The sequence below is a fragment of the Amblyomma maculatum genome, chromosome 3 (genome assembly GCF_055883805.1).
Source record: "Amblyomma maculatum isolate TAMU_Amacu chromosome 3, ASM5588380v1, whole genome shotgun sequence".
In the NCBI taxonomy this organism is placed as follows: domain Eukaryota; kingdom Metazoa; phylum Arthropoda; class Arachnida; order Ixodida; family Ixodidae; genus Amblyomma; species Amblyomma maculatum.
Window position 1 is genome coordinate 79,377,230 of NC_139346.1, and position 72,089 is coordinate 79,449,318.

At 46.1% G+C, this 72,089-nt stretch overlaps 1 long non-coding RNA gene across 1 annotated transcript; it reads left to right on the forward strand.

Annotated features, from left to right (window-relative positions):
• Positions 1–3,762: 3,762 nt before the first annotated feature.
• LOC146195042 (uncharacterized) lies at positions 3,763–40,988 on the forward strand. The gene is made up of 4 exons (XR_014705528.1): positions 3,763–3,967; positions 4,122–4,181; positions 6,277–6,331; positions 40,778–40,988. It is a non-coding gene; the product is annotated as an uncharacterized LOC146195042 (long non-coding RNA).
• The last annotated feature ends 31,101 nt before the right edge of the window (positions 40,989–72,089 follow it).

Consider the following 72,089-nt stretch of genomic DNA (forward strand, 5'->3'; position numbering starts at 1 on the left):
ATGGCGCATCGGAGGTTTTGATTACTGCCAGAGGGGCCGCATTCACAGCCAAATTGCTGCAGCAGATTTTGATTCACAGTCATACTTAACAAAGGAACGGTCACCGAACGGCCAGCTTCTCCACATCCATGCCTCCGCTCTTCCACCTCCATCTTCATCGCACGGCTTGTGAGCGCCACTTATCACCATCTATTTCATCGTGATTAGCGTAATGCATTGCTAAAAACTAAATGACAATCATAATTCGGCTCTGCTTAGACTCTTTTATTCCTCATAGTGGAGCAAGATTCCCAACGCTGTAATAAAGCAGCTAAAACACCTGCTGTGACGTTTAGTGTGCGATGGCATAGTACACGTTGCAGGTCCCATATTAGCTCAAATGGACCGGTATTATGAGTGTCAGTCATGAACAACATCCCTATTCTCTCTGATGTATTGGTTCTGCCGCAGAAGGCTATGTTATTGAGCTTGATTATGGTAACCCATAGTGTCTGTGATTTATCACTGAGAACCAGCTGGCCATGCTAGAACCGCGTTCATGAAATTCATTCCATATCCGGAAATCATGAAACGTTCAAAGCGTAGTTTTATCGCATGGCTACGCAAGCGTCCTCACTTGATTTCTTTCCTTTACTTTCCCCGACTGTTCTTCAAAAGTAAACATTTTCTGAGATGACACATTTTAGAATGTCTAATTTAAGAGTAAACCTTTCGTACAAATGGCTACAAATGGGTGGCTTAGCTTACTTACATTCCTTCAAATACTTAAAATGATAATAAATACATATAAAATAAATGAAGGAGCGCCAATTACGAGGGTAATGTATTTGCAAATGTATATGGATCTTATAGTCTTTCACTTAATATTTTTCTTGAAGAGGAATGTTTTAATAAATATCAACTTATATCATCAGCCGCACTATTAGCTTTTATATTTACGCGGCGCTCTTTCATAGTAAAAGCATTTCAACATTGTCTGAAAACCGCCAATGGCGCATACTTATCTAAAAAGGTGTACCTCTTCCGGCACCTATGGAGGGGCTTATCTTTAAAGCACAGCCTCCTGAATAACATACCGGCACCTGACAAACCAATCGTGAACAGATTGTTTCTTCTTTGTTTTAAGGTATAATTGTTTCTCGTTTTATTTCGCTTATCATTTGTAACTTTGTTAACATGCAGCTGGCTAAAAGAAAACAGGCACCGTTTTCTGTGTGCGGATCCATCCTCCTTGTTAAGCCATCACAGAAGTATCTAAGAATGATCTCTACCGCGTGTTTCGTTGATAAGGAGGTGTTTATCAGCAGACAATCCCTAATGAGAAGTGCACGTATAATGATAAATACATATAGGAGGTCAAACGAAAAAGAATCTATACACTTTCTGCGGTTACAGAAAATTCTGATGCGCAAATTTTATTTTTGTGGCATGTATCGAGCAGCACAGGACAGCAGATGAAGCATAGACATTTTAACGATGCCTAAAGTGTAGCAATGTATTGGGGGGGGACTTCTCTAATGAATGCTCTTTTCAGTTTCGCAATAATTATCAACAAAGATGGAGTACATATTTTATATTTTCAATGCCGTATCTTCAAGTTGCAAAAGTGATCACACATGTCGCAAAGTACACCGAATAGAAGGAATATCTAGATATGTATTCCTCCCTAGTAAGCTAGTTACCCGAAAGTGCTGAGGAAACCTGTTTTGTGCATTATTTATTGTTTCATGTTTCCCCTCAGGAACCTCGTATAACGCGTGATCATCAGCGCTCGCTTCAGAAACTCCCGTCCACGTGATGATAGAACCATATTGCACGAGAACTCAATAAATGGTCGAAAAAGTAAAGTTGTAAAGAGGAGCAAACCGTCAATAACCAATGATAAGAAACCAGATTTAATTAGGAATGTTGATGAAGAACACTCCTCGTTATTTTAGACTGCTGTAACGGCTTAATGGGGGAAGTAAAAGAATTATGAATATATTCAATACACCCTTGAAAGCTAAAGTACGAATATCAATACTCAGCTGCGCCCACTTCTACTCCACTGAAGAACACTGAATAGTAGCATAGTAACATAAGAATATAGTAATATAATAGTACCGTACAGACGCCTACCGATGTTCATTTATTCGCTGTCTGAAGAAAATGTCTAGAACACCAAACGTCAGGTTATTTCTTGAATTTCTTGAAAGCTCGATGCAGAACGTTGTGTACATGGCTTTCGCTTGCACCGCAATATACGCTATTGCATATAAATACATTTTTTGTGACTTTTACTGTTGAGGTTTGCCGGGGCAAATACCTGTCCATCCGTTCTATTTTCTTTGTTCATTTGTATGCGAGGCAGAACGAATTGTAGCTATAGCGGATTTAGGGTTGCCTTTTTGTAAAACAGGTTTTGCCAAAAGCCACAGGCTGAAGTTCAGAAGGGTGCCAGATAGAATGAGAACTAACAAAGTTAACTGCTGAGCTGTTTGGTTTCAAAATATCATACAACGTTTAAATAAACGAAGGCACGGATAAGAAAGACGGCACCACGCGTCCTTACTACAACTGTATATTCAGGTGAAGGCAGCTGACATAATGCTTTCCCGGCTGATGTGCACGCCGACAAGACAGAGAGTAAAATAGCGTATCAATCTTATCAAAGCAGTCGTGAAAGAAATTTCTCGAACTCATAAAGACTTCCCGACGTCTCAGTGGCACAGCTCGTGCCTGCTTTTTGGGATATAAAATGCATTCGCGATTTTACGAGAGGTCTGTTGTCTGCTTGTGCCCAGAATCTTCACTTTTCTTAACCGTGGTGTACGATTAATTAAAACAGAGAGTGCAATATAGGTCGCTCGCCCTCATTGTTTTCAGTGCCATCTGCATGTTCCTGAGCACGTAATTCTGGCATCGTCCCGTCTGTCCAGTACTTATTTGTCCGCAGGGCAATGTAATTTCATAGACGACATTAGAGATGCAGTTTACAAGCGCTGCTCTCATGCCTGTTCTGACAGCCGACCATTTGGCTTCCGCAAGTTGTACAACCGCTTGGCTCAACAACCTTGCGGGTGGGGGAATAGCAGACAATACAGACAATACTACAAGTATATAAGTCGGATTCCCATTTTTTTTTTCAGGTCGTGAGTAACTTTACGAACCAAAACAGGCCTATCTTTTCAATCTAGTTTCTTCTTTGCTTTCTAGCCCTGTTCTTCTTCAAATGCGTTTCAGCCACAGGGACCAATACCAACCCGGGGAAGCTGGATGCAACAAGCATGCCCAACTGATTATTAAATTTGGGTAGTATCTCAAGTACGAACGACTTTCGGAGCGAGGACTACAAGCAGAGGCTTGCGGTATTCATTTTGACAACATTTTGGGAGGCCTAAATAATACGCTACTAGACGCTTGTGCGCACGCGGGAAGTAAGCTAAGCGAATGTACTCGTCTAAAACCTTCAAACGAAGGTCTATGAACTAAAGCGTGCCAGAACGCGGTGGTGCAGGAAAAACTCGTGAAAGCGCACTTCTACAAAGCTATAAAACAACACGGCCTAAGAAAAATTGTAAAAGAGCTTTTTTTTGCTTGTTATTCTTTCCTGTTACTTTACGTTTCGAAAAAATGTCAAGGAGCCATCTTAATATCAAAGTTTACTTCTAAAAGATTTCATTATTCATCCCTCAGCGTATGGTAATTCGTTTCTTTTCTTTCGAAATTTCGGCTCTTATGTATGAAACCTCGCTAGTCCTTGCTTTTGGGTTTATTAAGCAAAGCGACGAAGGTTCTTTTTCGTCTTCCTTTATACAACGTTGTGGAAGTAACACACGAACAACACTTTAATCCTATTTCCTTGGAGTGCTCAGAGGTCCAGATATTTTTGAATTCTTCATAATTGATATTAACGGCCACTACAGAGGACTGATATGAGCGCCATATTTGCATTCCTTACACTGGCACTTTACTTCAGTCCCTGCGAGTAAGCATATTATCTTTTTGCCTGTGGTTTTTATGGCATAAAACACCGTGAAATTGCCTGTCCCCTGTATGATAGTATGTAGATTCATGTTATCCTTAAACTGTCACCTGTATGCGTTACTGACTCTACTGCTTCCTTTTTGCCTTGCTCCTAGATGTGGAATACCGCAAGATATATACCCATCCCGAGGCATTGCCAACTCTCCACTGAGAAGGTAACCCACACCTTGCGAACTGTAATAAATCTGAGAGAATGCCCTAGCTACAAGTCATAAGAATCGGCAAGTTTCTACATCGAATTCCTAAAAACGCCCTGAATTCCCTCATGTAAAGCTGTCCGGTTTTATTTGCCCACTTTTATTAGTAAAGAACGCGACTACATATGAGATATCAGGGTACATAATAAAACATTATTATTGAAGATTAGCTGAAGCTATTTAAAGAATAGTTTCGGGCAGCATAGTGTAAATATTTACTTCCTGAATTCATTCATCATGATGACGTGGCCTCCAAATATCGCGTGGTACCTGTATGTTGAGAAAATAAGCAGCTATGTCTACAGGCTGTTTAGGGCGAGTAGTTCGCACCCGTGGTTGGTCAAAGGCATCAATAGCATCATCGCTATCATCTCGACTATAGCAGCTGCTAAGCGCGTGCTACGAAAATCGGTTTTTCCGTTCCTTTATACAACAAAACTCCACAGTTCTCACTTATAAAATATTTTTGATCTACGAAACACCTTTTCTCTTTATCCATACGTGTTCGTCCGCTAGGTTTCGCGCAGACACTATGAAATGTAGAGAACAACAGCTTGCACAGATCGGTGTCGATGTTATCAACGGATAAGATAGGAAGCACGTAATTAACCCTTATAGCAGAAATCAAACTCAAGGCCCTCGCATTGCTAGATACATATACAGCCCCACACTACGGAGGCTTTTTCAACATGGATACTTACCGTGATAAAATCGTCAGTTAACGAAAGATGTTTGAGAGAGGGTACGGCATATAAGAAATTTGAAAACAATAGAATGGTTGCTGATTCCATGTTGAACAGAAAGTGCTATCTCATGTATGTGCGTGAAGTCAGTTTTATAATAATAAAAAAAACGATATCCGGTAGTTGATATGTGAGGATGGCCGTTTCTAATACTAGCATAAACCATTTTATCAACAACACACTATTGTGTGCTGTTGATAAGCACCGTATAAGCAGTCTTGGGTGTCATCCGTTGGGTTTTATTGACATTCCTGGAACTTTACGTAATCCCAAAGTAGCAAACCGCCAGATATAGTTTGCGACACTGAAGAAAAACATTTATTTTATATGGTGTTCTCGCACAACAGTGACAAGTTGAAAAAGTACTGAACCATGCCTATTGTAGATACTTCTTTTTCTAGTGGGCTCACTTAACACTGGTTTATGCATGCACTCAAAATTCGCTGCTCTGGAAGTAAAAGCTTCGCTAGGCAACCTTGGACAAATGTCAGCAGCTGCTCACGTGTGACCTTGAATGAATAGGAGGGCGCTCTCTGTGATAGTTGCGCCACCACAGCTCCATCTGCCGCGCATTCTTTCGGCCGCTCTCAGACCGTGTGACCCCTCGAGCGCTTGGCGGGGGCTTAATCAGGAGCACACAGCTCGTCTATGCAGCGTGCGCTTCGCCATGGACCTTAGCGATGCTGGGCCAGCAAAGAACGCTGCGCAGAACACATTGCAACGCCGTCAGCAAGAGACGTGCTTGCGCGTTTTATAACTAGGTTTACAAGAGTTAAACATTTAGCAATGCTTTGTTAGGCCCCCTGATGTATGAATGCTCAGCGGACTGTATTCACCACGACAGCTGTACTCATCGTGAGGGGACGGTCGAATCTACTTACAAGCTGTGGGGTGTGATGCCTACTCTCCCGCAAACCGACTAAAATTAAGCTGACAGCGAAAAAACGGCCTATGAAAATGTGGGTTAGCATAAACATCAATGGCTGCCAACAGGTCTGTTTATGTATTTTATTTCAAAAATACATATTATGCACCAATTTACCTTAATCTTGCGAGCGAATATCGAAAGATAAGAGGAAAAAAAATTGTTAGCAGATCCAATTCAAGAGCACATTTAAAGGGCGCAAAGTAAAGTTTTCAAACGTCTTCGGCATTTTTTGAAAGCCAAATGAAGGCAACTACCTCACATACCTTTTTATGAACGCGTTTCAGATTTCTTACGAAGAGTTCATTGCTTATAGCTTATGTAGTGGATCAAAGCTTAGCTCCTGGTTTTCTCCACGTCGACTGCACTTTGCTTTTCATTTCAGGCACCCGTTTCCTAGATTACCTGCGCGAGTGGAGGAGTTTACTTGCTTGGCCGAGGTGAGATGAAATACATAATATGCCTCCTACACCTTCTCCTGGGACGTTTTGAGAAGTGCCAAATTTACCTTAGTTTTGTCTCTAGGGCAGAAATAAGAGCAACATGGAATTCTAACTCACAACTACAACAGCTTTTCGAGTCACCAAGACAGATTATGACGCTCAAAAACAAGCTTTTTGTAACCCCGTAGGTAACAAGTCATGTGGCGCCACACGCTCAGCCAATTGTAAGCAAACCGACAGACATAAAATACTACTGTATGATATAGTGTGGTAGATGCGTTTGTAGCTTCGAACCTAGATAACCTAGGGGCGATCGGTACACACACAATTATCGGGTATAAGCTTGTTTTAGTTGGAGGTACAATCTTTTATAGCCTTTCTTTTCCTTCATGCGCAGCGATTGATCGTTCTCAACCCTGATTAGGATTTTTTCACATAAATGCTTTGTTCTACTGTCATCTAGTTTGGAGTGGGTGAAGGCCAGGATATTTTCTAAAGGTGGTGACAGCAGAGCATATATTTACAGCGGAACATATATGCAGAGCATAAACCTGGAAGCAGAAATGAATGTACAAAAGTGATTTTTGCTATTTTACTCATTTCCCTAATTCATCAGAGCCTAACTAGAACCACATTACATGACTATAGCGCATAGTGGCCCAGCTCAGACTAGGCTGGACTCTCTTCAGTCACATAAAGGTTTACACACTCAAACGATAAAGATACGGTAGGTCAATTTTAGCAGCCAGCCCCAAACCAAATGTCCAATGAAGAAATATTGTGCTAGATGGGCACATCCCAGTGGGTTAGCCTCAGCCTCTAACCCAACACCCTGAAAGCAATATAAATTACATCAAATAAAGAAAACGGAAACACTTTCTGCGGTAAGGGTATCGAATCCTCTCCCTCGCTAGGCTGTCTTCCCACTGGCTTCAAGCACGCCGCCGCCCCATCCATGCTTACGCTGCTGGTTAAACCCTTTCCACAAATGCACTTCTATGCGCCACCCATGTTTGACTCCTAAGAGCAACAACATGCAAAGGGAAATACCACACAGCCGCTATAGATCTCCCTGTTTGCAAACAAACAACGCCATCGAGGTGGAGCAGTATTCTTCTGCACCACGGTAGGCAAAAAGAGCTCGAGCATCCCTGTGGCCAAGCTTGTCAAGAGCGTGTTATTGCGATGTGCAGGCGCTTTTTTGACAGAAGAAATAACCAATTGCTCGGAGAATAAATTTAACCCGACAAAACGTCGATTCGGGTTCTTTTTTATCGGGAAAGGGCAAAACGGAGAGGAAGAGGGCAAAACATTACACACGCTTTTCCAGTTCAAAACTCGCTCTTGCTCTCGAATAATCGACTCGACCCGCATTCTGTTGAGTTCATGTGAGGGAAAAAGCAATACATAGAAAACCTCCCCACACACGGTGTGCAGCATCAAATCCCGCGCGCCGAATAAGACTGGTTCAAGGCACACAAGCGAAGCAATGCTGCCCGAAGAGAAAAATGATCAAGTTGTTATTTGTTCGATACTTTCGCACAAAAATAGCCGCGGAATGCGTCGAGAGTTAGAAAACTTTGTATGCTTGCAACTACTTTCAGTCGATAGCGCAGGGGGTTACTTTGTTCGCTCGTAAACAGCGCGCGCAAAACACGTATGTACGAATTATTTCGCTCTAAACATCATTGCACCTTCGGATGACTCTTCAAACCGAGGAGCAGAGCTTTGTCGGTAAGCACGAAGCCCCTCGGTAGGCTCTAGCAGCCTTTAGCTAAGTATGGCAACAGTAGTAAGGGCATTGCGACTTTGCACCGCACGGATTTGATTATCCTTGAGTTACACGTCGAAATCACCATGCTGGGCTTTGTTGTGTCTGCTTTGTTCTTGGGCGGCCGCCGACGTTAGTGTTCCCAATTTCATCACAGGTATTCTAGGTTTAGCCTGCATTACAATGCAAGTTCATGGTGTAGGTGATCCATTCATGAAAGTACTGGAAGATATCCATATTGGCTGCACAGCAACTGTAGTTCTGCACAAAGATAGTCGTAAAATTCCTAATAAGAAAGCTTTTAGGCAAGGAGACATGATCTGCCCAGTGCTTTTTACAGCTTGCTTAGATAGTGTATTCAAAGGCATGAAATGGGAGCAGTCAAGAATCAAGATCGAAGGAGAATATCTCAGTAATCTACGATTCGCTGTTGACGTTGCATTGTTAAGTAACTCAGGGGCTGATTGCAACTGATGATTATTGATTAGACGGGAGACACGGGAAGGTAAGCCTACAATTTATATTCTGAAAACTAAGGCAATTATGAACAGCCTGAGAAATAAAAAGCAGTTCCAAATAAGTATCATAGCACTTGAAGGTTGTCGTCAATTACGTTTATTTCATTTTATTACCTTAAAGGCCCTTTTACTTAGGACAGGCAGTGACGCAGATGCGGACCACGAAAGGACAATAACTAGGAGAATAAGATTGGGAGGGAACCCATTTGGTAGGTACTTAAACATTATGACTAGCCGCGTACCGATATCACTGACGAAGAATGTGTATAACATTTGCACCCTACCTGTATTCGCCTATGGGGCTAAAATATGGAGGTTAACGAAAAGAGTTCTACTTATGTTGAGGACAACGCAGAGTGCTATAGAAAGAGAAAAGGTGTAACTTTAAGACATAGCCTACAGAGTTGATTAGAGAAATAACTCAAGTTACTGACATTCTAGTTGAAATTAAAAAGAGTAAACGAGAATGGGCAGGACATGTAGCGGGAAGAGAGGACTACGAATGGTATCTAAAAGCAACCAATCGGATTCCAAGGGAAGGTAAGCGCAGCAGGCTGCGGCAAAAACTTAAATGAACGGATGAAGTATGAAGTTCCCAGGGGTCAAGTGGATGCAGCTAGCACAGGACCGAAATAATTGGAGGAAAATGGGAGAGGCCCTCGCCCTGCAGTGGGTATATTCCGGTTGATGATGATGATGAAAATTACAAGATGTAGCTGTCGCGGTGGTTCCGTAGTTCATCATCATCATCATCATCAGCCTGACTATACCCACTGCAGGGCGAAGGCCTCTCCCATATTTCTCCAATTAACCCGGTTCTGTGCTAGCTGCATCCACTTGACCCCTGCGACCTTCTTAACCTCATCCGCCCACCTAAATTTCTGCCGCCCACTGCTACGCTTTCCTTCCCTTGGAATCCAGTTTGTTACTCTAAGCGACCATCGGTTATCACCTCTTCGCACTACATGTCCTGCCCATGTCCATTTCTTCTTCTTAATTTCAGCTATTGTCGGCAACTTGAGTTATTTCTCTGACCCACTCTGCACGCTTCTTATCTCTTAATGTTACCCCTACCATGTTTCGTTTCATAGCCCGTCCTAAACTTAAGTAGAACCCTCTTCGTTAGCCTCCACGTTTCAGCCCCGAAGGTGAGTACAGGTAAGATGCAACTGTTATATACTTACCTCTTGAGCGATACCGGTAAGCTGCCAGTCAGAATCGGCGGGCGATTGCCAAATTCGCTTCCGTAGTTAGGCCCACCCAGTTAAATCCTGGCCATCGGGACCGCGTTTCAATGTAAGAAAACTCAGAACATGTCAGTTTGCCATGCAGTACGTATACAGCTGCTGTAAATTTCCTTTTGACTTGTCTCTTCATTACTCGATGATCATGAAACTGCTGCAACATATTCATATGTTTGTATATTTCAGGCTCTTCATATAATTCCGATATTATAAAGAGACCTTCCCTGCTCTCTTCTTAAATATCGATTCTGCCACAAACTACAGCCTGTACACTTCTATCCGAATGACTGCATCTGCGCTTTCTCTCGACTTCATTGCTAATACTTACTAGGCCTGCTCCACAAACTCTTCGTTTCTGGAGTTTAACGTCCCAAAGCAGCTCATACTATGCGAGACGCCGTATTCGAGGACTCCGGTCATTTGGGCCACCTCAGGCTCTCTACCCTGCGCCTTAAACAGCGCAGCACACGGGCTCATTGCTCTTCGCTTCCATCGAAAAACGTCCTCCTAAGCCGGGATTCGATCCCGCCTTTTTTAAGCAACAGTATTTGAGCGCCTAAACCATTGCACCATCCTTCTGTGGCTGTTTCACAACCAATTCAGCAATAGCAACCATTAAATCGCTATTACGTTAGGCACCTAAAGAATTACACGATTCCACTTGGCTTCGACTTAGCGCTCAATTGCGAAAGCCTTTTCCTCCTTTCTTTCTTTTGTACCTCTTTCACTCCTAACTTTGTTATCATCAATCTTCACTATTACTACTGGTCATAACTACAATATAACTATTATATCGGCAACCAGCTATCACTGATGCTCACAGCCGTTACCTATGACTGTCGGTCACTCATTACCTATCTGCAGTTATAGCGGCCTATATATCGTTTTCATTATCAGTCACTAAATCTCTTAAACTCCCAATCGCTGTTATTAACTGGTACTATCTATCACTAAGGATTGCTTTCAGTTATTAATGTCTGTTTAGTGTCCGTTGCTATCTATCAGTATTTAGTTCCTACCTGCCGCTATCGCTATTTCTCTTGCCATATTTCATGCGCGAACACAACCAGCGAAATTATCCGACAGACATATCCGGCTAACGCGATCGTCGCCATAAGCCTAAAACGCTTGCGCCCTAAATTGTATCCACAATGTGAGCAGGAAGAATATTTGAGAGTCTACGTTCATCATACTGCTCCGCATTGCAGAAATTGGTAAGGCATCCTAATGTAGGACCCCCGAAGTATGTTTCCTAAAACCGGAAAGCGTTAACGAACAGAAGGCAGAACTTTCTTTTCAAACGCCATTTGGCATTCTTCCCTTCCTAAAAACAAGGCAAAAACAGGAAGGGCAGGTGCTGAGTTGTGATGCTTTATGGGAAGCTGAAACGTTTTTAGCCAAAAAAAATGATTTTTGTGGCGTTTATGTTATTGTCCGCTGAACAGGACTACCATGAATAGAAGTGGCACAAATGAACTCAAAAGCAGTTTTTGCAAGAAAAAGAGCACCAGCGGGTCCACCTCCAACCAAACGTAACTGCTGTCCATAACTTCCCTTCCCGGATCCATCATGACGCCCTTCTCAGTATGCCAGGCCTACGCCGGCGGCATTGCTGCGTGCGCGTTCCTTCAGGTGTCTTGACAGCTGGATTTAAAATGTTATTGATTTTTGGGCTCTACACCTCTGCAATGTGGACAGTTGGCACCAAACTGACTGCATTATGGGAAAAGTGGCTGGTTGCTGCAGGACCGAGTTTGTTTGCGTGTTTACTCGGCGGCATTCCGTTCGGAGAAGTCTTCCGGTCTTGCACACGTGTTCCCGGCGACGGTCCGTTGCCCCTTTCTTTGAGCTCCAGACGCCGCCTGCGCACCCCGCTTCCGGTCCGGAAGAGGCCAGCGTCCAGGTCGCCGTCGGGCACCCGCCGCTGCCCTCTTCGGTCGGGCGACACTGTTCGCGGACCTCTCTCTGCCTTGGAAACCAGGCCCATAAATCGACAGTCGGCGCAGAAACCTCACAGAAGACCCTCAAGATCACGCAAGGTGACCGCGCTCGAGCATACGTCCCCTTCGTCGGCATCGAAGAATTCTCATTCCAAGGAGGGATGTTACATCAATCGACCAGCATCGTGGCGGCAGGACCAGCGAGAGTGTTAAGGCATCGCCTTATTGTGGGTCTGCTTTCGTCAATTAATGTCATTGCTTAATTAAGAAACAGCAACATTCCACTCGAAATTCGCAAGCCATAAACTGGACCACGTGAAATTCCTCAATCACAATGATCCTCGATCTTGATCCTGATTCGGAAATATCTAAATTCTGTCTATCTCGGTTAACTTCGGTGAACTGGCTGCATCTTATTCGGCACTTCGTTGGTGAATCGAGATACTTCGGAGGCCATCACGAAGTACGAGCCATAAACATCCGACTGGTGCAGTCAAGCAGCATTCTCCAACGACTGACGAATGAGAGCAGCAGCGGTGGACACCGGAGGAGAGCGATGGGGTGGATGGCGGAGCCGAGAACGTCGCTGTGGAGACATCGGCCTGCCAAAGTGAGTCCCTCCAGACGTGTGATAGAAGAGAGCATCGCGGAGCGACTCTTCAGAAGTCAGGCGAGTGCCTCTTTGTTTCATGTCAGGTGCGGTTGATGACGATGCTATACAACTTGTGACACAGGGAAGTGAACACCACAGATGCGCTGTCGGAGGAGGTTGAAAGCTTCTAGGAGTTGGCGGTGACCAGTGACGCAGTGGGGGACTCGAGTAGCGCCATGACACAGAGTCCGAGCAGGAGATAAAAAAGCTGGAGTTTCCATTCCAAATTGCTGAAGTTGAAAAATAAAAAAGCGCTTAATTCAGGAGAGTCAGAAGTTGCCAGCCCAAAAGCAAACTGCTATCCAGGATGGCGGTAACAGCGGAGCGTTAGCTGTGAGTTGGTCGAGGAAGATTGGTTCCTAAAATTTGCATCCCTACTGAAGGGAGTACTAGCACCGATGCCAAGTCGGGAGTTCTTAGTGCCCTTATCGTTTGACAATGTGGATTCAACTGTAGATATTTTGATGTCCTAGCCGAGTGGCAAGTTGGGCTTGTCTTGCTGCAGTTGAGTGAAAAGGCACATGGATTGCTTTCTACGTTGCCAGCCAAAGATAGAAAGGAGTATGAGAAAATGAAGCAAAGCATTTTAGAAGGGTTGAGGTCGTCAGCAGCGGAATATAGAAGGTTGCTTGCAGGGTCGACCAAAGCAGCAAATGAAACATAGGGCCAATGCGCAATCCAGCTGGGAAACTATTTTGAATATTATACAAAAACCTCGAAATCTACCACTTTTGCAATGCTAAAGCAATTAATGGTCGCAGGCAGGTTGAAGGCACAATTAGCTGCCGAGCCAAGGGATCATGTAGTTGTCAATGAGAGTGAGAAATTACTTCCCCAAAGTGAAGTGGCGGAGAGTAGCGACGAAAGTGTGAGATGCAAACCAGGGTCGGCAGCTCGTTTGGGAGGCTACCCAAATAAGCAGAGTGATATCGAGAAAGAGCAGGCCGGTGCAGGACCTCATCAAGAAGAGACTTCGTTCGTTATGAGAAGAAAAGAACGATGCTTTCAAAGCAAAGCGAGAAATAACCTCTCTGGGGATTGCCGACTGAAAAGGGCTGGCCATGAACCTGGCCATCGAGGACAAGAAAAGCCAGGAGATCATGCCATTGTAGCTAAGGTGTCTACTCCTTTGGAAGGACTAACGAATTGAACGAGATTGGTATGCATGAAACAAAGAAGGCATGTGTTAGTTGCCACACAATAGTAACGTTGAAAAGTTCGGACCAAGATTCAGGTGCGGAGGTGACTGTTATCAGGCTGACACTGGGCCCGAAATATGAGCTAGCTGGTTCCCAAATGAACCTGAGGGGAGCATTTGGTGAGGAAGCAAGCGCTAAGCTAGCGTATGTACCCCTCACAGCAACAGAAGTTGCGCAGTTTGCCTCGTTCGGAGGTGAACAAACAGCTTTGATATGTTCGATGACAGACAGACTGTTGACCGGAATAGATGAACCTATAACTCCTGCAGACTACAAATAACTTCTCGAAAAAAGGCCAGTAATAAGCGAGGTTGTCTCTTAAGTAGAGGCAGTGGGCGATGAAAATGTTAAGTCAGAACATAAAAATGAGCAGATGGGTGTGTAGTATTCGGAAATGTGGCGCAAAAAACACAAACACAAGAGAAGAGACACATTTCTGAGTACTATGCAGCACCAACTAGCCCCTTAAGCCGTTATTTTGAGATGGGTGTGTCCTTGGCGGTCACGGGAAAGAGCGGAGAAGCCGACAAAAAGCAGAGCGCGCGCAAACATTCCGTCAGGCACAAGAGAATGACTCGTCGTTGTAGAAGGCTTGTAAGCAGGCTCGAGCTGGCACGCACAGAACGGTGATCCATGATGAGCTGCTGTATCACCAGGAGCATGTAGCGGGAAATAATTGTACAGATTTGGTACTTTTGTTACACAAACAACGGATATACTAACAAGGGTACACGATTCGCCTCGGTCAGGTCATTTGGGAGAACAGAAGAGCAGCAGATAAAAATCTCCTTTTATTGGCCGAACATGGGCCGGGGTGTCAAGGAGTATTGCCGGTCGTGCCACGAGTGCCAAATCAGGGCCCCCATGAATACTAAGGATCGTGTGCCTATAACAGCGTTGGCCAGTCCTAGTGCGCCATTCCAGGTGGTATACATGGATTGCATCGGCCCACGTGACCTACTAACGGAAAGGAGACAACGTTACGCACTGTGTGCGGTCGATTTGTCCACTAGGTGGCCTGAGGTTGTTTATTCGAGGTCCTTGATGGCGAAGGCTACCTGTGACGTACTGTTGCAGGTATTCTCAAACTTAGGGGTGTTAGTGAACATATGCTCCGATCAAGGCACAGATTTTAATTCAAAACTGAAGCCGTTGATGCTGCAGCAAATGGTAGCGACTCCCAGATTCTCACCCCCGATCACACATAATGTAATGGGCTTGCAGAGAGATGGAACGGCATTTTTAAAAAGATGCTATTTCACGTTGTAAGCGCGCACAGGAGGAAGTGGGATCGAATGGGTGCATTCCTGCTTTGGGCCTACTGAAACGTGCCGCATGCCATCACGGCAAAATAACCGTTCGAACTTATGTACGGAAGGATGGCGGTCGGACCCCTTGCTATACTTCAAAAGACGTGATCAGGCGACTGGACCATACCGGACTCCGTGGGTGTGCCAGCAGTAGACTATCTCGAGAAATTACGAAGTGGTCTTGAGGAAGCCAGTAAGGAAGCAGGCAAGAAGCGACCTCACACAGCAGGCGTACTTGGGTGGAGAGGGGGGAGGGGGTGTGTAACTTGAGGACCACCCACAAACATTTTGCATCAGGTGATCAGCTGCAGCGGTGGCGTAGCGGTAGAACATCCGCCTCGCATGCAAGAGAACCGGGGTTCAAATCCCGGTGCCGCGCAATTCTCCACCGGATGAAAAAAAAAAGAAAAAAAAATCCGCGTGTCGATGGAATTGCATAAACAGGTTTGGGGTGCAACCTGATGCCGGTGAACACCTCCGGCAAAGCACTCCCTCACCAGAACAGGAGTTGGCCACCCTGGTGCAGTAATTGGCCGCAACCTCCTATGATAAGCTCCATAAAACCCCGGCCCTCAGTCACCAGCGGCTGCGGAACAACTGACCACGGCGGCGGTCAGACCTGTGACACAGCAGGGGGTGCTAAGAAAGCCTGGCTCCGCTGGACAGGCCGCCATAGGAAACTGACCCTGGCAACGTTTAATGCTAGAACCCTAGCTAGTGAAGCTAGCCTAGCAGTGCTGTTAGAGGAACTAGAGGGCATGAAATGGGATGTCATAGGGCTTAGTGAGGTTAGGAGGCCGAATGAGGCATATACTGTACTGAAGGATGGGCATGTACTGTGTTATCGAGGCTTACCAGACAGGCGACAACTAGGAGTAGGTTTCCTTGTCAATAAGTATATAGCGGGTAATATAGATGAATTCTATAGTATTAATGAGAGGGTTGCAGGCATCGTAATTCGGCTTAATAAGCGGTATAAACTGAAGGTTGTACAGGCCTATGCACCTACATGTAGTTATGATGACCAGGCAGTTGACAGCTTCTATGAAGATGTAGAATCGGCAATGGTACTAATGGGCGATTTCAATGCCAAGGTAGGGAAAAAACAGGCAGGAGACAAGGCAGTAGGTGTCTATGGCATTGGTTCTAGGAATAGCAGGGGGGAGTTACTAGTTGAGTTTGCAGAGCGCAATAACTTACGAATCATGAATACCTTCTTCAGTAAACGGAAGAACCGCAAATGGACATGGAAAAGTCCTAACGGAGAGACTAAAAATGAAATCGACTTCATAATGTGTTCAACCCCCGCCATTATGCAAGATGTAGAGGTAATCGGGAAAGTGCGATGCAGTGACCACAGGATGGTGAGGTCCCGAATTAGCCTAAATCTGAAGAAGGAACGCAACAGATTAGTAAGAAAGAAACCCATCAACGAATTAGCGGTGAGGGGGAGGGCAGAAGAGTTCAGGATCTCGCTACAGAATAGGTTTTCAGCTCTAACTGAGGATGGCGACATTACCCTAGAGGCAAGGAACAATAATTTCAGAGATATCATTACTGAGTGCGCGGTAGAAGTAGGCGGTAGGATAGTTAGAGAGGATATCAGCAAGCTGTCTAAGGAGACGAAAGATTTGATTAAGAAACACCAGAGTATGAAAGCTTCCAATCCAACAGACCAGATCGAATTGGCCGAGATATCAAAGCTAATCAATAAGCGCAAGGTGGCCGATATAAGAAAGTATAACATGGAGAAAATTGAGCATGCTGTAAAGAACGGGGGAAGCCTTAAAACGGTAAAGAAGAAATTGGGCATAGGCAAAAACCAGATGTATGCGATAAGGGACAAGGCGGGCAACGTCATCACTAACATGGAAAAGATAGTCAAAGTAGCCGAGGAGTTCTATACAGATATCTAAAGTAGCCAAAGTAGTCAGGACCGTAATGAGATGGGCGGTAGGGAAAAACAGTCAGACGTTCCACCAGTGATGAAGGACGAGGTCAAGAAAGCACTAGAAACTATGAAAAGGGGTAAATCAGCTGGAGAGGATCAGATAACTACAGATTTGCTGAAAGACGGGGGGGATATCGTGCTAGAAAAACTGGCCACCCTGTATACGCAGTGCCTGGTGTCATCGACGGTACCGGAACCATGGAAGAATGCAAACATTATCCTCATTCACAAGAAAGGGGACTCTAAGGACCTCAAAAATTACAGACCAATCAGCTTACTGTCTGTTACGTATAAGGTATTTACTAAGGTAATCGCTAATACAATCAGGACAACCTTAGACAGCAATCAAGCAATAGATCAAGCAGGGTTTCGGAAACGGTACTCTACTATCGATCATATCCATACCATCAATCAGGTGATAGAAAAATGCTCGGAATATAACCAGCCCTTATACATAGCATTAATTGATTACGAAAAAGCATTCGACTCAGTTGAAACCTCGGCGGTGATGCAGGCATTGCGAAATCAGGGGGTAGACGAGCAGTACGTGAAAGTGCTGGAAGATATATATAGTGGCTGCACAGCAACCATAGTTCTGCATAAAGAAAGTAACAAAATTCCCATAAAGAAAGGTGTTAGGCAAGGAGACACAATCTCCCCAGTACTATTAACAGCTTGTTTAGAGGAAGTATTCAGAGACTTGGAATGGGAGCAGTTAGGGATAAGGGTAGATGGAGAACACCTCAGTAATCTGCGATTTGCTGATGACATTGCCTTGCTAAGCAACTCGGGGGATGAACTGCAAATAATGATTGAGGACCTAGACAGGAAAAGTAGAAAGGTAGGCTTGAAAATCAATATGCAGAAGACTAAGGTAATGTTTAACAGCCTCGGGAAGGAACAGCAGTTTACATTAGGTAGCGAAATACTGGAAGTAGTCGGCGAATATGTCTACTTAGGACAGGTAGTAACCGCAGATCCGGACCACGAAAAGGAAATAACAAGAAGAATACGATTGGGATGGAGCGCATTTGGCAAGTACTCGCAGATTATGACTAGCAGCTTACCGGTATCGCTCAAGAGGAAAGTATACAACATTTGCATCTTGCCTGTACTCACCTACGGGGCTGAAACGTGGAGGCTAACCAAGAGAGTTCTACTTAAGTTGAGGACAACCCAAAGGGCTATGGGACGAAAAATGGTAGGGGTAACATTAAGAGATAGAAAGCGTGCAGTGTGGGTCAGAGAAATAACTCAAGTTACCGACATTCTAGTAGAAATTAAGAAGAAGAAATGGACATGGGCAGGACATGTAGTGCGAAGAGAGGATAACCGATGCTCGCTGAGGGTAACAAACTGGATTCCAAGGGAAGGAAAGCGTAGCAGGGGCGGCAGAAAGTTAGGTGGGCGGATGAGATCAAGAAGTTCGCAGGGGTCAAGTGGATGCAGCTAGCACAGAATCGGGTTAAGTGGAGAAACATGGGAGAGGCCTTCGCCCTGCAGTGGGTATAATCAGGCTGATGATGATGATGATGATCAGGTGCTTTGGTTGGAAAAAGATGGAGACTGAAAGTAATGGCAAACTGGACAGGAACAGTTATAATTATTGCAAAAGTGCGGCCATATAGTTATACGATCGAGCTAAGTGATGGCACACGCCGATCTGCGCACGCAAATAAACTCAGGCCATGCAATGCAAGGATTAGTGCAGCAGGCATAGTATTTGAAGACGACGCAGAGTTCGGACAACTTCCGTTTGGTCAGACACAGCAATAGCAGTTGAGAAGCTGGAATCGTAAACGCTCTGTAAGTTAGGGCTCGATCAGAAGAACGAGTTGAAGTTGAAATTGAAAGTTTATTTTCGAATAAAAAAACAACGTACAAGAATATACAGCGAGAGGTCCCATGGTAAAAGACCGCAGGTGGGACCTCCCATGGTAATAGATTTCGATAGGCAACCAAAAGAATAATAATATTGTAAGACAATGTATGAAGCAACACTGAAAATAAATAACGAAATACATAGTAAAGAGTGCATTGCCGACAAATTTAGATACAAGAATAGAATACAGAAAAAAGTACAAAAACACTTACGAATTCCCCGACACAAAAGATAAATAAAGAACTCACTAATTAAGAAGAAAAATTTTTAATTTTAACTTGAACAAAGAAAGTGTATTCGCTGGCTTAACGTCGGAATTCAAACAATACCAAAATGATGTGGACGACAATTGAAGGCCATGTTTCCCGTAGTTAGTACTGACCTTAGGTAGTAGAAAATGATTACGTAGAGTGAACCGTGTAACACTGTAGTTTTTGATCGTGCCGTGAGTAAAAGTGCTTAATGAGAGCTGATGGTGAAGAATCTTAAAGAATAGAATACTGATATTATTACCGGAATTGATTACCGGAATAGAATACCGGAATTGATCATTAAGCCTCGTGAGGCGTTTAGTGACAAACATGGCCTCTGCAACTTAGTAGTGCACACGATTAAGTTGAAAGAAGGGGCACAACTGAAGAGTGCATACCCTTACAAGGCGCCCATGGCACTAAGAAAAGTTGACAGACAGATGAAAGAGTTGTGGAGTTTGGTCAACCCGGTAAAAAGCTCACACGCACATCCCGTAGTGTGCACCACGAAAAAATATGCAAGCGCCAAGTTACGTTGCGACTGTCGCAAACTGAATAAAGCAACGGAACAAGATGCATTTCCTATGAATCTGCCAGGTGAGCTAAATTACCAAGTAGCGCAAGCGAAGTACATTACCGTGGTGGATGTGCTAAGAGGATATTGCAGATTCCGTTGAATGAAAAGGCCCAGGCTTACACAGCTTTTGTCCCCCCAGCTGAGCATGGAAAGCTATGCTACAAAGCTCGGCAGCGCTTGTTTGCGTTTTTCTTCCCCTGTCGTCGTCTTTCGCACTGTACATAATTTTGAATAATGAAACACATATCAGCGGATAATAGACAAGATCCTGGCACCACATCGAGAATACGCATGTGCATATATAGACGATGAGCAAGTCTTCTCGCATACTTGGGAAGAGTGCCTGGAACAGCTCAAAAAGGTATTAGCCTCGCTAACGGCCGCAGGGCTGACAGCGAGTGCAAATAAGTGTCCTTTCGCTGAAAAGGAGGTGCAGTTTCTGGTACACATTGTGGGGTCATGAAAACACGGCGCAGTCCCAGAAAAGCTGAAAGTGATAAAGGAAACTCATCCACCGCAGACAAAAATGCAGCTGCGTAGCGTTTAGAGGCTAGCCAACTATTATCGGGATTATGTACCTGATTATTCAAAGGTGGTGCTGCCACTGACGAGCCTGACCTGACAGGAAAACGCGTTCTTCAAATAATAGAGTGGAAAAGGGACGCCGAGGACGCCTTTGAAAAAATGAAAGAATGCTTGCCAAAGGCAGCAGCCCTTATCGGCCCCGGATCTCATCAAAGAATTCATTCTGGCCAATGATGTTTCAGATTATGCCGTCGGCGCATCTCTGGCACAGTTCGATGGAAAGGGAAAATAGCGACCTTTTTTTTCTGAGCAAGCATCTAAGCCCGGCCCAGACGCGATGAGCTACTATCGATAAAGAGACCTACGCCATCATATGGGCACTGAGAAAGCTTGACACTTGTCTATTCGGTGCGAAAATCGGGGTTATTACAGTTCACAATCCTTTCAAAGTTCTTACCCTGCCCACGCCGCTAAGCGCGAAGCTAACGAAGTTGGTTCTAGCTCTCTAGAATAATTAATTTGTATTTCAGCACAAAAATGGGTTTCTCAACCCAAATTCCAACGCTATGTCGTGTCTCGTCACCAACGACGGAATCGGGTAAGATTAATCGTCTGTTTTCGCGACCTGCGTTCGCGGTAGGTATGGCAGTGTTGGTTGCTGTGTCGGTGGGGAGCCGAGGTGTATTGTCCATGTACGAAGAGGTGGCAATGTGTCGACCTCTTGTACTTTGTTTTGTACAGCAAGCTTGAAGACTGTGCAGCACAGTCTGGTGGGAAGTGTTGGGCTCGACTTTTCTGGAATTTGGACAGTTGACGCCAAAGCGGCTGCATTATGGGAAGAGAGGCTGGGTGCTGCAGGACAGAGTGTGTGTGCGTGTTTACTCGCCGGCATCCCGTTCGGAGAAGTGCTTCGGTCGCGCACACGTGTTCCCGGCGACGACCCGTTGCCTCTTCCTTTGAAGTCCAGATGCCACCTGCGCACCCCGCTGCAGTGCAGAAGTGGCCGGCACCCCCTTTAAGGTCGCGCAACCGCCACCGCCCACTTCGGTCAGGCGACACTGTTCGCTGACCTCTGCCTTGGAAAACGGCGGCTCCGTAAAAGAAGTTAGGCGACAGGACCGGGGCGCCGGAAGCCCATAAATCTACAGTCGGCGGACACGCGGCCGTTTGGACGCTACAGTTCACGCAAAGATGACAGCGGGCTGACAGCGGACGAGTGTACATAGCCTTCGTAGGCTCCGAAGGATTCCCATTTCAGGGAGGCATGTTACTTCAATCGGCCATCCTCGTGGAGAGATGACCGGCGAGAGTGTCCAGGCACCGCCTTCTCGTAGGGGGATTTCGTTAACGAATGTGATTGGTTGATTATGCAACAGCCAAATTTCCCCTCGACATTCGGAAGCCTTAAAATTGACATCGTGACCTTCCGCAATCATCTGGATCCTCGATCTTGATCCTGAGTCAGAAATATCTAAATAAATTTTGCCTATCACATCTAACTTCGATGAACCGGTTGCATGTTATTCTGCACTGCGTTGGAGCACCGAGAACCTTCGGACACTATCTCGAAGTACGATCCACCAACATCCTAACTTCGATTATTCGAACAATGTATAGAAACTTGGGTTCGTACCGTATGCGTTCGAGCAACCAGCGTTCCAAAAATTTTTTTGGTGGAAGAACTCCGATTGACCATAGTTGAACTGCGATAACGACGGCGGATGCTTATTTTGCCCGTGTAATGAAAGTTACACATGCTATATTATTCCCCTATCACGCAATATCAGTGTAAGGTGCTACATTATTGGGGACACTTGAGTTCATCCTTTATGATACGGCGCGAGAGCGTAAGCTACCAGCACACATATAAATGAGAAGGGCTCAATGCTGCTGAACCGAGTATGGACAAAAGCATTAGATGCCAATGACCGAGCATTCTTCTTCGTTTTCTTCTTGTCTTCTACGCGGCTGTTCAAGCTCAAGCGTTGCCCTTCTCGGGATGACGTGACGGGCCGAAACCTGGCGCAGTATTGCTATCGCAATAAAAACGGAGCTACGAAAGACGCCCTCGAGCACGTCGACAGCCAAAGCGAACACAGACCGTTTACCTGAGTCGACAATCGGCCCCGCGAGGGCGAAAAGCGGACGAGCTGGCCCGCTTTAACAACTGCCCTCTGCGCACTAAATCACGTTTCTGAAACAACAAATGGAATAGGCATTATATCGTGAGCAATCCTAGTCGACAGCGCATTACAACCTAAGAGTATCGTCCAATGGCGCACGACCGACGAACACCGCAGTTCAGCCCGTCCCATGCTTGCAGCTTAGTTTGAATGGTGCGCTGTTCAACATGGCAGATCTCATGGTAGTGAAACTTGCATAGAACCCCATGGGGACCGACTGAGTGAAGCACGAGTTTCTTCGCACCTGCATCGCTGCCCTGAGAACAGTTTAAGTATTATGGCTACTAAAACCAACAAAAAACATGACGTCATAGTGACGTATGCTTACAGCTGTTGTATCTTTTTTCTTGTACACTACGTAAGACAAGGCCAACGACGACGACGACTCAGCGATGCCCGGCCTAGTCGGCAAACAAATCAACCCGCAACGGTTGATGCACAATTGAACTAGACTGGAAATTTGACTGCCAAATTAAGCCAACACTTGACAATAACAGGGTCTATGATTGTCGACTATTCCAAGCATTGTTCTGTCTCCCTCGTCGTTGGCCTTGGCTTTCAGTGTGAGTTATGCAAAAACATGCAGTTTTACACTTTTACTTTCATCCACCTTCATTATTCGCGCATGACGAGTGAAAAAGACGCTCCAGTGCTCGCACAACGCGAAATACACAAACGCAGAATGGAGTATCGGAGAAGCAAGAGAAGAGTAATGTCACCTCTCGGTCGTGATCAAGCAGCAACATGGTGCAGTAAATGGAACAGAATGCTTTAAGATATGATGCAATATACAACTCCAATAATAGCCCAAAGTAGTATGTTGCAGCCGCAGTATGGCAAAACTTGAAGATGAAAAAGGCACATAATAAAGCACGCACTGTTGCACATATATTTTTTCGTGTGTATAGTTATTTACAAGATACATTGGTGAAAAGCTATGTGCCCCCCCCCCCCCCCGCCATACAATTCTGAAGGCATACAATGAAGGAGATTCCGCATGGAAACGAACGTGTGGCTTTCTCCACAATAATTAATGACAGCCCTCTGTACAGATACACTATTATATGAGAGCGTATTAAATTTGGTGGAATAATTCAGTAAACTCGTATAAAGAGTGACATCTATATCGAGCCAGTTACATGGTGAGCCACATGAGCACATCATTCAAAACAAAATTAAAAGAATACAGCTACAGAACATAAGCCTTCAAAAATTCCTATTTTTCAAGATCTGTCCACCAGAGGAACGCTCTGCCTTCTGAACCTGCCAGCTTTTGTGCTTATGTGCTACCTTCGCATGAGCAGCCGGGTTAAAAATTCCGCCTTCCTTTATCTCACAAAGCAATGAAGCCTAACTCATGTGAAGAAGGAAAATTTCATCATATTAAGCATCGCTGCACACTGCCAAGAATTTTGTAACTTTTCATCATGGATGGAACAAATGCCTTGGCCGGGATTGTCAAGGTATACAAGTATCCCAATGAAAGCATTAGAAATGCATTCATACAAACAAAAAAGCAAGAAGCTGTTCCCCGTGACGTTCCAATGTCTCTAAAAATTATCGCTAGTGCCTCTTCGCAGATTCCACCCTTGCATGCCAAAGTATTCGACAAGGCCCTCAAACCTCTAGAAAGTTGTGTCGTGGGACGTTTCTGCATGTACATCTCATCAAACAATATAATGCATATGCGCCGGGACGCCGAGACGAAACTATGTGGAGTATTTAAGGAACAACCTATATTCAAGCTAGGCAACACAGCTTCAACCAGACTTGCCATTTCCGAACTTCTCTTTGGATGAAAAACTGTAAATTGTCTATAGACTCTTAGGGACGAAAGTGAAGGTCCAGGACCAGTGCTTTAGTGTAGCTGTTGCAAAGGCAACCACAGTCTTTAACACTGCTGAGTTTGAGCTGGGGTTCAAACAGTGCAGCAAATGATGACGATACATATGTGTCTATATCACTGACTACTTCGGCCACGGCTCCTGGGGACGGCGGTGTGGGGACTGCTGAAGTACCTGGTTGCGCTCTCGAAACAGCTGGTACTTTCTTTTGAGGCTGGAGATGTTCCTGGTGGCAGGACGGCGGCTCATGCAGAAAGCTGCAAGGTTCATTACAAGCAATTGATAGAAATGCGTGCCACACTTCGTAGCATCTGAGGTCAAAACCAAGCAGACAGTCATTGACCGGACCGTTGCCATTACATGTATGTCTAATCTATGGTACGCAATAATCAAGCCGGTAAAATCAGCTCTGTAAGCTCATGAATAAAAGAAAAGTGGATATTTAAAGAAACAGTCGTTAACACCTCTGCTCAGGTTCAATGTCAACAACTTGCTTACGACTGGTGTGCTGTGTTTATACCTCTATTCGAGCAGTATATTAAGTGCTATAACCTGCCAAAGGAGCAAGTGTATCCTAATGCGTACTATAAAACATAATGGAAACGAGAACTGAGGAGCGCCAATGAGGAATTCGCAGCATACTTCTGGGCTCGAAGAGGTGCAATACGTCACCGCCGCCTCGGTAGCGTTATTTATCAACAAAACTTCTTTTAAGTATATTATTGTAATGCCATCGCGTACATTATCTTGAAGTATCGTTGGCGTACCAACACGTCAGTAACATCTCCTCGAGAAAGACATGCAGCAAGTGCTGGTTAATGCGACACAGTAATCAAAATGATCAGCAAAGCTAACTGGGGGAAGGCGGTGCAGAATGGCACGCGAGTCCAGAAAGAAATATAAAGTCTCGTTTGCTCCCTTTCTGAGCCCAAATTCCAATTCTACGTATTCAGACGCCGTTCGAGCTGTGCATGCCGCCACTTGCCGTGACGGAACGTCTCATTCCGGAGAAGCTCTGACGCAGCACCGTCCGAGCAGCTTTGCACGATACAGGCTTTACCTCAATCAGCACAACAACGTGCGCCTACGCCTGTCGTATTAGAAACTACTTTCATGTGCGCCGCTTGTAAATGGCAAGACAAATATGGGAGGATACACTTCCTTCCTTTGTGTGATTATACGACGGGGAGGCCGCTAAACAGCCATCTTCCCGCACTCAAGCACATTGCGTTCTGAAAGGTTACACCGAGTTCTCAAGAGCAAAAAGGCCGCTAAAGAATAAGGTTCACTATAATAACTGCACAAAAATATACAGCGTCTTTTAAGAAATCAAAATGCTGAACGCCATTAACATAAGAACGTTAAAATAAATTTTTATTTTTGTTTTTATTCAGTAGTTCTATTGTTTACAAGTCATTGTAAAGATGTCCTTCCAAGCTATGGATGTCGCTGGAAATAGGTTTATGCTTCGTTATGTTCTAACTAACGCGATCATGAGGGTTACCTTGCGCTCAACGCAATGCTGAAAATGGTCCGGCGTCAGCCGTATTATCAAATCAATCAACTTCACAGCACATGTAGCGCCAGATGAAGCGAGCTTACCGGAACGGTTCCAGCGCGAACGCGGTGGACGGGGGCTATGGCCCAGCGCACTCCCTGTTCATCGCAAGACGTATGTTATTTCGCATCGGCGGCAAAACAGACGACACTTGCGGATTACGCAGAACCTTAGCAAACGGGCTACTGATAGAACTGCCTACAGTAAATCACTTTGCCTCACAATTAAATGAAGATAAAATCAATTAAGGTGCTGCCTTAGCAGAGGAGCTAATGTATACAGAAGATCAGATGAACCGCAACGCAGCGGCGACTGCCGCTACACAGCTGTAAAGAAAAAGATGCTTGTATTGCAGCTATTATTCCTATCAGCATCTCAAAACGGGTCAGCGATCCTCAATAAGGATTAACTAATGACATTCCTTTATCCCTGGACTTACTTCAGGGATAACGGAATGTCAAAAATTAACCCTTATTGACGAACGCCGACACGTTTAAGATAACAATATTATTATTTATATTGTTTGAGATATTATTATTATAATTAGGAATATTATTAGTATTTAAGATAAAAATAAATTTGAGCCCGCTTTCTTGGCACTAGCGTAAGGGATTCACGAAAAGCTTGTGCAAGGTGCGGTCAACATTGAAGGCAATGATGCCTTCGGACAATGCTTGAACACCCTGTTGCTTCCCCAGCATCACGGCATTCCATGCACTGTTATTGTGATTATTGCGAATGCAGTTCCGTGCTACCAATCATTCATTTCGTTTTAGTCTACCTAATTGGTAATGTCTAATTGATAATTTTTAACGTAGCCCATAATGGCGGCAAGCTATGTAACGATGGTGAGCTGCGAATCGCGTTTTATGCCCTGTATCCTCGGTTAAGCGTAACAACGCTGAAGCCAGCCCTGCACCAACAGTATCTGGTTTCTAGCAATGACCGAACAGCAGCGGAGTTTATCTGCGTTGGTTTACCTTCTGATAGCTACTAGTCGCTGCATGCAATCACAAGAATGTTTGTTTTCTAAAAGCTAGAGGAAAATACCTTTCGAACATTGAACAAAGTATATTTTACTACTGAGCAAAAGAGGCTCACTACTCGGATGGTGTCCAAGCGCGCGACGCGCCGCTCTCGAACCGATGTGTATCAGCTGGTTGACCTCGTGAAATCTTTAAACACGTGGCACCTTCAGGACGGAACGACCAAGCTGGAGAGACCAAATGGCAATAGCATCATGTTGCGCTGATCCGTTGATCACTACAGCCCGGGATGGAACAAAGCAAGCGTGCCAAACCTGCGGATGGCATAGACGGCCGGCTGGAATTACGAGATTGATTTCCCACCCGCCTGTTCCCGTGTTTCGGCATCCCGCCACAGCCGTTCTCGGCAGCGACTAGGACGTGGCCGTGACGTATTTTTACCAAATGTTTTTGGTTCTTCTTATTATCAGAACTCATAAGACTTCGGCACATATTAATAACAAACCCCTTCTTTCTAACCCAACCACAAAATTTTATGGAATTTGAAATCTGTTTCGACTTTCCTTTACAGCGACAGAGCAAATAGAATAGAAGCAAGAGGAATCCTTTATTTATGATCGTAAAATATAAGTTTCGTTGCACAAAACACTTCTGATAACTCTTTTCATATCGAGAATTTGGTAGCACTCCGTAATTGTCCATAACCTCCTAATAGTTTAATGAGAAAAATAAAGAACTGCCATCAGTCGCAGGTGTACCCGCACGGAAGTTTGGTCGCCACCGATGTAAATATTTTCTGGCATTCCGGGCGGACACCAATGAAGACCACGCTTGTGCTGCCTCACAAACATCTTGCAGTCTATTTGAAGAGATAGGAAATAAAAATGTATGTGTTGTGTATAGAAGTATTGTTAGAAACTATGAGCACTTCTGATCATATGAGACTATTTAAGCCATCTGCGGCCATTATGGGACTAGAAACGAGCGCACCCAGTTCCTACCGATTTCCTTTCTTGTCACCATCTTGAGGTCAAATACAATATATTAGTATTGTAATGAGTACAAGGCAGCGATCACTGATCGGAACAGTTCCACGCGCTACACTCAGTTTCGTCCTCTTTGTCCTCTGTTCTTTTTCCTCTTTTCAGAGAGGCACGCGGCATTACCCCCCCCCCCTCTTCGAAAGCGGCGACTCGACGCTGGGAATATCCTCAGATTATGCACACAGGAGAAGCAGGGAACACAAAGCTGCACACGCGCAAAAGATCACTGCCTCTCATAATACGGTTTCATCCGCACTACATGAACAGTTTCAGCACTTGAGCGCCGCCGTGTTGAAGGTCGCTGACTCCGAGCAACAACTTCGTAAGTCACGTTACTAAGACGCCGAATGACCTCGTATGGCCCAAAGTAACGGCGAAGTAGTTTCTCGGAGAGTCCTCGACGGCGCACTGGTGTCCACACCCATACAAGATAGACAGGTTGGTAGTGAACGTCCCGGTGTCGGAGGTTGTACCGACTAGCATCGCGATGTTGTTGTTGTTGAATACGGCATCGTGCGAGCTGGCGCGCTTCTTCGGCCCGCTGTAGAATTATGTCGACGTCTGCATAGGCGTTGGTGACATCGTCGCCATGACTTATGGGTAGCATAGCGTCCAACATTGTGGTGACGGGACGATCGTAGACTAGCTGGAATGGTGCAAGACGCGTCGTCTCCTGTTCAGCCGTATTGTATGCAAAAGTTGCATACGGAAGGACTTCATCCCACGTGCGATGCTCAACGTCGACGTACATGGAAATCATGTCTGCAAGCGTTCTATTGAGGCGTTCAGTCAGTCCGTTTGTTTGCGGATGGTAAGCGGTAGTCCTACGATGACTTGTGCAGGTAAGACTGAAGAGAGCCTGCATTAGTTCAGCCGTAAAGGCTGTACCGCGGTCAGTGATAATAACCGATGGGGCACCGTGGCGCAGTACGATGGTCTTAAGAAAAAACTGGGCTACTTCTGCAGCAGTTGCACGGGAAAGTGCCTGTGTCTCGGCGTATCGCGTTAAGTAGTCCGTCGCCACTACTATCCATCTGTGCCCTGATGCGGACGTTGGGAAAGGGCCCAAAAGATCCATACCCACTTGCTGGAAAGGGGCTGTTGGCGGAGTTATCGGCTGAAGGAGCCCTGCAGGCTTCAGCGGAGGTGTCTTTCGCCGCTGGCAATCTCGGCATGTTCTCACGTAGTGCTGGAGTGAAGGCAGCAACTTAGGCCAATAGTATTTTTGTCGAATGCGTGCTAATGTTCGCGTGACTCTAAATGTCCAGCCGAAGGCTCATCGTGGCATGCGTGCAAGATTTCTGGCCTGAGGTCGGACGGCACAACGAGAAGAAAGGTTTCCTTGTTGTGCTGAAAGTTTCTCTTATATAGGACGCCATTGCGAATGCTGTAGGAGGATAAACCCCGTGCAAAAGCTCGTGGGACAGCTACATCAAGGCCTTCGAGATGCTCAATAAGCGGGCGTAAACCGGGGTCAGCCCGTTGACGCTGGGCCATGTCGGTGGTCGTGACGACAGCAAGAAACGGGAAGTCATCGTCTTCTCTGTCGCGAGGGGCAGCATCAACTGGTGCACGAGACAAGCAATCGACGTCGCTGTGCTTACGGCCGCTCTTGTATACAACCGTAATGTCGTATTCTTGGAGACGGAGACTCCACCTTGCAAGCCGTCCAGAGGGGTCTTTGAGGTTGGCTAGCCAGCATAACGAAGGTGGTCGCTCACAGCCCTAAAAGGTCGGCCGTAAATATAGGGTCGGAACTTAGTTATGGCCCAAACTACCGCGAGACATTCCTTTTCCGTGGTTGAGTAGTTTGTCTCTGCTTTTGAAAGAGAGCGACTTGCGTAAGTGATAACTTTTTCAGTGCCATTTTGCCACTGAATCAGAACGGCACCGAGTCCAAAATTACTGGCATTGGTATGGATATCCGTAGCGGCGTTTTCGTCAAAATGGGCAAGTATCGGGGCGGCCTGCAGTCGCCGGCGCAACTCGTTGAAAGCATCCTCTTGATCATCTTGCCACGCAAAAGGAACATTGTCTCGGGTAAGACGCGTAAGAGGCTCGGCAATCACTGAAAAATTCTCTACGAAACGCCTGTAATAGGCACAAAGCCCCAAAAACCTTCTAACGGACTTTTTGTCGGTTGGGCGCGGAAACTTTTTCACAGCAGCAGTCTTGTCGGGATCTGGTTTCACGCCCTCAGAACTAATAACATGGCCAAGAAAGCGGAGCTCCTGGAATCCGAAATGGCATTTCTGTGGTTTTATCGTCAGTTGGGCTGAACGCAGTGCCTGTAGTACCATTCGCAGTCGGTCAAGGTGCTCCTCAAAACTAGCCGCGAAAATGACGACATCGTCAAGATACACTAAGCACGTTTGCCACTTCAGTCCAGAGAGAACGGTGTCCATCATTCGCTGGAAGGTTGCTGGTGCAGAACAGAGACCGAAAGGAAGCACTTTAAATTCATAAAGGCCGTCGGGGGAGACGAACGCTGTTTTCTCTCTGTCCCTTTCGTCCACTTCTATCTGCCAGTAGCCATTCTTGAGGTCAAGCGACGAGAAATATTTGGCATTGCGTAACCGGTCCAATGCGTCGTCGATACGTGGGAGCGGGTATACGTCCCGTTTCGTTACCTGATTTAACTTACGATAATCGACGCAAAAACGCAAGGTGTTGTCTTTTTTCTTCACCAACACTACAGGCGAAGCCTAGGGGCTGGTAAACGGCTGTACCACGTCATCGATAAGCATTTCCTGCACCTGTCTTCGAATAGTCTCTCGTTCCGTTGACGACACTCGGTATGGGTGTTGGGAAATCGGCTTGGTCTCCGCGTCAACCATAATGCGGTGTTTGGCTACTGGGGTACGCCCAACTTTCGAAGACGTTGCAAAGCATCCAGCAAATTCCTGAAGGAGGTCCAGGAGTCGCCGCCGCTCAACCACCGACAGATTGGCATTAATGTCCACAGTTGATAGAATGTCGGGTGCATTGCATCTGGCTTGTGACGGCGGCGCCAGAGTACAGATGTTCCCTGGCTCAATAAAGTCGGCAACATACGCGATGGCCGTTCCTTTCGCAATGTGCTGAAACTCGGTCCCGAAATTCGTAATCCAGAGCTTTGCACAACCATCCCGTAAGCGAACAAGTCCTCTTGCAGCGCAGATCCCTTTCTCAAGAAGCAAGCCCACGTTAGTCTCTGCCAGTACGTCTCGGTCGCATGGTGAGTCACTTTCTACCAAGACCATAATGCTGCACTGTGGCGGGACCGTAACGTCAGCAGCTGTAATACGTAAGGCGGACGTTGATGAACCGTCGACGCTAGATCTCGCAATGGCTTGGCTCGGCGAAAATGTCACTCGTGATTCTTGTAAATTAATTATCGCACCATTAGCCTGTCAGAAGTACAAGTCGAGTATGACGTTTCGCGAACAATGGGTAAGTACAACGAAGTCGCAAACATAAACAAATCCGTCAATTGCAACTCTCGCAACGCATCTTACAGCCGGGGTAATAAGGTGTCCCCCTGCAGTGCGGATCTGAGGCCCAGTCCACTCGGTTAAAACTTTCTTCAATTTCCTGGCTAACCCACTGCTCATAACAGAATAGTCCGCCCCCGTATCAACTAAAGCTGTAATGAGACAATCGTCGATAGAAACTGGTATGTCTGAAACTGCGCACTCAGGTTCATCGTTACATGTCGCCGTCTGATAGCCGTTATCTTGTACTAAACTTGATGGAGGATGTTCAGCACTTCGCTCGTCAGCGGCCTCACCTCCGCAGGTCGCTGTTCCTAGTTTTCCCGAAGCCTCGGGGAGCGGGGGTTCGTCGAGCGGCTGGTGCGGGATGTAGAGGGCCGTGGACTTGGAGAACGATAACGGGAAGCGGTAATGACGCGGGACCCGTACTGTGGGACGTCCGGAGGATTCGTATGCGTCCACAGGTACTCCTCGATTTCGGGTGGTCGTTCACCACTCCGAGGACATCGTGCACGCGGATGAAAGCCACGAAGTCCGGCGCGGCGGTACGGACAGAACCTTGACATGTGACCGGCCTCACCACAGTGGTAACAAAGGGGCTGATTGTCAGGGGTACGCCAGACGTCAGTCCTTCGGAATCGTGCTTCGGCTAGAAGAGGAGGATGGCGTGGGCTTGGATCAAGAGTAGGAGGGTTCACTCTGGCTCTGGGAGAGCCGTACCCACTGTGGTGCTGGTTTGGATGCGGCACACTGGGGTTCCCTCTTGGAGGATCACAGAGGTTATGCTGCTGAAGCACGGCCGCGTACGTTGGCACACTCGGTGGCGGTGGCTGCACACCAGGCACAGACGGTTCCGGGACGACGGCTTGCCTCACTTCTTGGCGAACGACCTCCGCGAGTGATGGAAGCCTCGACGACGATGTTAGACCCCGTAGCTGAATATGTCTCAGCTCTTCCCTGACCACAGATCGAATCAGCTCCCTTAAGGCATCATCAGAACCGTTGATGCCGGAACCGTAGACGACCGGTGACATGGCGGACACATTACGGTTATAGTGCTGAGCCCTGTGTCGAAGTGTTTGTTCTATTGTGGTGGCCTCCGCTAGAAACTCTGATGCCGTGCCAGGTGGATTGCGCACAAGCCCAGCAAATAGTTCTTGCTTCATCCCGCGCATTAGGTGGCGCACTTTCGTCTCCTCTGACATATTTGGATCAGAACGCCTAAAAAGGCGGATCATGTCCTCGTAGAACATTTCAATGCTCTCGTTTGGGGCTTGGATACGAGATTTCAGCGCCGACTCCGCACGCTCTCTTCGGTCGTTGGCGGTGTAGGTCGCCAACAGCTGGCGATGAAAGAGGTCCCATGTTGATAGTGTCGTTTCGTGGATTCACGTCCGCGCTGAATCTTCGAGAGCAAAGTAGACATTATAGAGCTTCCTTTGCTCATCCCAGCCGTTGTAATTGGCGACCCGTTCGAATTGGTCCAGCCAGTCTTCAGCGTCCTCATAAAGCTCGCCATGGAAGGACGGTGGCGTTCGAGACTGGAGGACGACGAACTGGGGTGTAGACTCTCCGTTAGAAGCAATGTTCGGGTTGGACCTATGCATGTTGGCCACAGGCGTGCAGGAAAGAGGCCCGAACTCTGGCGACTGACCTCGAAGGCGGCGGCTGCAACTGCGATGGACCGGTGTCAAATCCGTGGTGGCTCTCGGTTGCCCTTGAGGGGTTGCACTCAGCAAAAAGGGAAATCGTACCCGGCTGCTCCACCAGAAAATGTAACGAGTACAAGGCAGCGATCACTGATCGGAACAGTTCCACGCGCTACACTCAGTTTCGTCCTCTTTGTCCTCTGTTCTTCTTTTTCCTCTTTTCAGAGAGGCACGCGGCAGTATATTCGAGTTTTGCGCGACAGAATACGACCAACGGCCATAAGGTGCAAGTATGGCAATATGGCATAAGGTTCTGGATGGGTCATATTGCAACGTAACGTTACACAGATGGCACTCTGGCACCGAGGAACACCGACAACCAGTTAGGTCAGCACGAGACGGAGCAGCCTCACTCCGTCGTTGTTTCCCGATTGTTCCTTCAATTCTTCGTCGCCTTCTTTGAATAGCTTGTGTCATTGCCCCTCTTCTTGGCAGTGTCGCCTCTATGCTGCAGATTCGATGAGCTGACAAACAGTGTGCTTGGTTGATATGAAAACACCACAGCACAAAACGAGACGCCGTCAGTCTCAAGATGAGTCATCAGGGCTGTCGTGGTGACAGTTTCATCCGGACGCCGTGTACAACGTCAGTGAACTTGCGTCGTCTGCGGCTTGAGGGGTCTTGTGTGGCGGATTCAATTTCGTAAGTAATGTCGCTGATGCGGCGGACGACACGGTATGTGGCGAAGTACCGGCGCAGCAAATGTTTTGGACTGTCCGCGATGACGAGCGAGTTTCCAAATCCAGACATAGTCTCCTGGCTCGTAGGCAGCGAAGCGCCGTCCCTTGTTGTAGTGATCAGCGTCTAGTTGCTGTTGTAGGTATATACGATGACTTGCCAGCTCCCGCACTTCTTACACAGGCTGAGTAAAACTAGCGACGTCCAGGTCAAGCTCATGTTCGCAGTCGGGGTATACGGGCAGCATTGTATCCAGGGGAGTGGTCACTCGATGGCCGAAACAGCGTCGTCTATTGAAGGGCTGTATCGTACGCGAACGTGGCATATGGGAGAATTTGATCCCAGGTCTTATGCTCTATATCCACGTACATAGACAGCATGTCGGCCAGAGTTCTGTTTAGCCGTTCCATCAACCCATTAGTTTGCGGGTAGTATGCCGTGGCCCGTCATGGCTAGTGTGTGTAAGATTCAGCACAGCCTTAGTCAGGCGGGCCGTAAAAGCTGCGCCGCGGTCAGTAATGATAATAGCCGGAGCGCCATGACGCAATACGATGTCGTGGACAAAAACCTCTGCTACTTTGGTGGCAGTTCCATTTGTGAGCGACGCGGTCTCAGCATACCGGGTCAAGTAGTCTGTCGCGGCAACAATCCAACGTTTTCCATAAGTTGACTTCAGGAAAGGACCAAGATCAATCCCAACTTGTTGGAAAGGAGTTTTCGGTGGAGCGATGGGTTGAAGAAATCCAGCTGGTTTCACGGGTGGAGTCTTTCGGCGTTAACCGCCATGGCAGGTTTTGACGTAAGATCGTGCTGAAGGTAATAATTTCTGTCAATAGTATTTCTCTCGAATTCTTTCAAGCGTACGACTAACTCCCAAGTGGCCGGAGGACGGTTCATCGTGAAAAGTGCTCAAGATGTCAGGCCGTAGGTGTGTAGGTACTACGAGTAGAAATGTCTCTTCTGATCTTTCAAAATTGCGCTTGTAGAGAACTCCACTTCGTTAAGCGTATGACTGCAAGCCACGACAAAACCCAAGCGGTACCCTGCCACCGCATCCTTCCAGATGCTCGATCTGCGGCGCCAGTTCCGGGTCCTTGCGGTTAAGGTCAGCCATATGGGATTGGGTAATGGCCCCAGTAAAAGGAAAATCGCCGGCGTTTTTCACTGCTGTGAAGTCCAAAGGCGCCCGTGACAAGCAATCCGCATCTTGTTGTTTATGTCCCAACTTATAAACAACAGTACGTCATACGCTTGAAGCTGGAGACTCCATCGAGCCAAGCGCCCAGGCGGGTCTTATGACTTGCCAGCCAGCACAACGAATGATGGTCGCTGACAATACGGAAGGGTTGTCCATACAGACATGGTCGAAACTTGCTGGTGGTCCAGATTACCACAAGACACTCCTCTGTGATCGGATAGTTCGCCTCCGAACCTGAGAGTGTTCGGCTCGCGTAAGCGATAACCCGTTCTACTCCGTCTTGCCACTGGATTAGTACCGCCCCTAGGCCTACGTTGATGGGATCAGTATGCAATTCAGTTGCGGTGTCTCCATCGAAGTGGGTCAGTATTGGGGATCTGTGTAGGCAACTTCGGAGCTCCTGAAAGGCTTGTTCTTGATCGCCTTCCGACAGGAAGGCTATGTCTTCTCTAGTTAGTACTGTCAGTGGTTCAGCTATCGTGGAAAAATCTTAAACGAAGCGTCGGTAGTAAGAACTAAGGCCCAGAAATCACGAAGTGCGTTTTTGTCGGTGGGGCGTGCAAACTTTGACACTGCCATAGTCTTATCGGGATCAGGGAGGACGCCTTGTGCACTAACTACACGGCCGAGAAATCGTAGTTCCTAGAAAGCGAAGTGGCATTTCTCAGGCTTGATCGTTAATTGCGCGCCTTTGAGTGCTTGAACCACAATGCACAACCGGCCCAGGTGTTGCTCGAAACTAGGCGAGGAAATACCATCATCCTCTAAGTACAATATGCACGACTGCCTCTTCAAACCTGATAAAACCATGTTCATCATACGTTACAAGTGGCCGGCGCAGAGCAAATGCCAAAGAGAAGCACCTTAAACTCATATAAGCCATCGCGCGTCACAAATGCAGTCTTCTTTCGGTCTCTCTGATCCACCTCGATTTGCCAATATCCGCTTTTGAGGCCTAATGAGGAAACGTACCTGGCGTTGCATAGTCGGTCGAGGTCATCATTAATCCTGGGCAGCGGATAGACGTCCTTTTTGGTCGCGTTATTTAGCTTTTGGTAATCTACACAGAATCTCAAGGTGCCATCTTTCTTTTTGACAAGGACCACTGGCGACGCCCATGGGGTCGTCGAAGGCTGGATCACGTCGTCCGCAAGCATTTCATCAACTTGCGCTTTATTGGCTTCTCGTCCTTAGAAGAAATCCAGTATGGGCGCTGGCATACCGGTAACGTGGTCTCATCAGTGTTAATGCGATGCTTGGCGGCAGGAGTAAGACCGACCTCGGAGCCCGTGCAGAAGCAGTCTGCGAAATTGGACAGGAGAGCCGAGAGAAGATTCCTCCGATCGGGCCTGAAGTCCGGGCAAATTTTAACGGTTTGAAGAGCATGACAAGATGCAGCCCTTTCTTCAAGGTTTGCCCCGCTGGTGCATAAATGAGGCAAAGCAGTAACATCGTGAAGGAAGGCAACAGCCGTGTCCTTGGCGCGATGCCGCATATTCTTAGCAAAATTAGTCAGGAGGATAGTAGCACTACCGTTCTGGATTTGCACGAGTTCCCGAGCAACGGCTAATTCCTTCTCGAGTAGTAGCTGGAGATGCCATCTGCGATGCCCTTGTAATCGTGAAACAAGTCATGCCTCACAAGAACGAGCACACTAGACCGTGCTAGCACACTCACGTCGTCGTCAACTATACGCAAAACGTGCCGTCCCGGATCCTCGTTCTCAATGCGTGCCACGCCCCATTTTGTCGAAAAGGTCACACGTGCTTCTTTCAGGTCAATGACAGCGCCGGTGGTCTGCAGGAAGTCTAGGCCAAGAATCAAATCTTTCGAACACTCAGGAAGTACGGCGAATTCTCCGACGTACACAAAACCGTGAATGCCGACCCGCGCTGTGCACTTGCCTGCAGGGGCCATCACGTGACTACCCGCCGTGTTAATTTTCTTGCCGGACTCAATGCATCAAAACATTCTTCAATTCTCGGGCGAGACCATGGCTCATTACGGAATACTCAGCACCGGTATCGAGTAACGCGATGATATCCACTCCATCAAAAGTCGCGCACAAATTGGAGGTGGTCTGTCGGATGCTGTCGCTGCTTACCACCAGCGAAATCTCGTCGAATCGGCCTGACGATGAAGGAGGATCTTCACATTTCCCGACATCAGCGACCCTGCCTCCGAAGGCCGCTCGTATTAGCTTTCCCGGCGAGGGCTGGGAGAGTGACGTCGAGAATAGTTGGAACTTGGGAAGCGGTAGCTTGTCGAGGTCGCAGACCGACGCTCTTGGTAACCGGACGAGTTGGGATACTGTCGTGGAGCAAGGTTGCTTGCAACCTTAGTAGGCCGCTCACCATTCCGAGGGTAGGGGTCGCACTGGGCAAAACCCCGCTTGTTGACGCGGCGGTATGGGCACGCCCTGTAGAGGTGACTGGCTTCACCGCAATGATATCAGAGTGGTCAATGGTCCCGGGTCCGCCATGCCTGACCTTTACGCGGTCGCTAGTAGGTTGGCAGAGGGGAGTAGAGAGGCTCCATGCGGCTGCATGCAAAGCCCTCCCTGTAAGGACCCAGCGGCTCCATTGCTGGAGCTGCGGCGTTGATATCATCTTCTCGGAATACTAAATAGGAAGAAGTCTTTAAATGCGTGATGTTAAGCCGACTTCGCAAAAATATTCCAAAGTAGGTCATGAGAGTTTTACACGCGCTTATACAGCTTTCGGATAAAAATAATTTTCTCTAAGAGCAGCTTGACCAGGCAACAATAATTATATGACAAATATTTCGGTGATGAGCACGCATTCGTGTTTTTGTTTCTGGAAAACAAATAATTCATTGACACTTATTTTCAGTCCCCAATTGGGGTGTTGCTATGCTTCAAGCTTCTTCAATGTTTTCTCTTTTAAGTCTTTACCAGCAAATGTTAAACCCGAAATAGTTAGCTGCCTCAACAAGTACACAGCTTGTAGTAAAGAGTTGTGCAGCATGCAATGCTATTGAAGTTAAATACACTTCCTATCAGAACATCTGAGAAAGCTAATTTTTTTTTCTCTGACAGAATAAGGTACAGAAGGTATAAAAAATAATGCTTTCATTTTTTATGTGGGCGAATGTACCTTTTGACTATGAGCTATGCTGCATCAACAGCCTAAAGGGTTTGTTCATCATTCGTCCTTTGCTGAAACACGTAAAGCAGAGCACGCCAGATAATAGAAATCGAAATGCAAGTTTCTGGCTGATGTAAATTACAATACAAAATATGCTGCAGCTAGCCCGTCTTTAGCGCTTATAGGACCACCTACGTCGCAATACAATCGGTGCTGGCGCCTCGTTCAGGAGTCAGCTAGCGTACATTACGAAACGGTGCAGCATTTGTCTTCACCAGCATAATCTCTTCGACCTCTCTTTTCCAGCATTACATCCTTTCTTTCACCACGCAAAAGAAATAGTGCATGAATAAAGCATTTATGTGTCTATTTGCAGTCATGCAGAAAAGTGTTCTGGATGCGGATGTAAAACCTCATCGCTACGAATTAACCCGGTATGACAGCCTATAGTACACATGGTTTTGAAAGTGCTACATCTTACTGGCCTACTGCAGATTGCAGAAGTAGTATATATACTTGTATACTGCGCCGTATTGTGTATCTATGCATAGGCAAGGACAGTTGTCAGCTTAACAAAATTATGCGTCAGTTTTGTTGCGATTTTTTGAGGAGGGCGACGAAGTATTCTCAAAATTTTGACGTATCAGTGGCCTTCCGCATCACGCTGAAGACGTATAGAAGGAATGGTAGGGTCTGTAACTGCTACGCGTTCCACCTCTGTACTAAACTTCTTCACAGTTGAGAACACCGCACCAGTCATACATTTCCATGCGTTTCGTGAACGCCATAAGCCATGCGTCCGACTCGATGACAACATTGCACAAAGCATGTCCTGCTTGCATGCGTAGTGCCTCCCAATCATTCATTTCGGTGCTTTCTAAATGTTTTGGCTCAGGAATCTCTGCCTTTACTGATGGCATGGGTTTGTCAAGAAAATGAAGCCTTACGCCGGCAGGGGTTCAGCCACCAGAGCAATGGGGGAGGACCCTATTCCAAACGTGTCCTTACAGCCTAAGCTATTTTTCTTGAATAAACGTTCCCTACTACTGTATCGTTGACAATGTATAAAACGTACATGAAAGCCATCGCGAAGGACACGACAGTATTGTTCGGGAAGGTAAAATATATCAGGATATACAGGTTGAGAATTGATTCTTAATATCTGTAAGCCAATTCCGGCCAACACATGTCATATGTGCAGTGTTTTTACAGCTGTCAAAACTCAGTGGACAATAGCGACATATACCCAGTCATATGCATTGTTGTATAGTCCCCAAAACAGGTGGGGCCATATCGACCACTGTATGCCAAAATGTATTCAATGTAGATAAGCCAGCTATACTAACAGGATCATATCAAATATTACATACAATGATGCGTGCTATGTTGGCAAGCCATTGCAGCTGCCCATAAAATATTGACCACTAAACCCATGATGGATACAATATTGGGAAACCATCTCAGCTAGAAGTAGAATATTGACCATTGTATGTCAGTAAATATTTCGAGTTGACAGGCCATCAATGATGGCAAGAACATGTTGATTGACCGGTGTAAAAATGTATGGTCTTTGGCAAGCCATTACATTTCGTCAGGCGACATCGACCACTGTAATTGCAGATATGTAATGTTGGGAATCCATGACGGCTGGCCGGATTATATTGACCAATGCATGCCAAGATACATTCGATGATGACAAGCAATCAATGTGCCATGATAGGTGCAATGCTGGCCAATCGCCACAGTCATTGCGCAATATTGCCCACTGAAGCCAACAAGTATGCATTGTTGGGAAGCCACTAAGGCAGGCGGGATAGCATTAACCAATACAGCATTAACCGATATATGCCAAGATATAATAAATATCGACAGGCCAACTATACTGGCAGAACAATATTTACCATTGTATGCCATCATCGACCATTTTATTTGTAGATATAAACAATGTTGGGAATCCGTGACAATTGACAGGGGGATATTGACCAATGTATGCCAGGATATATTCGATGTTAAGAAGCTGTCAATACTGGCAGACAATATTTACCAATGCATGCCATGATAAGTGCAATGTAGGCCAGTGGCCACCACTCGTTGGGCAAAATCGGCCACTATAACTGAAGATGCTTACAATGTTGGCTAGCCACTAAGACTGGCGGGATAAGCTTGACCAATGAATGCCAGGCTATATTCAATGCAGACAAGCCATATATACTGGCTGAAAAATATTTACTAATGTATACCATGATTCGCGAATTATGGGCAAGACATTGCCGATGGCTGGGTAACATTGGCCATCATATATCATTGTGGCAAGCAATTATATACGCAGGTCATTATTGCCTATTAATAGCCCATGAATGCCAATCATTGGGGAAGATTACATCACTGGTCCAGAGTGGTCAATGTTGTCACATGGCTGTACCCATATTGGTAGTGCATTGACAGCGCAGGCCCACTGGCGGACCAAACGTTGCCAGTGCACTACCAATAATGGTACAGCCATACATAACATTGACCGACCAGACGTTGCCGCTCCATTTCTAATATATGCTACCTGGGATATTTATATATATATATATATATAAATATATATATATATATATATATATATATATATATATATATATATATATATATATATATATATATATATATATATAGCGGCCATTAGTGTACAATTGAAGCGCTAGGTGTCATTTGCGGCCATCTGCGGAAACCCAAATGTGCAATTTTCTAAACATGTCCCTTGTGCTGACACAATAATTCATCCCCACTTTTCCTGCACCTGCTTTGTTTTGAATGTCGCCTCCTTAATTATGCATTCCGCTCTTTTCCCTATACCAGTGCCCTCGGCGTTCATGGCGTGGCCGACGGTGCGGCCTGGAATGTACGTGCCACAAAAGAAGGGGCCAAGAACCTGGCGCATTTCATTGCATTAGAACTCCACTGGGCCAGATACCGCCAGGGTTCCTGTAAATGCGGCGCTGAAATGATCATGGCCTCGGATTCAGAGTTGTAGCGCATATAATGTGGCTGCTATAAAAAGAAGGAATGTTATACCCTAACCCACTTTGCTTTTCCGTTATTTTAGTCTTTCAGAAAACAGCAACAAAGCGAAAGTGTATTTGCTTTTATTTCTGACATGACTGGTCTCCAATAGGCTACTCGGACACCTAATTTTCTTACTATTTTAAGTGCTGCGAAAGTCATTGGATTATTATCATTTTGGAGAAGGGCCGAAAGGTAAGAGTGAAAAAACAGTGAACATTTAGGCTTTCATCAAATGCCGACCGAATGTTAATCCTTCAGTTAATAACATACTGACATAAGTTTTTGCTCGACCTGTGTATTCTCTTCATTGTTAAGCAAGACATGGAAAAATGGTGACGGCCGAATAGAAACAATGAAAAAACAACTTACTAGTGATTAGGCGGATTTATGCCCTAGAGCTATGCAAAATGCACACAGTGAAGCAGTAGGTTGAATATCCATGTTGATATGTCTGTGTAATGAAATATTTTTGAGGCGAAAGCTTCTCATGCCCCATGGGTGGCGCATATAGGGCCAGTCACCAGGTGCTGTGGAAGGTGAGTGCCATCAGCGCGTGTTGTAAGGAATAATTACACAAAATTATCTGTAAGCCAGGACTCGAACCACCGTTCTTATTTGTCACAACAAGGTGCTCTAAATGCTGCTCAAGACCAACTTTACGTTACAGTATCTATAATTCTCATTGTCCAGCGTAGTGGTATTGGATGGCGTTAAAGGAAATAACAATCACAAAATAGACCAAAGAAGCAGGTTTAAAAATAAAAAAAGCTTGAAAAATTAAAAAACGAATAAAAATGGCATGTGTAGTGTCTGCAAAAACACCTGCAGCAACGTTCAGTCTTTGCCATTTCTCCAGTGTGCGTTCTGTAGTGCTCTAATTGCTTTATTTGTGAAGCAACTCCAAATAACCTTGGCAATATATTCAAGCATTGATGCGTTTACGACACCATTTGGCAATAGATTCACTGAAGGTGATTTTAACTTCCATTATATTCTGAATGATACGGGATTGAATCCCGTCCTCGGCGGTCGCTTTTCGCTGTAGGCGAATAACAAGGCGCCCGAGCTCTGTGCGATGTCTGTTCACGTTAGGGAACTCCAGGTGGTGAAACTTTCTTGAGGCCTCCAATACGTCGCCTCTCATAGCTTGAGTCACTTTGAGCCGTTACACCCCACAAACCAACCAAAGCATTTATTGCCGACGTGCTGCAGGCCGCGGCCATGTAGAACCACGCAGTACTTTTATTACATTAAAGCTCGCCCTGTTTAGATATCAACCCTTCCGCATTTTCGGTATATGGCAGAAGGGGTGCTTATGTGATCGGCGCATAAGTTCACAGCTCATGCACACTCAACTGATTTTGTGGGAAACTGCTTGTCTATGTCATATTATGCTGTGAACAGCGCATCTGCCAAGCTGAATTCTATATCCCCTTTTTTGCGTTTCTGCCTATGCCTCGAGTGATAGCTCTTTTACTATTTTCATTATCTCAATTCGAACCCCCTTTCCACCATTCGCTTTATATTGGCCTCTACTTCGATAATAAGCGGGTCATTTCCCGACAGCCTGTCTGCGTCTGCTTGCTTACGGCTGGGCGCTGGCAGTAAAACAGTGGCGAAGAGGCCGATTTTATCCCCGGCAAAAAAGTGGATCACAAAAGGATACTTGCCTTCAAGGTGGCCCCGGAGCGCAACGACGCCCTATCTAGAGTTCCTGGATTTCGACCACACAAAAGATAAGATAGAGCTGAAGCATACTTCGAAGCGAACAGTGGGTACATTCGATTTTACGTTCTCAGATTGCCTGCTGATAGGTCTCGACTTCCACTCTGACTGGAAGTAACGTGATGGTCACGTGACCTTGGCAAATGATGGGCACCGGAACTTCCCGTGGAAGCGAATACAGAGTTGATTGTCTGTGTCATTTCTCGGAATATTTTTGTCAAGCACTGCGAATAGGGGATGGCGCTTAAACCTTTGCGGGGGAAGTTATGTTACGTTGGACCACACACTACTGCATACTAAAAAATGAAATACACGAAAAGGTTGCACTAACGGGATGCCATCGGCTTTTTAGGCCCGTGCTATGGCAACGAACTACAGCTAAACGAAGCACAAAACTTCGTCAACCGCGCTGCTTCGTCTCGTCTTCCGCGTAGCTCTGGCGGAGGTTTGATGGAGCTCGTAATCCACCATTCTAACGGTGTATAAAAAAGGACGTATGTCGATTGAGATCGATAAAGGCCGAAGTGGCGCTATGTTCCGTAAGCATGCGCCAGTGGAAAGTACGGTTTTTTGCGTATTTGTTGTATCAGTTTTTCGCGAGAGATGCACTAATAGCAGACGGGGCAAGCATCGTATTGCGTGCCGAGCGATTCCTAGGGTGCCGACGATGCAAGCAGCAGGCCTCCTTAGAGGTAGGCCTAACACCTCTAATTACGCCGCTGAATGGAGCCAGCCCGGCTGCACGGTTTGACTACGGTATCTGTTGAAACAGTTACCGTGAACAGCTCTTTCGTGTTTTCATCCAACGAGCTTGACGTGAAACTGGGAGTGCCAAGACGCCTGCGCGAGTGACGTTGAGGATCGTGTTGCACCGAGTGAAGCGGATGCTGCGTAGGGCAGGCCTAACGTTCTCAAATTAAATTGTCCCTCCATTTCGAGCTCGGTTAACCGTCCCATTCCTTTCGGCCACTTTCGAAATGGATACGTGAGCGGAATCACCATCGGGTTAGTCTTCAACAGTTTCCAGTGCGACTGAAAATGAAATCAGGCCTGCGCGAGTTGTTCCCTTGAGCGGACGTCGTGAACAGTGCCTCGGCTTTTGCTTCGCTCTGGCTCGACGTTGTGTGCGCACCGGTGAAAGTACTCGTGCGTGCTTTGTCGCGCTCCTGACCTGCGGAATATTTCTGCCATGATACGCCTTGTGTCTTTCTGGGCGGAAAATACCATCTTACGTGCTTTGGCATTTTGTCTTTTTGGGCGGAAAATCACATTTTATATTAAAATGTGAAAGCATTACTTCGCTATGTTCACAAAGTTCTGTCCGCAAAACGCGTAAGCAGACCGCGTCAGCAAAATTGTGTTCGCAGCAGTTGATAGTAAATGAGAAGTGGTAGAGGTTAATGAGTGGTGTCAATCGAGAGAAGGTGACGTAATGTTGTGTCCGAAAAAATAGGCTAGTACGGTAATTAGATAATTATTTACAGGCATAAACTGTAAAAGCTGTCCACAGCAGTTGTAATTGAAAAGCGGTAGAGGTTAATGAGTAATGTCAGTCGATTGAGGGCGACGTAATGTTTCTCTGAAAAATCTTTAGGCCAACAAGTTAATTACGTAATTATTACACGCAAAAATGTAAAAGTAAAGGCGACGCAAAAATGTAAAAGTGGCGCCACATTGAAAGTACCCAAGAGTAAAGTAGTTAATTAAGGCAGTCACTTAGGGTTACGTAAGGGATGTGACACCACGCAATCAGAAGTAGAGCCGAAAAAATGGCACAGGAAGGGATTGGCGAACAATTTGAAAGTACCGAAGACTAAATTGGGTAGACAAAAAATGAAATAGTGTGACGTCAAGGATGTGACATCACGCTACCGGCTGCTCTCTAGCGTAGCCGCGATTGAATCCGGGGTCCGGAGCACAAAAGAGGAGAAGAGCCAGTCTTGTGCACAAGAACGGGTCAGAGATAGAAAGGGAACCACGGCGGCTCCACCACAGCTGGCTTCAACTTGCGGCCCACTGCCCGATTGCCTTCAAGACACCGTACCGCGGGGGACCACAAAGCCATAAAGGGCAGCTTTTTTTTTTTCAAGGGATGTTTGTGAGCACGCATTAAAAACGATCAATCACGGTTAAGTTAATGTAAAGGTGGTGTGTCGTCGGCGAGATTTTCGCTCGGTACGCGAACAATTCTAACACTGCCGACGACCGCAGTCTGCATTAAGTTTTCGTTGCCCAAGTTTGTCACACCGATGTAACACCCCGGCAACCTGCATTGTTTCTCAGCTGCTTGTGCAGTGTGACAAGCTATTTGGAAACAAGTCTCCGGCTTGACGGGTGGCCGTGTTTTGTCCACGCCTCTGTTATGCTCCCGCAGTGTGAACTGGGCTTTACAGGACACGCACTCTCGTGAAGCGAGGACCAGAGCGGCGAGGTGTGATTACCTTCAAAGAAAGCCCCCAAGTAAGAACGGAGGCTCGAAGGAGGGCAGGAGGCAACAACATCAATACGGACACCGTCGATACTAAGCACATGGCCGAGTAACTGCAGTTCACCCCGAATACCCTGGCCTATTGTAGCCTTGTACGGCCAGCGTTTTTGGTAGCCTGGAAGAATGCATTTAAAGGAGTATGGCACGTACCATCGAGGACAAAAGTCTTTGGACCACACGTCTGGCGACTTTGGACAAGAAGCACTCTGCAAACGAATTATCATCTTATTTCTCTAGCACGCCTGAAAGAACTAAAGTCCAACTTTTACATTGTGAAATATGATACAAGACTACTACAAAAGTTATGCGGTTTGTTTGCAGTTAGCGTGGTCCAAAATTTTGTCCCGGATAGTACATTTTGCCTTTCGGTTTTGGTTTCGATCTCTCCACGCACGAGCGCGCAATGACGTCAAAGATGCGGATGGATGGATGGATGGACGGACGGACGGACAGACGGACAGAAGGACGGACGGACGGACGGACGGACGGACGGACGGACGGACGGATGGATGGATGGATGGATGGATGGATGGATGGATGGATGGATGGATGGATGGATGGATGGATGGATGGATGGATGGATGGACGGACGGACGGACGGACGGACGGACGGACGGGCGGACGGACGGACGGACGGACGGACGGGCGGACGGACGGACGGACGGACGGACGGACGGACGGACGGACGGACGGACGGACGGACGGACGGACGGACGGACGGACGGACGGACGGACGGACGGATGGATGGATGGATGGATGGATGGATGGATGGATGGATGGATGGATGGATGGATGGATGGATGGATGGATGGATGGATGGATGGATGGATGGATGGATGGGTGGGTGGGTGGGTGGGTGGGTGGATGATGGTGGTGGTGGTTTCTGGGCTAAAATTTTGTATGAAAAAAAAAATAAGGTATTTTTGTATTCCTTAAGGCTCCCTAAAAAACGACCAAACGTGTGACATATGCTGACAACAGAAAACATTTAGGTGTGTTTTTAAAGTACTCAAATTTTTATAAAATTGTCATAAACAGCTTCCAATTGGCCTTACCTAAGTTATCTAAATGGAAGCAGTTAGTACATCTACATGATTTTGGAAATGATAGTTTTCTTCAGCTCACATACTTAATTACTCATTATGACAGCTACAAGTTTTTTTATACTTGTGCTAAGGTGCTGAAACTTAGAATGTACTCTAATATGAGGCATAAAACCAATCCAATAATATTTAATCGAAATTCTTTAAATAGTTCAAAATTTGACCCTTTAGCCCCGCATACCCCCTTAACCACCGGTGCAGCCTAACATATCGGATAACCAAGCTCAACCAAGCCATTCCTTAGCTTTCGCTACCTATATCCAGGCTTAGCTGACCTAAGCGAATGGGCGTTTTTTATTTTCGTGTTTGTTTATTTGAACAGACCCACTTACATACATAGAACAGGTGGTCCGTGTAAAGCTCGGTATTGGTATCTGACACGCTTCACTATCCCCCTACGGTTTGGTTTAGTTTATGGGGTTTAACGTCCCAAAGCGACTCGGGCTATGAGAGACGCCGTAGTGGAGGACTCCGGAAAGTTCGACCACCTCGGGTTCTTTAACGTGCACTGACATCGCACAGCACACGGGTGGCTTGCTTTTCGCCTGCATCGAAAAGCGGCCGCCGAGACCGGGATTCGATCCCGCGTCCTTGTCATCCCCCTACTGCTACGTGGCACTTTTCCGGATGCAGACAACAGGCGAGTACGCCCTTACAATGCCAGAGGTCCTTGTATTTTGTATATTTGTATGGGACAAGGTCGCATAAAGGAGCATCCTGCATGTTTCAGAAAAGCATGTTCTTCGTTTCTTGGGTTAGCATAGCGCCTGCCCATGCTCACTCGACTCGTCTAACGCAGATATTCGTCATGCTCGGTAAAGAGATCAACAGCTGGAAAGACAACAGCTACAGTAAGTGCTCGTGAAATCACGGCTCAGCATACCAAGTCGTACAAAACCAGTTCAAGTGGTGGTACAGTATTCCACGCTTAACGGTGGTAAACAGCCTTTTAATATTTGGTGGTATATTTTGTTCCTCAGTTGGGAGAAGGGCAGACCTGCTTCAAATTCGAATAATTGATTATCTTTCATTTTTGATAAGTCTTATACATTCCGGCAAGCCTGCAAAGTCAAAAAGAATGACAACTGCTTTCTGAAGTACACGTGTGATATGCGGCACATCCAAGAGACTTTCGAACGTGATTAAAATTTATCTTTTCCATGTGCCGCGCAAAAATGTCTTGCTTTTAATGTTGCATTTTAGACACGGCACTACATGTTTCGTATCTGTAGGGCATCAAACAGCTGTCCCTTGAGGGATTTATGCAACGATGCAAGCTTGTATGGATATCATTCATAATGTTAGATTTGAACCTGAAGGACGACATTCCCTCAGACACAAAAAGTACAACCAAGAGACACGCACATGTTATCGGTTTTAGCTGCAGCTGTTTTCAACACTCATTCGTTCGCGTTTTTGTGCATGTTACATGATGGCCGGCTCCTTCAAGCGTTTTCTTCTGAAAATAGATAGTAAAAAAACTGTCTACGCTTATGCATTGCTGTTAAACTAAAACGTGAGAACCGGTTATACGTTTCCTGAATATTGCCCTCAACACACACGCTGTGACTTCATTCTCATTCTCTTAACTCTTTATAATTCTTTTATTGCGCCAACTCTATTTCGCGAAATCTATCCAGCTCACCATTCCCTTCGTTGTCGGCCTCGAGTGAGGATTTCCATGGCTAACATAGCAACTGCTTAGTGGTGTCAAGCCATTGCAGTGCATAGTGTACTTTCTTTTGTTCGAATGAATACTTGTCATACCGTTTAAGCTGGTGCTGTCCTTAAAACTGAGCCGTGGAGGCTACTGTGTTCTAGAAACTGGAGCAAGATGTGGCTCTTGTCTTTTTTCATTAGCCACAAGCTGAGATGTTTCTCCCTTCTAGTCGTAAGTTCAACGTTTTGCAATCGTAGGATTCTTGACGTCTGCATTCTTGGACGCGTCCATAATACGTAGCGAAGGACCACCCCAGCGGCTATTCTGGAGTACATAGGGCGTGTGCTCGGCATTGCGTCTTAAAAGCCCAGTCGGCTGCGCAGCCAAGTGCCACCTTACATGACGGCCTCTAATGGGAATCATCCTTGACCTTTTTCAATTGACCCTTGGGCATCTCCTTTGAACATAACAGTGGTCTATTAGTTTCGCCTTGGTTGAAGTCATTTCAATGTCAAATAAATTCATTATCATGAACCAGGCTAGCTATTCAAAGGCGCAACCTCCCTAAAGGAAACCAGTCGAAGTGAAAGGATTTATGTTCCAGAAATATCTCGTGACCGCTAACACAGAAACATGTTGCTTTCGCCACGTATTGCAATGAAGTATATATCGCTGCAGCCTATTACGTAATAGGGTATTATTGTACACATTCTCGCGTCCGGTTTGCTCGTTGATGTCTCATCCGCTTGCGTCTGTGCTAAAAAGCTTTCCCGCGTTGTACTCGGCTTAATTACGTTAAAGACCTCCCTTATTTTTGCTCCTCATTTTCCTCCCAGCGGCCTTTATATGCAGTTCAAAATTTCTGCTCTCTCATTGAAGTTTACACAGGCGTTTGAGACGCCTACCGGAAATGAGGGTGTTACTGTACCTTTATTTTCTCAAGCAATATTCTCATTCTATATAGTGACCACGGGTGGCCTTGCGACCGGCCCTGTTACCCTTCAAGCCCCTATGGTCTCTGGAACATAATACAACGATCGCATAATGAGAATGGAGCACGCATGGAAATAACGCCGTACACTATCAGATGTTTAACATTTGGCGGAACGTCTGTTTTGCCAATGGTTGACGCTGTGTTCACTCTGTGGGAAATTCACATGATCTATCCACATGTCGGAGTACCATGATAATCGAAGTCAGTATTCCAAGAGTAGTGCGGTTTGGGGAGCGGAATATATGCCACGCTTGAGGAATCTCCTCTTTGGATGCTTTACCTGTACGCGTATATGTGTACCTCCGATAATTTTATAATTGTATTGGGCGAGAAGCGTCACATGTAAGGCGTTACCATTCTCCAGCATGGTGTCTTAAGATACAGCTTTATCAGATAGTTTTTGTGAGGATTACCATGCGTATATAAATATAGCCGTAATAGCGTGCGGGCAGAGTGCCCGTCTCTAAAACGTGTAGGGTATGGGTTATAACCGCCCCGTGCACATATTGCCTTCGGACACTGTGAAACGCCGCCGAAAGACAGTAATTGCTCTTCAGAGAATTTATGTTAGAAAATTTTGTTACTTGGAAACTCGATGCAGTTGCAGTGTATTTACAACAGCCTCAACAGGCGAAGCAGCGGGCAGCAACACGGAACCAGCCCCCCTTCGTCGTCATCTCCTTGTCTCTTCCGCGAGGCAAGCGAAGGAAACACTTCATCTCCATAATCGCGGAGCAATATTTCTGTGAATAAGTAGGAATGTGAATTCACTCGAGTTTACGGGTAAAAATGCTGATTCGCCCTACACTGAAAGAGGTGTTGCAATAAAGCACTGAGCGTCTGTTCATTTTTCCTCTTCTTAGCGCGCGATGCTGAATGCGCCACCACAACAGTTCACCTCCTAACGCGCGACGCTAAACGCACCACCAGTTTCAGTGCAATTGCCATCAGTATGACATGGCTCAATATTGTACTAGATATTTCCGGAGGTCACTTCCACCTGGCCCACCCCGACGCGAAGAAACTTTGCTGTGCCACCTGTGGGTTGGTGTAGCATTCACAAACTCGTGTTCTTTTATGATAGGCTTGGCAAAAAGTCCTGCATGTACAAACTGTGGATGCGACGAGTCTATAGGCCACATTCTTTGTGAGTGCCCGATATACAGTGAGGAAAGGCAGTGTCTGTGCCTTACGCTGGAGCATCTAGATGGACGCCCATTGAGGGAAACTAAGATTTTAGGTCCCTGGCCACGGCGAATGTCTGCGGTGAAGGCCTCCCAGGCACTGCTCCGCTTTATGAGAACTACAGGCCTAATCGAAAGACTACGAGTTTGCTATGACATGACTGTGACCTGATGTGATGTTGCGCGTCTGTTATGTGACTATGTGACTGTATTAACTTCAACTATTCCTCTCTCACAACTTTTATATCCACTTATCCCCTTCTCCCTGTGCAGGGTAGCAAACCGGTTGCTTTTACTGGTTAATCTCTCTGCCTTTCCTCCTCATCTTCCTCCTCCTCCGCAGGTCGCTGCAGCGCAAGGCATCTAGTAAGAAACTGGAGGTTTCTTTGTTGGTTTATTTGGTGTATCTTCATTATCAGCAGCAGCCTGACTATACCCACTGCAAGGCGAAGGCCTCTCCCATATGTCTCTAATTAACCCAGTTCTGTGCTAGCTGCATACCACTTGACCCCTGCGAACTTCTTAACCTCATCCGCCCCCCCAACTTTCTACCGCCCCCTACTACGCTTTCCTTCCCTTGGAATTCAGTTTGTTACCCTAAGCAACTATCGGTTAACCTCTCTTCGCACTACATTTCCTGCCCATGCCCATTTTTTCTTCTTGATTTCCACTAGAATGTCAGTAACTGTCAGAATTTCAGTATTTGTTCTATAGTAGTACTAGTAGTCCCACGAGTTGAGCTTTTCTCTTCTCAGCCGCTAAGCGCGCCACCACAACAGTTTACCTCCTAGCGCGCGACGCTAAACGCGCCACCGTGGTTCCAATGCAATTGTCATCAATATGACAAAGCTTATTACTGTACTAAGTATTTCCGGAAGCCACTGCAGCGTAAGGCATGTAGTAAAAAACTGGATGTTTCTTTGGTGTATTCTGCAAATCTGCTGGGCATCAATGAAAGGTCTCAACGCCGTTCCTCAGAAAACTTCGAGGAAGGGACTGAATTCTGAGTCTGCCAACTGTGCTATAAACAGACATGGCGCAAGGTGGCATCCGTTAGCGCCTATTGGTGCCCGAGTGAACGCCTGCTGAAGCGGCATGTTGCCACTAATGATTTTAGGTGCCACAAATTGCCCAAAGGAATTGTAGTGGGGGTGAAGAGGGTAAAAAGCGAACAATGGTTACGGGATAAAGGCATCATTGCAAGAAAACAGGCAGCCACACGAAGAACGAAACTTCTACAAGTGTGAAGGAGTACAGAGCGAATCGTCAGTTGTCATAAAACTGGTCATGGTTTTATTAGCGCGCTTATTAAATACAGTATCAACGTATTCTTTCCATATTGTTTTCAGCCACTTTTCGCTCAAATCGCCTTAAAACATTGAAGTCTGGCTTTCGGCAGACTACGGAGCTCTAGAACAATTCTATCAATTGAGCTTATGACTGGTTCTTGCTTTGTTCAAGTAACTTTACGGCCTGGTCTAGTGTTAGCAGCGCCAGCAGATCAGCATAAATGTTTTTGCTACATATTATGATAAAAAAGGGCAGGACAGAATGAATTTAAAATCGGCTTTCTGTCATTTTCTATCGGTCTCTAATATATGTTGTAAGGAAGTGTGTCGAAAGTAGTAAGATTTATTGCTGCACAGATGACAAAGAATAAAAAGTAAAGATTTCTTGTTTACTGGAAACTGCTGGACGACAATTTAGCGTTTAGGATCCATGCACGCTTTAAATGCTGCATTCATTTGAAATGTACAGATCCACATTCGTAAATATTAAAGCATGAATTCGTCTTTGTTACAAGCTCTTGAGCGATCTGGAAACGGACACGTGTAAAAATGCCAAAAGTGCTCAGCAACAAAGCGCACTGGTCCTTTTAATGTTTATTCTAGCGATAGCCGAGAGATAACGAGCACGAATTCCGAAGACGAATTTCTCATTGGGTAATCTGGCGAAAGGCATCTAACAAAAACTTTTGCATATAGAATAGTAAGTACAAACAACAATCACTTCTTCAAGTAGACATACAAGCTGGCCCGACTGTCCTTCTCCTTGTATGTGGAATACTGACTTTATTGAGGGAGTAATTACTCAGTGATATCCACTAAAGCGCAGCCAAACGACTACAAAGAAAAGTCACATAGCTTTCACAGAAACTTGGCCGTTAAAGAAGCATTCGTCCTCGTCCGGGGTTCGAAACTGGGACCTCCGCCTTTCCGGAGCAGTCGCTCTACTAACTCAGCTAGCCGGGATGGTCAGCAGACCATATGGTAAGGCGAGGGCGAAACAGGAACGGTGTTTATCGAATATTTAGGAGAAACCCCAATGGCGCTATATTTTTATTGCGAAAGCAATACTACTAGCACTTTCAAGCCTTTGCCGTACCGTGGCGGTGCCACAATTGACCTTTCGCGTTGGTTGGTTGGTTGTACAACTTTTATTTCCATCGGAAACGGGGAGTTGTGCGCCCGCGGATTAGAGGCTGGCAGGTAGCCCTTGGCTTCTTGCGGCCTCTTCCGCCAGATGGACGGTGCGGTGCTGGATCGCAGGGTCCGCGCTTCGCAGCAGGGTATCCCAGGCTTCTCTACTTGTAATATTTTGCCCTATCCCTGGAGATTGTGGGCACTCCCAAATTATGTGGTCGAGGGTCCCTCTCGCCCCACAGTGTTTGCAGAGATCATTGTCCCTAAAGTCTGGTAGCGCGTGAAACGCCCAGACCGGGTTCATGAACGTATTAGTTTGTAGCCGCCTCCACGCGACAGCTTCTCTATTATTTAGTCTAACATCTGGCGGGGGTACCAGTCTACGTCCCAATTTATAATGGTCGATGATTTCCCCATAATTTTGCAGACGCTCGTCGTATGCCCAGTGTTCGGGGGGCTCGACGGCTACCCGGAAGTAGAGAGCTCGGGCTAGCTCGTGAGCCGCCTCGTTACCAGGGACGGCAGCGTGAGCGGGTGTCCAAATTAACTGAATTTTCCTATTTATTGTTCTTTGGGTGAGGATTTTGGCCGCCTCCGGCGATATCCTCCCCTTCCCAAAATTTTGAATGGCAGTTTTGCTGTCGCTAATTATGAACTTGGCTTCTGTTCCTATGCAAGCTAGCGCTATCGCAACTTCCTCCGCAGTCTCTATGTTGCGGCCTCTGATGGCTGCCGCGGATACCGGTGCCCCTCGGCCATCGACTACCGAAGCTACCGCCGCACCTGTTCTGCCACTTGCCGCATCAACATAGACTACTTCCTTTGTTCCCATGTTCTTGAACCGTCGCTCTAGAGCTTCAGCTCGTTTGGCCCTTCTTTCGACATTAAATTCTGGATGCATATTCCTAGGGAAGGGGGGGACTACCAAGGCATTCCTGATTTCACTATTAATTGTGACTTTTTTTCGAACTCCCCTGTCTGGGTTGAGGCCTACTTTTGCAAGGATTACCCTGCCCGTCTCGGTCATGCTTAGTCTCTCTAATTGGGAGACTCGCACTGCCTCCGCCAATTCTGCCCACGTGTTATGCACCCCGAGTTCAAGCAGTCGTTCGCTCGAGGTACCCATGGGCAGTCCTAGCGCCTTCTTAACGCATCTTCGAATCAGGCAGTCTAACTTCTCTTTTTCGCCGGCCTTGATGTCCAGGTAGGGCGTGGCGTAACTGATTCTGCTTATTACATATGCCTGGATTAGTTTTAGCAAATTTCTCTCCTTGAGGCCTCTTCCTTTAGTGGCGACCCTCCTCAAGAGCCCGAGGGTTTGCATCGCGTAACTTTCTAATTTTTTCAGGACCTCTCCGTTGTGACCGTGGGATTGAATGACCATCCCCAAAATCCTGATCTGATCTACTTTTGGCACCGGTTTGCCCTCCACCTGAATATGAAACTCCCCGCTATTCTTGCAGCGGAGGTACTTTGGGTTATAAACGAACAACTCAGATTTATGCGGGGAGCACGAAAGTCCCCTTTTAGCCGCGTAATCGACAATGATGTCGGTCGCTGCTTGCAGGCGTTCCTCCGTACTCGCATCGCTCCCATGGTTAATCCAGAGGTTAATATCGTCCGCATACATGCTAAAATTTAGCCCCTTGATTTGGTTAAGTTTACCCGGGAGGCCTCTCATTGCCACGTTGAATAGAAAAGGCGATAGCACTGAGCCCTGCGGTGTGCCTTCGCTTCCTAACTCTATCGTAGGAGATTCTAAATTTTGAAATATCATGCAGGCTTTTCTGCCCGATAAGAAGTCTTTTATGTAGTTGTACGTTCTCTCCCCTACTCCGAGCACTTCGAGCCCTTCGAGAATAGCCTCGTGCCTGACATTGTCGAAGGCCTTGGTGAGGTCTAGGCCCAGGATCACTTTGGCGTCTCTCGATCGCGAGTCTATGATATCATGCTTTAGTCGGAGCATTACGTCCTGCGTGCACAAGTGTGGTCGGAAACCGACCATTTCATGCGGCCACAGGTTGTTTTGCTCCATGAAGCACGTTAATCTCGTCTGTATTACGTGCTCCAGCAACTTCCCTACGCATGAGGTTAGGGAAATCGGTCTCAAATTTTCCAATTGCGGGGGTTTTCCCGGTTTGGGTATTAGTATTATGTTTGCCGTTTTCCACTGATCTGGCAACTGGCTCGTTGACCTCTGTGTGACGTCACGCCGAAGAGCTGGGCGACCATCTCGCGCCGTCTGCGAGCAGTGGCGGTGCTACTACCGGCGGCCTAACTCCCGCACTGTCCGCCAGGAGCGCAACAGGTGTGACGCCACGCCGAAGAGCTGGGCGGCCATCTTGCGCCATCTGCGAGTAGTGGCGGTTTAACATCTGCTTCGACGATGCCACCTACCGCAAAAGGAAGCTCGTCGCAATGAGCGTAAGAGACAGCAGCGAGCTACAGAGACGGAGGAACAGCGTATCCATGTCGTATCCAGAGTGAATTATTGTATAAACACCACAGTCTAACCATAACAAGCATATCCATAAGCACCACAACCAGCCGAACATTAGCTGAACCTGGGCGCAGCCATGGGTATTGCTTTCGCAATCTACCGGGCTTAAGCAAGCTAAGCCTCTGCCAATTTTTTTTAGTAATGGGGTAATTGCTCATCGACATTCACCAAAGCGCAGTCAAACGACTACAAAGGAAAGCTACACAGCTTTCTCAGAAACTGGGCAGTCAAAAGAAATTTCGTCCTCGTCTGGGATCGAACCAGGGACTACCGCCTTTCCGGGGCGGTCACTTTACCAACTCAGCTAACCAGAATGGTCAGCAGAACAGTTGATAGGCCGAGAGTGAATTGATGAATAACTCGAAGTAGGAGCGGTGTTAGTCGAGTATTTAGGTGAATCCTCAAAGACGGAGTAGATTTGCAATAAGGGAGTAATTACTCACTGACATCACTCCATATCCAAACGTAGCCAAACGGCTACAAAAGAAAGCCATACAGCTTTCTCAGAAACTTGACTGTTAAAGGAAAATTTGTCCTCGTCTGGGGATCAAACCCGAGACCACCGCCTCTCCGGGGCAGTTCTTGTCCTGGAGAATGGTTCTTGTTGGACTATAACGACCCAGAGTTAGTTGCGTGTTCATCTGAAATGTCCTCCGACCACTAAATAAGTTTACACCGGCCCAGTACTGCGCTCAAACACATTTCAGTCAGTCATGCAGCTGCAATTGAACAGACCATGTCCCGTCACAGCTGAAATCACACGGTCCTGCCCTGACTTGAATTACTCTCGGGCAGACCATTTCAGTTTCAGACCCTTAACCAGGTGAACTGTTCTGTCAAGAATCTCAATGCGGACATACGCGTCCGATTGGGAGCTGGGATCGGGAGGACCAGTCCGGTTGGGGAGTTGAAACAGTTCAGCTACTCTGGTTCGAGACCAAATCGGAGAAACCAGTTCTTTTCAGTGAGATGCACAAGGTGTTAGCCTTTCGTCGCCAAACTCAGACTTTGCCTGGTCATCTTTATTTGCGGTTATGCGGGAAGATTATATACGTCCTCCTATTTTGCCTTGTTTAGTGATGCATAATCAGTCATTTCTCGCCTACTCGCTAACTCCTTGCTTCCCTCCGCTTGCCAGTACGTCTTATGAAATGCACCCTGCCTGTTTCTACTGTTTGGCCTTGACAAATACACCCTGTAAAAGTGCAGAATAACGTCCCATATGCGTTACCTTCGAAGAAAACAATATGTAATTTCACCCTGTTAAAGTGCAGAATAACGTCCCATATGCGTTACCTTCGAAGAAAACAATATGTAATTTCTGAGTGCTTTCAGAAATTACATATTGTTTTCTTCGAAGGTAACACATATGGGACGTTATTCTGCACTTTTACAGGGTATATTTGTCAAGGCCAAACAGTAGAAACAGGCAGGGTGCATTTCATAAGACGTAATGGCAAGCGGAGGGAAGCAAGGAGTTAGCGAGTAGGCGAGAAATGACTGATTATGCATCACTCAATATGTAATTTCTGAGTGCTTTCATAAGCCCCGCCGTTGTGGTGCAGTGGTAAGACGCCCGACTACTGTGCCGGAGTTCCCGGGTTCGAACCCGACCGCGGCGGCTGCGTTTCGATGGAGGCGAAACGAAGTGGCGTCGTGTGCTGTGCGATGTCAGCGCACGTTAAAGATCCCCAGGTGGTCGAAATTACTCCGTAGCCCTCCACTACGGCTCCTCTTTCTCTCTTTCCACTTTCATTCCCACCTTCCTTCCTTCCCTTACGGCGCGGTTCGGGTGTCCACACAGCAAGTGTGACAGTTTCTGCGCCTTTCCTTTCCTGTGAACCAATTTAACTTTTATTTTAACTTTCATACAATACCTCATCCTCAAGACTAGGTGATTCGAACCCGACCACGGCGGCTGCGTTTCGATGGAGGCGAAACGAAGAGGCGTCGTGTGCTGTGCGATGTCAGCGCACGTTAAAGATCCCCAGGTGGTCGAAATTACTCCGTAGCCCTCCACTACGGCTCCTCTTTCTCTCTTTCCACTTTCATTCCCACCTTCCTCCCTTCCCTTACGGCGCGGTTCGGGTGTCCACAGAGCAAGTGTGACAGTTACTGCGCCTTTCCCTTCCTGTGAACCAATTTAACTTAAGACTAGGTGAGGCATTAAATGCACGTTTTGATAACACCGGCCTGCCAATGGGAAACGCGTGACATATCCCTGGAGAGCAGCCAGATTTTCAGCATTCTGGAGCCTGTTCGCAGTACATAGTTCACGCTACTCAGTCACCCCCGTCATTCCAAACTGAATAGTTCAGAGACGCTCAAATTTGGAGGCTACAACCGGTGGTAGGGCTCACTCAAGCTTACAAATGTATTTCGCATTTCAGAATTAGGCGAGAACAACAGTTAATATTGCCGAAACGATACCTCTTTTAGTGCCCGAGAGGTTTTTTGCCGGTAGCTGCTGTGGGCGCGGCGGAACCAGCGTAGGCATGTGGTCTCACAAGCTTCTCTTCTGCCTTGTGCAGGTTTTTTTGCCCAGTTCTGCCGCATCAACGACTGCAGTAAATGGATCAGCAATCGGCACGTGTTTTCTGGCTGCACCGCCACCTTTGGAGCCTCTTCTTTTTGATTGTCCATTCCCGCGTGACATCAAGCCTGGAACGCCACCTAGCCACCACGTGACCTTGTCCGAATCGCCTTTAAAAGAACGTCAACAGGAATTTGTCTTCAGTGGGCGCGGCGGAATCAGCGTAGGCATGTGGTCTCACAAGCTTCTCTTCTGCCTTGTGCAGGTTTTTTTGCCCAGTTCTGCCGCATCAACGACTGCAGTAAATGGATCAGCAATCGACACGTGTTTTCTGGCTGCACCGTCACCTTTGGAGCCTCTTCTTTTTGATTGTCCATTCCCGCGTGACATCAAGCCTCGAACGCCAGCTAGCCACCACGTGACCTTGTCCGAATCGCCTTTAAAAGAACGTCAACAGGAATTTGTCTTCAGTGGGCGCGGCGGAACCAGCGTAGGCACGTGGTCTCACAAGCTTCTCTTCTGCCTTGTGCAGGTTAGTACCGATTACTGTTCTGTTAAAAGTGATTGCCGCTGTCTTCTGGTTCTGCCGTGCCCACAGCAGTGCGTTGAAATTGCCTACAATGCTTTTTGTATGTGCAAACTGCTCCTATGTGGAGATGTTGAAACTAATCGCGGTCCGGATACTAATGAAATGCTGAAAGAATTACTTGAAGGGCAAAAAGGCCTAGCCACTGAAGTGACTGCTTTGAGAGAGCAACAGAGCAATATGAAAAAACTCATGAATGATATGAGACTAAGGTTTACAGCCTTGGAGAAGCAGACAAACAGGATTGACACTCTAGAACAAACAATATATGAACTCCAGGCGAAAATAACTGATTTAGAAGACAGGAGCCGGCGCTCAAACCTTATTTTTTTGGAGTAAAAGAGGAACCCGGGAAATCTGAGGCTGACTTGAAAAAGAAGGTTCTAACTGAAGTTTTTGCAGAAAAGCTAAAAACCAAAAGTTCTACGGGGCAATAACCTCATAAAATCTCATTCAAACGCATAGAGTCTCATAAGGTGCACATCATTATCATAAAATATCGTACATAATTTATGATAATGTACAAGAAACTATGAGAACTTATGCAATTATATGCGACTTGTACGTGATTTCTTATGTGAATTGAGTGAGATTGTGTGAGAAAATGTGAGGTTATTGCCCCTTACAGATTTTTCAGTAGGATCTTGCAGTTCTGTGGGCAGAATACACAGGCTGGGCAAAAAGGCAACAAACCGCCCTGTAATTGTGTTCTTCCAGGACTATAACGAAAAGCAAGAACTCTTTAAAAACTGCAATAAAATAAAAGGCAGTAATATTTCAATACAGAACGATTATTCACGAAACACACTTAGGAAGCGTAAATTACTGTGGGACAGCGCAAAAACAGAAAGGGATGAAGGGAAAAAAGTTACCTTGATAAATGACAAGCTGCGAATCGAAAAAATGCTTTACGCCTGGGATGACAGCGATAACAGCAGAGTTCAACTCGGTGATAAAAACAGTTATCAAAGCAAAGATTGACTTTCACAACCTCTTGTTAAGGAATTTCGCTTACTTAATATTAATGCACGTAGTGTTGTAAATAAATCGGAGGCTTTGGGGGCTATCTTCTTGATTCACAATCCACACGCCGTAGTTATAACCGAGACTTGGCTGCGAGATGATATTGATGATGAAACTGTTTTCCCCCGCTCTTATCAAGTTTTTCGCCGTGATAGAGCAACACGTGGAGGGGGAGTTGCGGTCCTGGTGAATCAAAACACAGAGGCACACACGTTGCAGCAAATAGCTAACCATGAAAGTGTGACTTTAAAACTGTCGTACGGGGGTAGATCGTTTGTGCTTTTTGCTGTATACAGACCACCTGATTCACCACCTCAATATTTATGTGATCTGGCCGATCACATGTCTAAATTTCGCCGTGACAAAGTATACCTTGTCGGTGATTTTCATCTCCCAAATATTGACTGGAATAGTCCCTTTCCTAGTACAATGACATAAATGCTTCATACATGTGTGATATTATGCTGATGCATAATTTGCAACAGGGAGCTAAGCCCACAATGCGCGTACAGGGTGAAGCTGCATCTATTCTCGACCTCGTCTTTCTCAGCCAAGAAACAGAACGTTTTAATGTATCAGTTGAAACTGGGTTATCTGATCACTGCATGGTGGTTTTTACTTGTCCCATTCAACAAAATGTCGATAGTGAACCAGCAAAAATTATTTCCGTGAAAAACTTCTCCAGAGCTAATGATGAAAGTGTGTTAGATTACTTCAGCTTACGCCTTGGCATGTTTCGAGGAACTAATGTTGATGAACTCTGGAATAAATTATAAGAAATCTGTACGTACTGCATTGATAACTACATTCCTAATAGAACAGAGAAAACGTGTAAAAAAACTCCTTGGATCACGCGAGAAATAATACATTTGAAAAGAAAAATCTAAAAACTGAAGCGTGGGGGTGCCTGTCGAAACATAGTTAAAATACATCAGGCTAACTTCACAAGCGCTTTGCGGCAGGCTAAACAAAAGTACTTTCAGTATAGCCTGCCAAATTTCCTTCGTGACTCACCACATAAGTTCTGGAAATTTTTATCGAAAAGGAAAAAAACGATTACGCGCATTTCATGTCAAGGTGTGCAGCTTGCTGATAAATCACAAATCTCTGAGGCATTCAATAAGTATTTTCAGAGTGTGTTTTCCCATCATGGTTTATTTGTTCAACCCAGTACCATGTCTCCCAACTCGACCCCCGACATTGTTTCTTCATCTGGCGTATTCTCCATGCTACTCAACCTCAAAACTAAAGCATCCGCTGGACCTGACGGGATACCAAATATTTTTTTGCGCCGCTATGCAGAAGCCATAACAGAGTTCCTGGTTGTTATTTTCCGCAAATCATTTGAAACAGGAAACATTCCTTCCGACTGGAGGAAAGCGCGGATTGTGCCCGTGCTGAAAAAGGGTGATCCTGCCTTGATTGCTAATTATCGTCCCATATCAATAACTTCCACATGTTGCAAACTTGCTGAGCGTATCATAGCTACCTACATAACTACATTTCTAAACGATAACAAGGAGCTTACCCCCCATCAGCACGGGTTTCGAAAAGGCTTTTCTACTGTCACTCAGCTAACTTCTGTCATTCATACTTTTGCAAGTGTGCTAAATAGCGCTGGTCAAATGGATGTTATTTTTTTAGACTTCAGCAAAGCCTTTGATGTTATTTCTCATGCCAAATTAATTTACAAACTTGAACTTATTGGTCTTCCTAGTTTCATAATTCGTTGGATTTCCTCATACCTTTCTCACCGCACACAATTTGTTTGTATTGGTGATTGCTATTCAAACCACCTGCCGGTCACTTCAGGCGTCCCACAAGGAAGCGTCCTCGGACCTCTCCTCTTTTTAATATATATCAATGACATTACTAACGTTATAACTACCCCTGTTCAAATTAGGTTATTTGCAGATGACTGCGTTTTATTTCACCAAATTACTTGCCAAGATGATCAAGTTTTACTAAACTCCAATCTTCTGTACATGCATACATGGTGTAATAAATGGGATATGACGCTAAATTTAGAGAAAACTGTATACATGAAGATAACTAACAAAAAGGCTTCCTTATCATTTCCTTACAATATTTCATCTCACCTTCTGACCGAAGTCAGCGAGTACAAGTATCTAGGAGTTACGATAACGAAAAACCTTAGCTGGAATAAACATGTATCAAACGTATGCTCATCAGCCTTTCGTAAACTCTTCTTTCTTAGACATAAACTGAAACTTGCCCCACCTGAACTTAAAAAATTAACCTACTTTTCAGTAATAAAGCCATCACTAGAATATGCACCGTCTGGGATCCCTACACTAAACGTAACATCGAGGCCCTTGAAATGATTCAACGCAAAGCCATCCGTTTTATTTTTTCAAAGTATCGTGTAACTGACTCACCAACGACACTCATGAGAACTCACGGTATTGAAACATTACAGCTGCGCCAGAAAATTCAAAGACTGAAACTACTTTTCTTACTAAAAAACCATAAACTGTCTATGAATGCAGACCCCTTCCTTAAACCTAACACTACGCGCCAAACACGAAATCATCATGCACAATCATTAACCCCTTACAGTGCTAGGATTAACGCCTTTAAATACTCATTTTTTCCACGCACCATTGAGGAGTGGAACAGGTGTCCGCCAGATCTTTTAACCAGAGCTGATTCTTTTGACTCAATGTTTTCTTCATAGCATTTAATTTGAGAGCCATTTATTTCTACGTTTACTTTTTGTATTTTGCATCTGAGCCTTGTATTTATTGTTGTATTTTGTGTTACAACTTGTATTTAACATTTTTCAATTTTGCTAATCCTGTTCTTTTTGCATATATTGTGTATTCGCCCCTCCTGCTTGGGCCTACTGTAGGCCTGCAGTATGTTCTAAATAAATAAATAAAATAAATAGGACGGGATATGTTTCTGCACTCGACATGGTAGAAGACGAATGAGAGTGCCACATTGTTCAATTAGGCTACCAGGTCGGTTTTCAGGTGGGCAGCCCCTGCTATGCCCGTAGCATAAAAGGAACACCAATTAACCCTGGGAGTAAAGAAGTAGTTCTTTTCCGGACTTGTCAATCACCGGGAACTGTGTGCGGCTTTACTGAGGGGAACGCGATTGATTGATTCCTAGCAGCAGCGGGTCTCCCAGTACGGCCGACAATGCATAGGTGTTCACGCCTCTGATAACTTCCAGCTATTTCGCTGCCCACTAAAACGCTTCCACTATTTTTCAAAATGCTTAGTTGTGACGTCAAGAGAGGAGAAGCATGCAGTGTGGATCAGGAACCAAGCGCAAGTTAACGACATTCTAATACAAATCAAGACAAAATAGCCTCGGGAAGGTCTTATGCAAAATTATGCTAACCGATTTTCGCTACGAGCACTAAATAGCTCCGAAGACGTGGCACAGTGGTCTGGCCACTCTACTACCCTATAGAATAATTTTTGGGTCAGATCCCCACAGCGGCGTCGACTTTTGGATGGAGGCTAAAGAAAGACACCCGTGTTCTGTGCGATGTCATTTCGTATTAAGGAACCCCAGGTGGTTGAATTTTCCGTAGCCCTTGCCTCGACTAAAGCATCTTCCGTAGACTGATTTGCTTCGGGATGTTAAACTCCATATCCAAACCAAGCCAGTCAGAATTTAGGCTCCTAGGGAAGGTAAGCATATCAATGGCTAACAGAAAATTAGTTTGATAGATGATATTGGCAAGTTTGCAGGGATCAGATACTTGCTGGGATATGGAAGTAGCTTCTGTCTAGCAATTTAGTCTCATGCGTAAGCATTATGTTGACTTTAGGCAAAGAAGTTCAAAAGCTCATCTTATGTGCATCACATGCGAGAGTTGCTGAAGAAACGTATGTGGCCCGGGTGAACGTTTTGTAATTATTGATGCCGGCACTAGTATCTCTGAAGCAGAAGCCTTACTTCACAATGTACAGCGAAGCGCCATGAAGTCCTGCGCCAGCGACAAACCCCCTTTCTACCATCTCTTCTGTGTACTCTATGGAGTACCAAATCCTAGCTTTGCCCCCATGCAGCAGAAATTTTATCATGCCTAAAGCGCACGTTTGGCGAAGGCCAAACTTTCAACCATTGTTTCTTAAATACACAACGCAACGAACGAACGAAGAGCGAGTAGACGTGAAAAGTGCTGATTATCAACTACTTGACTTTTTAAAGCAACACATCTATGTACAAAATGTTCAGACAACCAAGTGCGCCTGATCGCAGATAAAAACAATTCACATCTACCAGTTTTGCCAAGATATGAGATTTCGTGGGGATGAATGATAATGATGGGTTGCTTAGGCACGTCTCAGAATTCTTGTGAATGAGGTAGGCCTTTTTTAATTATTTTATTAATTTTTCTCTGTGCTTTTACAACATTGTTGTTTCTTTGAGCTGGGGATTGCAAGAAGATTGTAAAGAGGGCTTGTGATACTATTTTGGAGTAGTGCTGGGTTCGATTACGGGGCTTTATCTAAGGAGTTTTCATGTTTTCATAGCTTTGGGACAGCGTCCTAATTGAGCAATGTAATTCTAGCCGCAGGTAAAAAGTACTCTGTACACCACTCCTTCTGTGCGCAGAAGAAAAGCTACATTATGTTTTACCTGGCATCCACCAAGGCCTGCGCGTCGTTTCTTTTCATTTATTTTTTTTTTATCTTTCGGTCTATCCTACCATAAATGCTGCCCAGTTTTTAGAGCGCAGAAACCTGAATTTACTCCATGCCTATGTCCAACTTGCGCTTGCGGTACGACATTCCATGAACATACATTATGACGGCAATACTTTTCTTTTTACGGGGTTTCTCAGGATGATGTGGTTTTCTAGAAGCCTTTACTTCTTTCGGAACTTTGTTGCATGCAAGGAAGATTACGTCATTGCGGAAGCATGCTTACCTCAATCTATCTACCTGATCTTTGAAGCTATTCATGATGTCATGATCGCAAGACATGGAAATTGCTGATTTAAAATAGAGCAAAGGCTTCTCCGATTTTGCTGCGCACGCCCAACGTGATTTTTTTCCCTAAATTCAACCTTAAATCAAGAAAGGGAAGCACATCACGCGACGGGGTTTCGAATGTGAAGTTCGAGCCTTTTCAGTAGTCATGAAAAGCTTTTGGAATATCTTCGACGCACTTGGTTAGGCCGTGCGTCTCATGCATATTGGTAACCAATTTTGCGACTATGAATTGCTTCAAAGATCAGGTAGATAGATTGTGGTCGACATGCTTCTCCAATGACGTAATCTTCCTTGCGTGCAACAAAGTTCTGAAAAACGTAAAGGCTTCTAGCAAACCACAGGTTTGGTTTGGTTTGAGGGGTTTAACGTCCCGACTCAGGTTATGCGAGACGCCGTTATGGAGGACTCAGAAAATTTCGACTACCTGGGGTATTTTAAAGTGCACTGACACCACACAGCACACGGGTGCCTTGTTTTTCGCCTCTAACGAAAAGCGGCCCCCGAGGCCGTGATTCGATCCCGCATCCTTGGGAACAGTATTCGACTTCAATTGCTCCTTCAGCCTACCCAAAACACTGCAGGAGCGGCAAACATTTATTAATTTCTCTTAAAACATAAAATGGGCGAGGAAAGTGTTGATTATATAGAATTTATTTAAACTATGTCCCGTCTGCTTTACACTGCAGGAATCAAAATTGTAGCAGCAAACGGCGACCAAGGTACCATCAGAATTTACAATGAGTGGCATAGGCATATGATTTTAAAACATAGCGAGATTGTAGCGCAGAGCAAGACAAGACACAAGAAGAAACCAACAATACGAGCACTGCCTTCCAACAAATTTTATTTCACGCGTGTACTACGTTCATACGCTAAAGATACGGAATCACTTGTGCGAAGAGTATCTTTGGCGAAGAAACGAGAGTTCCTTATCACATAAAAGCATAGGAGTGCTAACACATGGTTTGCACGCTTTCGATTTACATGAAAAGAGCGTGGTCAACCAGTGTACTTCCTTCCCCGTTCTTTACGTCACGTGCTTGTTCCATTGATCGTTTATTTAGGCACCTCCCTGTCTGTCCGATGTAATTTCCACCGCATGATAAAGGTATCTTATACACGACACCTTAATGCAAATCACAGTCGGCTTCTGATGACGAATCGTTCAAGAAATCTAAAACAGAAAAGTTATAGCATCTATATTACGAAACTGTTTTTTGTTTGTTTGAAAATCACATATTTATCACGGTATTGATAGCAACGTTTCTTTCGCAGGTCTATCACAAAAACGGCGGGTGGGTGGCAGGGAATTGCTATCGTGGGCGACGATTTCAAACACGCATAAAAATGCAATCCATGACTTCTTTCTCTTGGATTTTGATCGGCGTTACACTCGGTAAGTGTTAAAATGCGCAAATGTGTTTTTATTTAGAGATTTCAAAAGACAAGGCCTCTGGTGATCTCTCTATACAGGTGCACCTGCACATGTTCATGAAAGGTGGATGCATATCAATGACGCATTCAGTTCTGTTACAGCACAAACATTTTTTCATTACTTTCCGTACTCCTCATTTCTCTACTTATTTTCTTCTGAGAAAGTAAAAGCTTGTATATCAGAAATAAACGTTTTTCACTCACCCTGTATAAACCCTCCCAGTGGCGGTCGCGCCGCCCATATGAATACAAGTCCCCTTTTCTAAAGCTAGATTGGATTGTGAACAGCATCTGAACTTCAACCTTTTATTCGCTTCTCTTTCATAATGAGTGCGACGAAACATTTAAGGGCTTGGTTTGGTTTGGTTTTTGGGTTTAACGTTCCAACGCGACTAAGGCTTTGAGAGACGCCGTAGTGGAGGACTCTGGAAATTTCGACCACCTGGAGTCCTTCAACGGGCACTGACATAGCACAGCACACGGACGCCTAGCTTTTCGCCGCCCTCGAAAAGCGGCCGCTGAGGCCAGGATTCGATCCTGCGTCCTTGAGCACCGAAGTCGAGCGCCCTAACCGCTGCGTCACCCCGGCGGGCCACATTTAAGGGCGAACTCTAGTGAAGAGCCCATACCAGTGTTTGAGGCATACAAGATGAGAAACTACATTCTCTGGCCAAGGTAGTGTTGTATCCCGCACAAGTTTCGGTTTCACTTCCATACACCAATACTATCATCATCAGCACATTTTCTCTCTTTCTTCTCTCGAGCTCACACGCTCACACTCTGACGTAAATAAACAGTCTACCCTGAGCGGCGGTCTTCGCCTGTTCGTTCCCTCCGTCCGGATACCGGACACCACAGAATGACGACGAGGATTCAAGCATAGTTTTCCGTTCCGAAAACTGTACATTCGCCAAAATGTCGGGCGGATCTTACCCGCCACTCCCACCGTTCCTGCCTACGCCAGGCGAACCTGCAGTACCTTGGCAACAGTGGAAGCTGGTCTTCCTGAACTTCCTGGAAGCGGTGGGAGGCGACGAGCTACAGCCCAAGCGTCGCAAGGCTATACTTCTGAACTCCCTCGGAATCGAAGGCCAACGTGTGTACCACAGCCTCGACGCAACAAGGAGCACCACAGATCCTTGGGCAAGTGTCACGTCAAGTGCTCGCGAAGACCCCTTCAATGCTGCTGTCGCAACGCTGGATGTCCACTTCGCAACAGCAACCAACGACCTGGTGGAACGTCACTAGCTCCGTCAGCGCAAACAACTACCCTGTGAGAATTTTCAAGCCTACGTAAACGGTCTACGAGAACTTTCCGCAGCGTGCAATTTCGGAACTGCAACTGACAGCATGATCCGTGACCAATTACTTGAGGGAACAACTTCGCAAAAGATACGAGAGCGCTTACTTTACGAGAGATCGTCTCTCACTCTTCAACGCGCAGTTGACATTGGAAAGCAGATCGAGCAGGCAGAAAGGCAATTGGAAGAATTCAACGTCAGCGCTCCTGTGAACCGCGTGCGAGAAACAAAAACGGGATCATTCGACCCCTCGCATGGCACGTGCTACCGCTGTGGTTCAGCTTCCCATCTAGCAAATTTCTCTGCATGCCCAGCAAAAGCCAGACACTGCCGCAACTGTGGAAAGATTGGACATTTTGCAAGCGTCTGCAGGACAAAGAAAAAGAAAACTGCTAAAAGAAGAGCACCATGCCCGAAAGCAGATACAGCCAACGCCATTACAATCTTAAACGTCAACGATAAAGATGGGCAACCGAAAGAATTTCGTGCCACAGTTACGATATGGCAACGTCCTTTTTCTCTGATTGTTGACACTGGGGCTACAGTGTCTCTGCTGAGCGAAGAACATTACCGCAGATTCTTCGCGGATATCTATGCGTTGTGCTCGCCTGCTGTCACCCTCCACAACTACTCCGGAGAAAAGATAAACATCGTCGGATGCTTTCTGGCCGACGTTGTTCATGGCGAAACCACCGCCGGTGTGCTGTTCCACATCACAACTAAAGGCACGTCATTGCTGGGACTCGACGCCATATACGCAGTCTGGGCATAAACATCGTCGGTTCAACTTTAACCTGCCGCACCGTCGCGTACGCAGACTCTCCCCCCTCGCTCCCCGCCGAGCTGCAGAATCAGTTTTCGCACCTCTTCTCGGCAGGCCTTGTGCTCGTAAAGAACTTCGTGCACCACATCCAGCGTCGCTCATCCGTGCCGCCGGTTTCTGCGAAACTGCGACTCTGCGAGAGCAAGTTTCCGAGGAGCTACGCCGTCTGCTGTCGCAGGGGGTAATAGAACCCGTGTCGGCGTCGGAATGGGTCTCCCCCATAGTCGTCGTGCGAAAGAAAGATGGCTCGCTTCGGTTGTGCGTGGACCTCCACGAGGCTAACAAAGCTGTCATCGCCGACGCGTTTCCTCTCCCGCACACGGAAGAACTCCTGCATCAACTAGCAGGTGGGACGTGTTTTTCGAGGCTTGACTTGGCGTCTGCGTACCACCAAGTTGAACTTACACCGGAGAGTCGCGACCTAACAACTTTTATCATGCATGATGGGTTGTTTCGATTCAAAAGAGTATGTCTTGGTCTGCCCTCTGCTCCTGCGGCTTTTCAGAGAATGATGAAACTGTTGTTGAAGGACTGCAAGGGTGTGCTCTGTTACATTGATGACATAATTGTCTGGGGAAGGACACGCCAGGAGCATAACAAAAATTTGAAGCAGGTACTTGAACGTATCAGCGCTTCAGGATTGAAGCTAAATGATAAATGTCTTTTCGCTGTTCTTGAGCTGCACTTTCTGGAACATGTCGTTAGTGAGAAAGGTTCGTGCCCATTGCTTCCAAAGTAGATGCTGTTCTGAAAGCGCCTGCCCCTCATGATCTATCAACATTGCGTTCTTTCTTGGGACTTGTAGGGTACTACTCCCGTTTTATTCCCCGATTTGCTCATTTGGTCGAACCGTTGAGAACGCTTTTGAGGTCAAATCAAAAGTTTGATTGGAATGAGGAAGCTCAACGCAGTTTTGATCTCGTCAAAAGCTCCTTATCAGCTAGTCCTGTCATACAGATGTTCAACCCAGAGTTAGATGTAATCGTCACCATAGATGCTTCGGAAAAGGGCTTGGGTGCTGTGCTTCAGCAACGCGATGGGGAAGAAATGCGCACCGTTGCATTTGCATCGAGAGCCTTGACCGCGCCGGAACGAAGATATTCCGTGGGTGAACGAGATGCTTTGGCATGTCTGTTTGCATGCGAGCATTGGCATGTCTACCTTTGGGGAAGAAGATTTGTGTTGCGCACAGACCATCAGGCTTTGGTAACTTTGCTTTCGTCAACTGGCGCAGGACGTCGGCCTCTTCGATTATCCAGATGGTCTGCTCGCTTACTGTACTACAACTTTTCGATCGAGTATCAGAAAGGGTCTCAAAACGTCATTGCAGATGCACTTTCACGCCTGCCTATTGCAAGCGCTTCAAATCAAACCGTAGGCGAAGAAGTAGTCTCGGTCATGTCATCATCTGTGACAAAAGAGCAGCTGCAGCTTGCTACCGCTGCAGACGAACTATTGCAAAAGGTTGTGGGATATGTCACAAAAGGTGGCCGCCGAAAACGTCCGTGGCATCTGATGTGTTTCCTTACTTTGACGTTCGAGAGGAACTGTCTCAGGTGGATGGCTTGTTACTCCGAGGGGAAAAAATGGTAATCCCCGATGTGCTGAAGGCTACGCTTGTCAGCTTCGCACACGAAAACCGCCCTGGCATAGTAAGGACTAAGCAAAGGCTGCGTGACCTCTATTGGTGGCCTGGAATGGACAAACAAGTTGAGGAAGCTATAATGCACTGTCACATTTGTCAGACACTCGACAAGTTTGCTAAACCATCTTTCGCGCATTTGCAACCTGTGGCATTCCCAGACAAGCCATGGCAAAAGCTTGCGATGGACATTGTAGGTCCTCTTGAATGAGCACCTTCCAACTGTCGATACATAATAACCCTGATTGATTACTACTCGAAGTGGCCTGAAGTTGCATTCGCACCGACAGTAACGTCGCATACTGTTGTTGAGTTCCTGCAGGGAGTATTCAGCCGCGAGGGTTTCCCGGACGAAATTGTAACTGACAACGGACCGCAGTTCAAGTCACAAATATTCGAGAATTTCTTGCGCGAGAGGAGCATTATACATCGTTGCTCTTCAGTTTACTACCCTCAGGGAATACAAATGGCGAGATTGGAAAAACGCCCGTTGAAAACTTCCTTGGTTGACTACCTCGGTACATATAGATCAACTCCGCACGCGATGGCTTGCTTGTCACCTGCGAAGCTCCTACATGGTCTTCAACCCAGAACACGGCTCAGTATTTCTGGAATGCCCTCTGGGAGCGACGTACACTCTAATGCTGTATTGAAGCCCGTTCGCGAGAGGGTGCAAGCTAAGCAGTCGTACACCCAACAGTATACGGATAGGAGATGCGGTGCTAGGGCCCCAACATTTCAAAACGGTGACCTCGTTCGAGTAATGATTCCCAAAGCTGGAGGCAAGGCATCGCTTTCATACATGGGTCCATTTAAAGTAGTCAGAAAAAGAGGCCGGAATTCATTTCTCCTAAGTGACGGCCGCATCTGGAATGCATCTAAATTATCTCGCGTACCAGAAAACAGCTCTGACTCTACACCGTCCTGGGCACTGCTTCCAGACAACGATCCAACTACTTCTGAAGATCGCGTGGAACCAGCACCATCTGAACCGCAGTCCCCAGTGGTTGAATCAAGTTCAACTCCTCCGCAAAGCAACGACACAGGACAAACGCTGCGTCGAAGGGCAAGAGACCGTCGCCCACCTGACAGACTTCAATACTGATTTTACTGTTTCTGCCCTTGTGCATACTGTGCTTTTACGTGTGTTTCGTGTTTTTTTAAGCGGGAGGTAATGTTGTATCCCGCACAAGTTTCGGTTTCGCTTCCATACACCAATACTATCATCATCAGCACATTTTCTCTCTTTCTTCTCTCGAGCTCACACGCTCACACTCTGACGTAAATAAACAGTCTACCCTGAGCTGCGGTCTGCGCCTGTTCGTTCCCTCCGTCCGGGTACCGGACACCACAGGTAGAGTAAACAAACAAGTCAACTACCACCAGACTCTGGCGAACACCATGGCCTAAAATCAGCTGTGCTTTACATTCGGGGGAGGCCATGAACAAAAGTTGACAAGCTTCAGGGGACTGTAACTCAGATTTGCAGAAGCACCGGTCGTCTAAGTAAAGTAGATATGCCTGTTCTATTCTGCTAGCTTTACTGCCACTTGAACGCAAACACACACAAGGAAGTGGGCCCATTCCCACTCATAAACGAAGTGCTTAACTACTGAGCCAAATTTTTTACTCTCTTATTTCACGGTCTGGTTACTAGTAAGCTCCGATAGCACTAGCTGATTACCTAAGGCAGCTTTCTTCCCCCATGGATAACGCCTTTATACTTGTGTAATGGGCTAGCTGCCCTCGCTTTCTAATATTCATGGATATTGTTATCCGAGGTTATATGGTGTACACTTCGCTGCATATATGACGTCATGGTGGCGTCCTCTCTCTTCGCTTCCCACGTCTCTTGCCTTAAGGTTGTCTAAAACGCTTTGTCCTACAGTGGTCTGCAGCGCTATCTGATCGATGATCACCAACCCAATATTTAGGGCATTCGTGTTCAAAGTTGGCATCCTTCCGACGCTACGAGCTGTCGCTACCTTCCTAAATATAACTTCTAACAAAGCTACCATTCAACTTCATCGGCTCGAGTTCATAGTTTCGGCATATCGTTCGTAACTTCGGGCAGCTTCACATGCTAAGCACATCGTTTATTCTGCTCAGGAATTTATTTCCAAGAGTTCGTTCTATTATTATCATGTATGCACTGCCGCAAGCACACGCAGTACGGAGGTGTTACTGAAGCTGCTGTCTTCTCTCTGTGCTCTTTCAATATTTTGTTTTCCTTTTTTCTTCACCTTGCCTTCTTGACAATGCTCACCAATTTGTGTACCAAGACTGCAATTCTTATTTTTTATGCGCGATAGCATTAAAGGTCCCAATTATTCAGAAAAATCGGAGTAACTGACGAGAGCGAAAAACAGCGAATATGGCTAAGACATTTGGCAAGTGCTGGCTACCACTGCTGGGGCACTGGTTGGCCCTACGGTCACCTTACATCACATCAACACATGACATGGCTGATTTTAAAGGCGCTGACAACTTTGATCTACCATTTCTGATGATAGGGAGAAAGAAGATAAAATAAAGTCCGTAGCATTCTTTTTTTTTTTTTTTCAACGCACTACCGTAGGCTAAGTGAAAGCTTCATACGGCTTGCCTAAGTGCGGGATATTACTTGTTTGTCGTGTGGTGTTGCTTTACGGCTGTATGTTAAAACACATGTGCGACAAAAAAACAAATTATGTTATACGTGATTAG